The sequence below is a fragment of the Quercus lobata genome, chromosome 2, assembly GCF_001633185.2.
Source record: "Quercus lobata isolate SW786 chromosome 2, ValleyOak3.0 Primary Assembly, whole genome shotgun sequence".
Lineage (NCBI taxonomy): Eukaryota > Viridiplantae > Streptophyta > Magnoliopsida > Fagales > Fagaceae > Quercus > Quercus lobata.
In genome coordinates, this window is record NC_044905.1 from 67499330 (window position 1) to 67560277 (window position 60948).

At 35.8% G+C, this 60948-nt stretch overlaps 5 protein-coding genes across 11 annotated transcripts; 3 read left to right on the plus strand and 2 right to left on the minus strand.

The window, feature by feature from the left end:
* Positions 1-7462: 7462 nt before the first annotated feature.
* On the minus strand, positions 7463-8683 carry LOC115968903. The gene is made up of 3 exons (XM_031088445.1): positions 8599-8683; positions 7919-8076; positions 7463-7816 (listed from the first exon to the last, which is right to left on the minus strand). The coding sequence occupies exons 1-3, from the start codon at positions 8681-8683 to the stop codon at positions 7463-7465; spliced, it is 597 nt and encodes a 198-aa protein (XP_030944305.1).
* Positions 8684-19900: 11217 nt separating this feature from the next.
* LOC115976283 (nuclear transport factor 2-like) lies at positions 19901-34827 on the plus strand. Of its 3 annotated transcripts, none has more exons than XM_031097475.1 (9): positions 19901-20104; positions 23166-23351; positions 31804-32098; positions 32200-32432; positions 32511-32679; positions 32869-32990; positions 33100-33162; positions 33757-33820; positions 34152-34827. In XM_031097475.1, the coding sequence occupies exons 2-9, from the start codon at positions 23166-23168 to the stop codon at positions 34403-34405; spliced, it is 1386 nt and encodes a 461-aa protein (XP_030953335.1). In that variant the 5' UTR covers positions 19901-20104; the 3' UTR covers positions 34406-34827. The 3 variants fall into 3 exon arrangements, with proteins under 3 accessions (XP_030953335.1, XP_030953336.1, XP_030953334.1); XM_031097476.1 differs by having other exon boundaries at positions 19902-20104; positions 32227-32432; positions 33097-33162; XM_031097474.1 differs by having other exon boundaries at positions 19903-20104; positions 33097-33162.
* A 4279-nt stretch (positions 34828-39106) lies between these two features.
* On the plus strand, positions 39107-39625 carry LOC115968912. The gene has a single exon (XM_031088454.1). The coding sequence runs from the start codon at positions 39107-39109 to the stop codon at positions 39623-39625; it is 519 nt and encodes a 172-aa protein (XP_030944314.1).
* A 9653-nt stretch (positions 39626-49278) lies between these two features.
* On the plus strand, positions 49279-53133 carry LOC115976285 (ninja-family protein AFP3-like). Of its 5 annotated transcripts, none has more exons than XM_031097481.1 (3): positions 49279-49394; positions 49626-50288; positions 52532-53133. In XM_031097481.1, exons 2-3 carry the CDS (start codon positions 49664-49666, stop codon positions 52945-52947), a joined length of 1041 nt encoding a protein of 346 aa, XP_030953341.1. In that variant the 5' UTR covers positions 49279-49394; positions 49626-49663; the 3' UTR covers positions 52948-53133. The 5 variants fall into 5 exon arrangements, with proteins under 5 accessions (XP_030953341.1, XP_030953339.1, XP_030953340.1 ...); XM_031097479.1 differs by adding an exon at positions 51715-51957 and having other exon boundaries at positions 49281-50288; positions 52535-53133; XM_031097480.1 differs by adding an exon at positions 51715-51957 and having other exon boundaries at positions 49281-50288; positions 52532-52618.
* A 1566-nt stretch (positions 53134-54699) lies between these two features.
* LOC115976286 (LRR receptor-like serine/threonine-protein kinase RPK2) lies at positions 54700-58720 on the minus strand. Its single transcript, XM_031097482.1, has one exon. The coding sequence runs from the start codon at positions 58451-58453 to the stop codon at positions 55022-55024; it is 3432 nt and encodes a 1143-aa protein (XP_030953342.1). The 5' UTR covers positions 58454-58720; the 3' UTR covers positions 54700-55021.
* Between the last annotated feature and the right edge of the window lie 2228 nt (positions 58721-60948).

Below are 60948 nucleotides of genomic sequence, written 5' to 3' on the forward strand. Positions count from 1 at the left end.
TTGCATAGTCCTAGCCCAACTACTTAGATGAGGAACCAACTATTTAAAAAAAAAAAAACTATAGCACATAAACCTCAAAATCCATCCGAAGAGAACTCCGCGTTAACAGATGGGTTAGTACCTTGATTGTGCGGATTCCTCGGTCTGCCCTCGGATCCCCAATATCAAAGGGGTTGATGCGATACGGCGCAACATATTACCCAAAAGCACAACCAAAGTCCCTCGCTACTCGGCTACCCTCTCGGACGAATTATTTAGAGTCTATCGTTCTCGAACATCGCTCTAGCATGCATCGCGCAGCACTCAGCGGTTATCCCGGTTAGTTCCAAGAGTTTGATTTATTGAGGATTAACCTTGTTATGCTTGATAATATTTGTAAGTTTAAACTAGTAGGAATCTGTGTTAAGGCATTTTTCTGCCTGGAATATCATTAAGGGCAAGCTTATATTTAATATTCATGCATAAAGTAGTTGTTACGGAGAAGAAAGATATGTATAGAGAAATAGATACATATTTTATTAAGACAAAGGAACAATACAGTGTACAATGAAAAGCTGAAACAGAGCTTACATTGAAGCTAACTACGTAAGTAACGAAAGATACAAGAGGGTGAAGATAAAGCCGAGGAGGTAGCACAGAGGAGAAGTTGGCTACTGCCTCGAGACCTTATTCCTCTTCAATGCTTTTGCACGCCCATAACTCAGGCAGCAAAAGAACCCGACTTAAGCCTCACACCGCTGAGAGAAAGGTGCAGGGAGCCGGAAGCTGAGGAGCCTTCACCAAAAATTTGCCTGCAACAAGGCAGAAGCGCTGGGGGCGGAGAACCTTTCTTCTAACACACCAAAATTCTGGCATGAACAGAACCTGCTTCGGATTTTGACTAAAAGAGGGAGAAACACCCTTTCCCCCCTGTCAAACTGGAATATCCTCTTGAATTCATGCTTCCTTTGCCCGTACCTCACTATCTGGAGTCTCAGGAGGACACGGCGCCTTTGTGGCGGAGAGAGTTCCTTTACCCCAATTCTCGCCTCAAACATGATGTACTAGGAGAGGAGACTGAAGGGTTTGTGCGAAAGTAAAGCAACTTTCTCTCCTATTTATTTAAAAGATAAGGTGGTGGCATTTAATTCACGCAGCGTCCCAAGGAACGCTATAGACAAAACGTCTCTGGCTCGATTTCCAATGCCGTCTGCAAACCTGAGATTAAAGGAGTCTCGCGAAGGCACGCCTCGAACACTGGGACGCCAAAAGGTACCGCGTGACCAAAGACCACAGAAATGCCTCTTAATTGGTGGGCTTAGTAAAATCGCGGCCCAGGCCCGTTCTGCATGGGGGTCCTCGGACTACGGCCCACGCCGGGGAATAACCGTTGCCGAGGACAACCTCCTGCTCGGCAACTTGTGAGATACCTGAGGAAAGGGATAAACAGAACCAAGGCCTTGCATGGTCCATGGACTCAAGCCTATGGGAAAACCAAGTACAAAAAATTATAATTATTCCAAGTTTTGGACAGAACCAAGGTCTTGTATGGTCCTCGGACCCAAGCCAATGGGGAAACCAAATACTTGGATAAAAAAAGGGTTTGAATTTCGTAAGATGGGCTACTTGATAAAAATGTCAGGTCACTTCATCCACGGCTTAAACACCATAAAAGGTTAAGGCCAATAAAGGTGTAAGGAAGGTGGTGGAACGCCCCAGCATTCAGTCGTATAAGAAGGCTGTTCATTTGGTGGGTGATATATCTCCAAATGGTTATTCCTCACACGGCATCAAACCTTCGTTTTTCTCCTCGGCTAGCATGGGGTAAGTATTACTTTTCACTGGTCGGCCTTATCGTGCCAAGCACTTCTATTAAAGTTATGGCGACATCTTTTTATTATCAAGTATTTTAGTCTTAGTCGTCATTGATTTAGATGCTATATTATTGTGCCGAGCAGCGCTTGCAAATTTATAAAAACATAGAGACATAACATGCGAAATGAGATAAACAACAATTTTTATTAATATGAAAAATTATTACAACATACAAAAAGGGGCTCAAACGAGCCTATACAAAATGTGAACTGCCTAAGCAACAATTACATCCGTAGTACAGATAAGTAAACTGTCAGGTGTCTTTTAAACTCGTCTTCAAAGTCTCTCCAATCTCTGCCTCAATACTGCTCATATTACGATAAGAACCTTCTTTTGGAAAAAATGACGGAGAAGGAAATAGTAAGGAAGAAATCAATGAAGAAGATGGAGGAGATGAATGAAGAAGATGGAGGACATGAGTAAAGAAGGAGGAGAAGAAGAGAGAAGAGATGAAAAGAAAGAAAAAGGAGCAAAAGAGGGAGAAGTGAAAGCACCAGGATGGATCTGGTGCTGGGAAGACTAAGAAAAGGAGACGGAGGATAGCACCAGTGAAGGAAGAGAGGAAGAAGTAGAGATACTTAGTCCCTGCCTCGATCCTGACTCCCAACACACTGGAGCCATACTAGGTATGCTCATAGGAGAGCGGTTGGTACTGATGATGGATGTTCTCGACTCAGTCACACCGAAAGTTTGACGTGACAAGTCCCTGCTTCGGATTTTGACTGAAAGAAGGGAGAGGTTGATTTTGAGTCTTCGCCATCCCTGTCCCGATCGAGCCATAATGAGCTTTATCGGAACGTGGCATTTATGGGAGGGGTTTGGCTCCTGCATCACTCGTTGTTATGGTAACGTGTATCACGATTTAGTGTATAAACCAGTGGGTAAAATGAACCCTAGGGGAGGCCAAGTATTTCAAATCTCAGAAGGATGAAAATGAATTCTTTGCAAAAACAATAACCTCCTCCCTTCCTTCTTATACAGAGGGTGGAGCGGGAGACATTTAATAGGTTCAGATCTCCAAAGGAATCTGCCAACACAAACATGCCGGTTCCGTTTCTCCACTCCATCAAAACAAACCGCCGAATTAAAGTAGTCTCGTAAATAGCGGCCATTAAAAGCGCGTTTTGGATACCCAAACGGTAAGAACGCATCAAGCGTGAAATCAAAAAACTGTCTCGTAGACCGGTGCATTTCTTGGGCAGATGAAGAGCCGCCAGCATTATTAATAGGCCGAATTGATTGGGCCGTAGGAAGAGGTTCGGCATCACCAAAACCCCCCTTTCCAACCAAGAGGTTGGACAGCCGGGTTTTGAGGGGCTATTGTGGGGCCCAAATGATTTATGGGCTAGGCCCATCTACCCGGGGAAAACCCAAAGGCCCAAGCCGAGGAGGGCTATGACCCAAACTCGACAAGATATCCTTTAGATACCGCCGAGGGCAGTTCAGTCCTCGGCAGACCCAAGGTACCCCCAGAAAGAAGGGTAAAAACGGTATAGGACTGAAACTTGGAAGAAAGATCTAAAATATCAAGGGAAAGCTGCCCTTACTGCCATTCAATGCTCTGAACCTGACAAAGCCGCATTCTTTGGCTTTTACAACCACCCCCAACGACTTTGAATATAGGTTGATGGGACAAATATCATCCTTGGAAATGTTGACCCTATACGTGGACGAAGGACAGTGAACACAGGCGAGTATAAAAGGAAAAATCAGTAACCTAAAGGAGGGGCTGGGGAAAATGGCCAAAAACCAGAGCCTCCCAGCCCACCTCTAGGAGAAAGACTCCAGGGGTGAAGGAAAAATCAGCCTTGTATGAACACCACGAAAAACCCACCGCCTGTCGATCAAGGCCTAGCCTTCCAAACCCACGCTCTACAAATGATATTGTTAGGGCCTCTTCACGTGCGAACCCGACACTGTTACGGTCCGCCACGAATCGTGTCCTTACACAACCCATCTCGGACTTTGAATTGGGAGTCTATCCATAAATAAGCAACTCCTCTTTTCAAGATACGAGATCCACTGTGAGCAAGGAAGTTGTCTTTTAAATATTGGAAAGTGAGTCCGATGTAGACACCCTATTTTGTGTCAATAAACTTATGCCTTTAGTCTCGATGAGAAATAATCCCAACACATTGAGAAGGCTTAACCAAAAAATAATATTTATTTTACAAACATTAAAGCGATCTTGGTTGAAGCGTAACACCACTTCCTAGCAAAAACCCCTAATTTTTCAAATCCATTCTTTTATACTTATTGTGAGGATCCTAGTCATTTCCATTGTTTTTGGTCCTATATACAATTTAAGAATCAAAAAGTACATTACTTTGGTCCTAAATACAATCTAAAATTAAAAAAATACATTGCTTTGGATTCTAGTTACAATATGGAGAAAAATAAATATTACATTGATAAGGAATGGTCTACAAGCTCAAGGTCTAAATTCGGAGGTTACGTCACAAAAATGGGAAAAGTATTAGGCAACCATTTCACCCAATTCAAAGATTGATGCTTGAAATTAATAGCCATATTATGCTATGAACTTATCCAATCATATTATCATGCTATATGCATTGTGAGAAATTCAATGTCCTCAACATGTGAATTTAACCGAAAAAAAAAACATGTGAATTTAACATAAATTAAAATCTAGGCTTATATGCATGAACATGTTAATCAACCCATATTGTTAAAAACTATGATTTCATACAATCAATGATGATGAAAATTAAATTAATTTTGGATCCTTACTGACATGCACGGCCTCTTGCAAATGATATGATGGTGGATCATCTAGCAAATATAAAATAAGTTGGTTGATCAACGTCTCCGATTGCAAAATGGAAAGTCTATACGTATATAATCTCATCATATTGCATTTCATCGTGTTTGAGTTTTACTCTAAGAAGCATGTTAATTATTCAACCCATGTCATCAATGTGAAGCATGTTATGTGTAATTAATTTAAAAAAATAAAGAGTTTAGAGATATACATGCTTGCACTACCTCTTGCAAAAGACTTGGGGCAAGTTTGGTACACTGTAATGATTATTACATGGGAATAGAAATAAATATTACAAAGAATATATTAAGTTGGAATGTAATAAATATTACTATTCATTAGTTTGGTGACCATTTGGGAATAGAATCCTAAATATGCATCCACAATTTAGTAGAATATAAAAAGAATGTGTAATTAAATTATTTTTAAGTCAAATTTCCTAAAATACACTTATTTTGGGGTGTTTAAAATAGAGCTAATAATTAACAAGAAGGAAAATTTATTTTCTTTCCTTATGAAAATGTGGCAAATAATGGTTTTTTAGGAAAAAAATTTTAAAAGTTATTACATAAGGTGAAGGAATAGTTATTCCTCATTTTGAAGAATAGCTATTCATAAGAAATAATTATTTATTGTAATAAAAACATAACCAAACAACCGAATAGTTATGCTATAGGAATATCTATTACATTACAGTGTCTATTACAGTTTACCAAATGTGCCCTTGGTAACAGATTACCTTTGGTTTCTCTCGCTGCCTCTCTCCCTTGGTTAACTGTTCCCTTGCTTGGATGAAAGGGAGTTGCGCCTTGACTGTCTTTGATTGTTGGTTAGATGAATGTTACCGCATACTCTTTAGATTTAGATGATTGGAATTCTCTGAGAACTAAATTGTGTTTCTTAATTATTTGGTGGTTCATGATATGTGATTTTTATATGGTGGAAAAGAAAGAATTGTGTGAAGTGTGAAAATGCTCTCTCTCTCTCTCTCTCTCTCTCTCTCTCTCTCTCTCTCTCTCTCTCTCTCTCTCTCTCTCTCTCTCTCTCTCTCTCTCTCTCTCTCTCTCTCTCTCTCTCTCTCTCTCTCTCTCTCTCAATGTTTAACTTTCCATCCCCTTGAATCCCCCTTTCTCAGTTGATTAAAGTTAGGTCATTTAAATAAGTGTGCAAATAAAAAAAATAGGCCAAAAAACTTGAAGTTGTGCAACATTGGATTTAAATGTTGTTTGGGTTTTTAAAGTGGTGTTTGGCACTCTACCCTTTGGTGATCAAAGTGTTCAATCTTTATCTTGTTTTAAATTTATATTATTTTCTAATAAATTTTTGGGAAAAATACGAGTTTTGATATAATTTTTAGCTACTTTTTAGTCATATAATGCTAAGGATTATATAGGATTTTTAAAGTTTAGCTAACCAATTAGTTTTTAAAGATAATAATCAATTAATAATCCTAAAACCCCAGTTATCTGTTGGAATTATCTTGCAATTCTTATGTTAAAAGTTGAGTCAATGAGATTTTGACTTGTAATTAATTTTATTTTATAAGTAATAAAGATGTATATTCAAGAAAACTACCTTATGCAAAAAACCATAAGGCAGAGAAAAATTACAACAAAAAAAAAAAAAAAAAAAAAAAAAAAAAAAAAAAAAAAAAAAAAAAAAAAAAAAAAAAAAAGAAAAGAAAGAAAGACAAAAAGAAAGAAAAGATACTAATTACAAAGAAGAGAGCTAAGAAACATAGGAAGAGAATCACTAGTGGTAAGTCCCAAAGCCCTAGACCAGTCATAAAGGGAGCCACTGAAAGAAGCCAACAGCTGATCATCAAAACTTTCCATGTCCTCAAACGCCCTCCAATTAAGTTCCCTCCAAAGAAACCACATTAGGCACAACGAAATTAAATTCCAAATGCTAGATGAATGCTTTCCAGGCCAATTCCACCAACTAAAGAGAGTGTTTGCAACCAATCTTGGCAGAACCCATAAAATCCCAAACAATCTAAAAACCAAACTCCACAACCGGTAAGCCTTACCACAATGAAGTCACAAATGATCCACCGTCTCCTCATTACAATGACACGTAATGCACCAATCAACAAAATCCCTTCCTCTACCCCTCAAATTGTCACTTGTAAGGATCTTATCCCATACAGCAATCCATACAAGGAAAGAAACACGCCGAGGAGCCTTCACCTTCCAAACACCTTTCCAAGGAAAGATAATGGGCAAGGGACTTCTTAACTTATTATAAAACGATCGGATATCTAAATCCCCATTCCTCATTAACTTCCATCGCATACAATCTTCATTCTCAGTATGAGGTAAATTAGAACCCAAAGTATAGAAAAATTCATCAACACCACCCACCTCCTAGTCATTTGGTCTCCGAATGAAGCGAACATCCCAACTTCTCTGATCCTCTGTCCCCAACCGTTCAAGAAAGGAGGCCACTGATGCCTCTTTATTGGACGTAATCCTATACACACTCGGATAGGTCAATTGAAGTGGAGAATCCCTACACCATTGATTTGTCCAAAGCTTCACTCTATCCCCTGCCCCTCCTTTAAACCAAATATTTTTGCTAAAAGCCACCCAACCCATTCGAATACTTCTCCACAACCCACACCCATGTACCCCTCTATTTAGCTTGGAAGTCCATCCCCCCCACTCTTCCCTAAATTTTAGAGCTACAACCCTTCTCCAAAGCCTTGTCTCCTCAACCCCAAACTGCCATAACCATTTTCCTAGTAGGGCTTTATTAAAGTAGTTAATTTCCTTACTATGGTGCACACACCTTGTCCCATCCCACCAAATATGTCTTGGAATCCCCCTACAAGAAATCCCTTTGCAACCTCTCAATTTTATTAGCCACATGTGTAGGAATAGTAAAAAGGGATAAAAAGTAAGTAGGAAAATTAGATAATGTACTCTTAAGCAACGTCAATCTTCCACCTTTTGACAGGTACATCTTCTTCCACCCAGCCAACTTACGCTCAAGTTTCTCCAAAATAGAATTCCAAATAGTAGGTGACTTGTGGGACGCCCCCAATGCCATACCAAGATAAGTCATAGGCAAAGATCCAATCTGACAACCCAAAATCTCTACCAAGACATGGACATTAGGAACCTCCCATATGGAAACCATCTCATTCTTCAAAGCATTAACCCTTAAACCTGTCACGGCCTAGAAACAAAGAAGAAGCATTCGAACATGTAGAATTTGTTCCTCATCTACATCGCAAAACATAATCATATCATCTGCAAACAAAATATGTGAGACACATACCTCTCCACCCCGTCTACCATCAGCCCTAAAACCTCGAAGTAAACCAGCCCCTTCAACTCTTTTCATCATCCTACTAAAGACCTCCATCATAACCAGAAACAACATAGGCGAAAGCGGGTCCCCTTGTCTCAATCCCCTCAAACTTCCAAAAAGGTCAGCTGGGGACCCATTAAACAAGACAGAGAATTGGACTATAGATATACATGTACAAATCCACCGACACCACCTCACCCCAAATCCCATTCTCTTCAACAAATCTAGAACAGCCTCCCAATTCACATGATCATAAGCTTTCTCAATGTCCAGCTTTCAAATAACCCCTGAAATCTTACTCTTCACCCTACTATCAACACACTCATTAGCAATAAAAACTGAATCAAGTATATGTCTACCACCCACAAAACTGTTTTGAGACTCAGATATCAGTTAATCCAAAACCTCTTTCAGGTGGTTTGCCAAAACCTTAGCCAAGATCTTGTATACACTCCCCACTAAGCTAATAGGTTTGAAATCTCGAATATTGGAAGCACTGTTCTTCCTAGGGATTAAGGCTATGAAAGTTGCATTAAGATATTTTTCAAACTTACTGTATTGATAAAACTCTTCAAACATAGCTAAGACATCTCTTTCCATAACTCCCTAATAATGGTGATAGAAAGCCATAGTGAAACCATCAGGACCTGGAGCTTTATCTCCTTCCAACTCTTTGACAACTCGAAGAATCTCCTCCTTTTCAAACCTCCATTCAAGCCAGTTCCTCTCCATTTCCTCTATCTGATCAAACTCCAAATTCCACAAAAGGCCTTCATCCTCTGTCTTCTTGTATAAATTTTTATAAAACTATACAACTTCGTCTGTCATCTCTAATTCGTTCTCATAAGTAACTCCATCCACCTCCACCATACTAATATAATTATACCTTCTCCTAGAATTTGCCACCTTATGGAAGAATTTGATATTGTTGTCTCCTTCCTTAATGCATAGCATCCTTGATTTTTGTCTCCATAAGACTTCTTCCAAAGAGAGAAGGTTATGTATCTGAGATCTCACCACAGCCTTCTCACTTATCTCCACTTCAGAAAGGCCATACTCCTCTTCCTTAGCATCCAATAATTTCAAGGCCTCCAACAATTCTTTCCTCTGACGACCTACATTCCCAAACTCACTACGGTTCCACTGAATAATATCTTCTTTCAGAGCCTTCAGCTTCTTGGTAAGCACAAAACTAGGAGTACCTGAGAAAGAATATTGATTCCACCAAGAATGAACCCTATCTGTGAACCCATCCGTCTTCAACCACATGTTCTTAAACCTAAAGGGAATCTTTCCCCTCAATATCCCTCCTGCCTCCACTAATATGGGGAAGTGGTCTGAAACAGATCGAGGTAAAATCCGTTGGATCACATCTGGCTAATGATCCTCCCAATCATGAGAAACCAAAGCCCTATCTATCCTAGACATCGAATGCTGATCCAAACCACTAGACCAAGTATAACTCCCTCCTTCCAACGTCAAATCTATCAAATTAAGCTTCTCAATGAACTCAAAATAATTCTCCATAGCCGTAATAAGGCACGAGCCCCCCAATTGTTCACTTGGGAAGTGAACAATATTGAAGTCTCCTATGTAACACCATGGAACTTCCCAAAGTTGCTAGATTCCAGTCAGCTCATCCCACATCTGCCCCCTCAAGTTATTATCATTTGGACCATAAATCCCAAAGCATGCCTAAATAAAACCATCTCCCACACCCTGCCACCAAACTGATACGGAAAAGTGACCCACCATTACTTCCAACTTTTCTAAAGCCCTTCTATCCCATATCATCAAAACCCTACCAGCTGTCTGATCTGCATCCAAAGTCACCCAATCTACATAAGGACAACTCCCCAAGCTGCAAACCAACTGTCTATTCATACTAGCGAGCTTAGTTTCTTGTAGGCAAACTACATCACAATTCCACTCACGTAGTAAATTTCTAACTACAAAACATTTCCACAAATCATTCAGTCCTCAAACATTCCAAGACACCATTTTCAACTTCATTAAAACTATAAACTCCCTACTACAATCTCAGTAATGCAGTCAAGAACACTATCTACCATCATAATTAACCAAAGAAATCAAATTCCTCAAATCCCTATTCCCTTTATCCTTGGAAACAACTTTTCGATGGGCTACATCTTTCCTGTGCATCAGATTGGCAGCTCCAATCTCCCTCTTAAGCCTTTATAAGAGCATAATACACATCTCCTCATGTCGACCCAAAGAAAGCCCCATCAGCTTACTGAAACCAGGGATTCTATATTCACCCAATTTGAAATATTCAGTGTATTATCAAACCCCATCACCTCAGATTTACTATTCAACTCAGCCGACACAACCAATCCCAGAGGATTAATAGTCATCAAGGGAGATAAACTATCTCCATTACCCAAGCCTATATCTGCACTAACTACATCTACCTCAGTCAATGCCAGCACCAATAACTGATTAGCTTGATGGGATGTGTCTATCCCTTGAATATCACTTGCACAATCAACTTGACCACCTTCATCTCCATCCTGAATACCCAAATCCTTAGTCCTAGTTCTCGATATACTCAGAACATAATTAGATAACACAAGACCAATTGATGCCTTGTCGTCCTTTGTTTCTGCCTTTCCCAGTGTGATCGAAGGCTCATCGGCACGAGACCCATCGAAAACAAGGCACTCAGCCTCCCCCAATGGCTTCGCAAGGTAACCCAAGTTCGAGGTTCGAGGATTAGACATCGTTTCCATCCTCGTGGAGTGGATTGGTGCTGTATAGGCCCTATCTAGTGTCATCAGTGTATCCTCGATGTGGGACCCATCAGAAACAGGACACTGGGTCACCACCGATGACTTCAAGGGGCGACCCATCTTCTTGGTTTGACCAATCGAGGTCTCACAGCCATTTGAGCTCTTTGCCATCATCGATGAGTGATTTTGCACTATATCGGACTTAACCATTGGCGTTAGTGACTCCTCGGCATGAAGTCCACTAGCAACTGTGGTGTCAACCATCCTCTTAGACTCATCATGTCGACTCATCACCTCATTTTAAGCAACAGAATCTTCGTTAGCTGCATTGGCGTTGATGGTCTCTAGTCAAACAAGGATGAGCTCTCGCACATTTCCATCCTGATTGGGCTGGTGGACTATAGGTTAGAGGTAAGGCCCACTTGGTTGTTACAAACTTGGTCTGAGCCCACCGCAGTTTGGTTTTGAATCAGGGCTACCAACTTGTTAGAGATCAAACCCAACTTGCCCTTTCCAAGTTCCTTAGAAGCTCGTGTTACCCATTTGAAATTTTTACTCCCCCTTTATTGCTATCCCAGGAAACCCGTCTCCTTCCTTTCACATCAACTTCCACAATTAAACCACTCCATATCCAGCATGATCTCCTTATATCACTCATCTTCCCATTTTAATTTGATTTTGAATTCAAATTGAATCTTATTGGGATACGTTTCCTGTTTTCTGCCGGAATTCGCTCACCTAATTTTGTATCCACATTGATGCACTGCTCCCTCCTATCCCTTCCTCCCACCACCATTGTATCAGGCTTACCCACTGGAAAATCCCCCACCTTAGTACCTGTAAGCTCAGATTCATCGCCAACAACCCCCTTGACTGATTCTGCCTCTCCACAAACTCCCCCTTAATCATATTTTTATCCTTATCCTTGGTTGTAATATGTTGTGACTGAGTCACATCCCTTGTCTACACCTAACCCTTTAGTGTCTCAACAAAAGACCAGGAGGGATGAAACCCCGACATTCTCCTCTATGGCTGAGACACAAATTTGGCCTGGCCTGAACCACCTAAAGCATATTGGTCAGATTCCAACATCTTCCTCAGTTCAAGCCCAAAGACCTTCCAACCATTTTGTGCTTTGCCTCCAGGAATTATGACAGTTCTTCTATGTCTGCAACTTTGAGTTCAAACACTAAAAGGAACTAACCAAAGGAGTTTGATCCCCGCTACAAAGTGTATGCGGTATCTCCTTCCCTAAGTGTAAAAAACTGTTTGGGATCGATTCTGACCACCGTGTGTTCTATATTCTTCATCAACCATAACGCTACATTCTTGCCCATGAATATTGACTTCATGAAGTGTTTACCTCGTTCAAAAATACGTGAGAAAAAATTTCCTCCTTCCTTAACCACCAGTTGGAAAAGCTTAAATTCAATGAAAAAACTACAAATTCCACCCATATTGATCAAAATGATCAAAGCGAGAAAAAAATGTAAGAGAAATTATATGACTAATGCAAGGAATTCAAATCAGAAGAATGTATTGCATTTTGAGGCAATTTCCAACAATATCCACACTACAAAAAAGATTGCTATTTGCAACGAAACTTTTTCGATGACTACAAAAATCCATCGGAAAAAATAGCTTTTTTGACGGCAAGTCTCTTTCGTCGACAATTACTTGTCAAATATTAAAACATTTGTGATAGCAAAATAAGTCTATCGAAAATGCTTATGATTTTGGTCGAAAATATGATTTTTTTTGAAGGGAAGTGTTCTCGCCTTACTTTTTGCGATGGAATAAAAATATTCATCGCTAATAAAGTATTATTTACGATGACTGAAGAAAACCGTCAAAACTATTAACACTTGTGACGGCTTTCATGTGTCCAAAATACCAAAAATATTTTTATGGTGTTAGTATTTGTGACAAACATTCTTCCATCGTAAATATAAAAAGAGAATATTAGCGATAGACATAAAGCTATTGAAAATGGTAAAATATTTTGGAGGGAAAATTCCCCCCTTAGTTTTCATATTTGTGATGACATTTATCCATCACAATTATTGTTTTTTATTTTTCTAATTGAGTTTGTATTTGCGACGAACATGTTGACCATGGTAAATAGTTAATTTGTTTTAAAAGAAAAAATGTATTAGTGATGGACTTGGATCCCTCACAATAAATAAGATTTGTGATGGACCTAAGCCATCGACAATGGTACTTTTTTTCAAATGGGGAATTCATGCCCTTATTTTTCATGTGTTTAACTCTTTTTTTCCCATCACTATATATTGCATTTGTTATTTGCGACGGACATGTTGGTTGTCGTTCGTAGTTAAATTTTTCTTAAGAAAAGAAAGTATTAGTGACGGTAAGGTAAATTCGTCACAATAAAGGTGATTTCCAACATACATATGGCCATAAAAAATGGTTATTTTCTTTTAATGGTGAATTTTCCTCAATCTTAATTTTAAAAGCTGCACAAAAACATCTTTCAAGACCCTCCAAGTATTTAAGGGCTATTTTGGTCATTTTAGAGGTAAAAGGTATATTGATCATCTTAAACCTTTGTGGGACACTTTGGTCATTTTGTAGGTTTTGGGTTGTGTTTTGGTTATTTTAGAAGTTTATGGGTATTTCGGTCATCTCCTAGCTTTGATGGCATATTTCAGCTATTTTGGATGGTCGGATTGTGTCAATAGGGTTAATCAAAGTTTCCCATTAGGTGGGTACAACAATATGTGTCCATCATGCAACTAGATAGAGATCCAAAATCTGACCGTTGGATTGGAAGAATGTGGTGAAATATTTGTGTTTGTAAATTATAGTGACAATCAAATAGTCAGATTGTGAGAACAGAGTAGTCAAATCTTGCAAAAATTCGTCAAAGTCTATTAAACTTGTTCAATCTTTGGTCCAACTTCAAAGTTGGTTCCAAGACCACTAGATTTGATCAAATTAGGTTGATCAGGGAGGTTTTAAATGGGTTTTGGGTTTTAGTCAATGTTTTAAGGTTTTATTGATTTTCATGTTTTTATCAGTTTCAAGTTTTAAAATAGCAAAACAAGGTAGTCGAAAGTCACATACAAATCCATTATGGTCATTGTAAGGACTGAAGTTGGATTGGATCCAGTATAGGAGTGGGTTTTAGCCCAACAAGCCCAAACAATGAATTTGTAGAGCATGGATGAAAAAACTAGATCTATTCCAGAAGAAAGACAATAAAAGTTGCTGATTCAAGATCATTAAATACAAATAAGATAAGAAAATCTATTCTCGGCCTAGCCTAGGGAGATTATATTATGATGTCCTGTTGATGAACAAAGTTACAAGAGTTTACAGTATTATTACAAAGACTTCTTGATTTTTTCCGATCCCCTTTCTTAGACCATCTTCCTATGTTATATACTACAATCTTGGTATCATCCCTACCATACACGTATAGGTTAGATTCTAGGAACTCCTTCTTGTCCCATCTAACACCTCCCAGAACCATCAACTAGTGGCTGTAAGGCTGCTTGACCACTGTTTAGGTATCACCTACACATTAATACGACCAGAGAGTTAGTTGGGAGGCATTTAATGTGGAGGCAGTAGTTTTTGAAGATATTTGTTGCCTCCCTTTACTCATCCCTTATCCAATGTCCGACTCTTAGTTGTGATGCAACTTTGAAGGATGTCTGGGATGATAAGACATTCTTACTAACCTCGGATCTCCATTTTCGAGATAACTTTTTTCCTCGGACATATTTTGGACTATCACGTACAATCTTTATTTCTTCTTCTTATACCATTCTCATTATAACCTTGCTTGATCATCCTCGGATTGATTGATATCCTCAGATTGAGCCATAGACCCAATTCATACAGTTTTAATATTACCTTCATGATAGTTGGCCCCCACAGTCATTTTGTAGATTTTGAGTTGTGTTTTTTAGATCATTTTCTCAATTCTTAGTAATGTTTATATAGTATATAACTCTCTTGAAAGAAAATTGAATATTTTTAGTGATTGAAGTTTCATGATAGGTGGATGCAACAACACTCTTCCATCTTATGCCATAATCTGATTTAAAATTTGACCATTGGATTGAAAGAGTGTGATAAAATATTTGTTTTGATGAACTTTGAGCTTAATCAAACGGTTGGATTTTGAGAACATGACCAATCAAAATTTCTTGATGTGTTGGTACAATGACACATGTCTATAATGTTCTAGACTTAAATCCAAAATCTAACCGTTAGATTAGAAGAATGTGATTATATATTGGTATTTGTAAAGTATGACAAAAATCAAACGGTCAGATTGTGAAAAATGAGTAGTCAAAGTTTGCAAAATTTGGTCAAAATTGATCAATATTTGGTCAAACATGGTCAACATTGAAGTTGGGTCTATGACCTATTGGAAAACTGAAAAATTGTTGGTACATAGTAAGTAATCTCTTCACTACATCCACATCTCCATTTCTTAAATCATCCACAAGTCACATTCACATTCAAGCTTTGGCTGATGTGAAGAATGTCTCTCATCTCTCTTTCCTATTTTAAATTGAGATGTTAAATAAATAAATAAACAATCTATCTTCTTTTATCAAAAAAGAAAACTTGATGTAAAAAAAAAAAAAATTGCAAGAAGTGAGATTTCATAGTGTTTCTATCTTTTATTAATAATAATAATTAATAAAAAGTGATATTTCAAAGTGATAACAAAAAAAAAAAAAAAAAGTGGCATGGTTGTCATAAATGAAATACATAGTTTTGTTATAAAAAAATAAATAAATAAGTTACATTGATTTAAAACAAGCCCAGCCATGCCTTATTATTATTACTTATATATATATATATATATATATATATATAAAGAAGACCCCACAATATCATTTTATCTTTTAGTAAAAAAAAAAAAAAAAAGAAGAAGAAAAAAAAAAAGAAGAAGGAAAAGACAAAACCCTAGCACCCTAGCACTCTCCCTCTCCCTTTCACTAAAAAACAAGCGCCCCCACCTTTTTTTTTTTCAATCCATCGCCCTCCCTTGCCCCCCCCCCCCCCCCCCTTATCTCCATATATTGTTCATTCTCTCTCTTTCTCCCAATCATAATCAAACCCAAAAGGTTGGTCTTCTTAGATCCTTATCTTTTGATTTTTTTTTTTTTTTGTTAATGTATTGTGGTTTAGTAAATGTATTTGCTTGTTTATTTCATTTATCTAAATTTTGGGTTTGGTTTAGATATACCTCTTTCATAATATATCATCTAGTATTGTAGGCAAAGTTCTTGATAGTTTGGTACTAGCCCATAGTGTAATGTTTGTGTGTATTGGTGGCCTTAACCAATCTGTTGATTCATGGGGAGCGTTTTTAACTTGATAATAGTGCTTTGTTCAATTTGTGTTTTAGCCTTTTAGAGTTTGCCCTGTTTGAGTTTGCCTCTTCTTCGTTAGTAAAGTTCCAAGTAAAGACAAAAGCAGCTTATAGTTATATAATAGGATTGATGATTATATTATTCTTTTAATATTATTTATATGCAATATATATTGATAGATCATATTAGACTAACGAATACATGTAGTTTAGACATATATATATATATATATATATATAAAAGGCTTATTAACTTTAACAATCTCTAAAGTTATATTATTTTATTTATATTTATATTAAAAATGAAAAATACTAAAGTTCTAAACTTTTTTTTTCCAGTATTTTCTATAAACTTATGATATGATAAGTGGGGTTATTGGAGGGAACAATCAGTCAATTGAAAGAGGTGATAGCTTTTATTATAAAAAATGTTTTGAAATCGATGGGCTTTAATTATATGCAAGCAACTACTACACACACATATTTTCTCAGTATAATCAACATTAAAATTTTTGTTTTTGCTATTTTATTTAGGTTGTTGAAATAAGTGATAAATTTGCTCATTATAATTTTCAATTAATTGCTATTGTTGGTACATATGTGATTTCATGTGACTTGTTGTGGTGATGGATATATTGTTAAGGGTGATGGAGATGTACTATTAATATGGTTATTGGTGGCAGATGTATTCTTTAAGTTCTTATCAACTGGAGCACTACAATGTTCTTATATATTTATTCAATTTAATTTAAAATATTGCAAACTAATGCTAGAGGAGGAGATCACAATGTAAATAATGACACAAGAGGAAGATGACTCTTAGATGGAGGACGACATTGACTCAGATGATAATTGATCTTCCAATATTTATGCTTTCAAGTTTAGTAAAGGATATAATATAGCCTTCATGTATTATTGAACAAACATGCTATTTTGTAGACCTTTTAGTATTTTCATTTTTAATGCACTTATTAGTTTTGAACAATTATGGATTTGTGTTTGTTATTTGAATGAAGAAACTTTTATGAACAATTATAGATTTGTGTTTATAATTTATATATTAATTATTCCATATACAGAAATATTTGATATTATCAAATAAAATAAAAATATCATAAATTTTTTTTCGACGGAGCTATTTTTTTGCAAATAATGTATGAGTGACGAGATAAATGGTTTTTAATAATGGCTAAAGTTCGTCAAAAAAAAGTAATTGGTTGCATTGATGCTATATTTTCGATGAAAAACTAGGTATTTACTATGGCTTTTAGTTATCGAAAAAATACATTAACGATGTTCATTGTTCATCGCAAAAGGTATTTGGTCGACCAACTTCCTCATTTGAAGTTCTATTTTTGACGACAAGGCAAGTATTTATGATGACTTTTAGTTGTCGAAAAAAAAAAAAAAAAACATTAACGACAGCCTTAGTTCGTCGCAAACTCTATTTGGTCGTTTAACTTCCTCGTATGAAGCTAAATTTGCGATGGCAATTATTAAGTACTTACGACAGAGTTTTGCTGTTGAAAATAAGTGTTAGCGACGACCTTGTCGGCAATATAGTATTACCCATGAGGCTTTTGCTGACGGACGTCGACGGCTTTTTGTCGTTGGTAATACGAATTTACGACGGCTTTTTGTGCTTTTGCGATGAACTTTGACCATTGCAAATAAGCTTATTTTTTGTAGTGCTCATACTTCACCAACTCATCCATGATAATTATTTATTGAGACCATAGCTTAAATACGACCAAAACAAAGTTGAGATAAGAACAAGGCTAGGAAATCAGGGGGAAGAAAGAAAGATAAAACAATCATAGGAAATAAAGCTGGATTGTTTATTCTCTTGGAAGGCTAGTGAAATTCTTTTCGCTAAAAGTTCTTATCACTTGTAATTAATTAAAGTTATTTAGTTTAAGAATCAATTATAATTAAATAGTCATAATCCCATGCATTTACCCTAAATTCCAAGAATTCATGTGGATTGATCTTTCAATCCAGGAATCTGATTTTAGCATTAAAGATGTCATTTTGAACTCTAATGTGATTTAAAATTAAGTGCTTGCTCATCTAATGAATTAAACGACATTTTTATTCTTTCCTTGTTGGAACTACATACCATTTTACCATTAGTTAGTGAATTGACTCGCAACTATAAAATGGGGTGTCTACAGTTCGACATAATGGTGGCACTTCCAATTGGTGGTTGGTGGTTGAAATGGAGATAGTGGGAGACAAATTTTGGCAAAGTAGATTGAAAGGGAAAAAGGGAGGGGAGAAAAATGTACTTACATGAATCTCATCTCTTAAAGATATCAGATTGATGTGGACCAAAATTTTTTTAATTAGCCACATCATTTGACCTAGATTAGCATGATGCGTTGATATCTTGTCTCTTTAAGATATGAGTTTCATCATGCTTGCTTGCTGGGATGAGTCTCTTGAAAAGGCGAGGTACAAAAAATGCTACTTCTCCAAATAACTTTCAAATGGTGCTATTTCACCAAATTATTTTAAAACATGTATTTATAAGCCCAAAAAAAAAAAAAAAAAAAAGTCTTACATCCAAATCATACAACATTCTCTTTTTTAAGACATTATATCCTACAAACTTTAAACCACCCCTTTAGGCTTCGTTTGAGAGTTCATAAGGGAATGAAATAAAATGATCATAAAAGAGTGGAAATGAATTGAATGGAATAGAATGTATTTAAGTAAGGGAAATGAATGAAAAATAATGAAATTAAGTAAGTTTGATTGAATGTTTTAAAATAAAGGAATAAAAATGAATGGAATGTAAGTAATTTTGTTTGGGAGTAATATGGAGAGAATAGAATAAAATTATTTTATGACAATATTAGACCCTTATTTTAAAATAAATTGTTAAATATATAGGTTATTTTGGGAGTTTTAGTAAAAAATTTATTAAATCTAATTTCATTCTTTCCTATTTTTCTCAATTTCAGAAGGAATGAAAATTTGAGATTTTAAGGAAATAGAGAGGAATGAGTATTCCCTCTTACCAATTTTATTCCTTTCCACTTAAACTCCTAAATAAGAGAATGAACTTTTCATTCCCTCTATTAAAACTTTCAAATAAGGGAAGGGAATAGAAGAATACTCTAAAATTATTATTTTCATTCTTTTCCATTCCATTGCATCCTCTCCTCCCAAACGAGACCTTATTTAAGAGCAAAAATAAATAAATAAATAAATAAATAAATAACAAGTTCACTTTTTTTTTTTTGGTCCATTTTTTTATTATAAAAAATATCCACTTTTTACCATAAGCACAAGCATCACTTAACATCGTTTAATATATTCATCTACTCTTTTACAACCAAGACGGGGCATTGGAAGGAAGTAAAAAACTTAAAAAAGTAGGGAGCTTTCAAACTGTGCTTAGTGCTTTTATTTATGTTCGGGATTCGGGACCTCACAAGTAGTTTTTGTATTTATTATGAGAAATTCTTATTTTACATTATATGGTACAATATAATTTATGTGATAGACGTTCAAAAAGTGATAAATGTCATACACATTTGCAAATGAATATAAATATTGTACAATTTTTTGTAAATATATACAATATTTGTCCCTTTTTGTATGTTTTACATTGCAAATATAATGGAAGCATACAGAGGACATTTAGGTTTTTTTTTTTTTTTTTTTGAGGAAAGATGAACTAATTAGTACAATCTAAACATACAAAAAGACCTTTAATTATTTCATTTCTTTGATTCTAAAATAAACAAAAAAAAAAAAAAAAAAAGCCTCTTTCATCTCTTCTTTTTTCATAACTGGAAAAACTGCATGGAAAGAAACCTGACATATGCTGATTACATTTACACCCCAAGAGGGAAAAAAAATACATCACAGTTCATAAGTAGCTTTCAGGATCTCTCCTATTTTGCCCTTTTCGTGCGCCAACTGTTTCTCTCTCTATCTCTCTGTCTCTCTGAAGTCCGGTGGTGAAGATACTGTACCATCTCATCGTAGCCAATCTGTGTCCATTGCAACAAAGCTAAGCATTTCCACAAAGAGGTACTCTCACTCTTACTCTCACACTCACAAGCATTCAATTTTTCACATAATCCCATAAAACATTTCTTCGGTTTTCTTAAAATTTTTTATAGCCTTTATTTTGCTCAATCTTTTTCATAAATGAATACCCTTTTGTTCATAGAGAAATAAATTACCTTTCTTTTTACAATCAGGCATTATTATGTGTAATGAGGCAGCTCAATCTCTATTTTTTTTTTTTTTAAGTATTGATTTTTTTTTGTTTAATTTTAATTACCTTTTGTTTAATTATGTGAATGTTCAAAGATGGGTTGTCGATTTTAGCAAATATACCTTGTTCCCTCAAATGGGTTTCCTTGATTTTTTTGTGTTCTGAGTTTGGTTTAGGGTTTTAGATTTTTTGGGTATTGCTTTGTTTGGATCCAAGGAAATTGCTGATGTTGCTTTGAGGATCTAAATCTTTTCCAAAATTTTGGTGTTTTGTGATTTTCTTTGAGTTGATCTTTTTCCTTGGGGTTTATGTGAGAATGTGGAGATTCATGTATTAAAGCCTGGTTCTCTGTCCTTTATAAAGAATGTGTTTTGTGTTTGTAGCACTTGCTTGCTGTGATGTTACTATCTATAGCCTTTTGTTTCTAGCTTTGTGAATGTGAATTTTTTCCTGACTGTTATTTTAGTTTAGTCACTCCCCTGATGCCAGTTCCTATAGTAGGGGTGCAAGTGCTTGTAATCTTTTTAAAATCCTATTTCGTTCACCCTTAACCCACCCATCAACACTCTGTGGCAAAGAGAATAAATGCTAGAAGCCATCCTATTTATGACTCCGGTTTTTATCTTTGTTGGATCACATTGTGGAGCTTCTTTTAATGAATAACAGAAATTTTGTTCAGGGTAAATTACATTGACATCTCTGAGGAATGGTGAAATTAGACTTGTTAAAACCATTTTTCAAGATATGACGCTCCTCAAATGGTCAAAGTAATTGACACTCTACCCTCATTTTTGAATTATTTTGGGTTGGAGTATCATTTCTTAAGATTTGGGTATAGCGGTCTAATTTAGTTATACCTCGGGTTGCTCATTGTAATTTACCCTTCTATTAAAGACAAAGCTTAGTACATGTGAAGTGTACAAGAGCAATGCAAGAAAAAACTAAGACCTAAAATTATGATGATTTAAAAATTTTCGGCAAAGAGGAAGAAGCAAAACCCCCAATTTCCCCCAACCAATCAGACAAAGATCTGAGAAATAAGAGTTTCAATTGAAGCAAGGAGATCTCCATTCTGAAAAACATCTAGAAAGGAATCACATGCCACACATTTAAACTTTGAAGTCTCTCAAAACTGTCTCTCCAACAAAAAGCTCATTAATCAATTTATCATTACCTAATAAATTCCCAATAGCGTAAAGCTCCCAAGCTATATCACAGTGTAGAAAAAGTTCTACTAATCAACTCTTTAGCACCAATCAACAATGATTATATTACACTTCCTTAGATTGTCCATTATTAGGATTTTACCATGAGCAACCTTTATCAAAACTTTTGCCTTCCATATTGCTTGTCATGGGAAGTCCACAACACATCCCCTTGTAAAGTCTGATTGCCAGACCTCACATCAAACCTTTTATTCTTAGATATTACCCACCCAACCCATCCTATTCATTCCATTCCCATTCTATGATCCACAAAAAGTGAAAAGAATTCTCAACAGATTCAAGCTCCTAATCATGCAATTCCTGAGAGAAAGTGGGACACACTCTGTCCATGTAATTTGCTATAGCAATGTCTTTATTCACTGCAATTGCAAACAAAGTAGGTAAAAGAACTCTTAAGAGGCAAATCACTACACCATAAAATCATGCCAAAAACGAATGCAACTACCATCCCCCACTAAATATCTAATCTACTTCAAGAACCTCTCCCAACCATGCCTAATATTCTTCCATAAACTCACATCATGAGCACCACTAACCTCCGCAAAACACCTATGACCTCCACATCTCTTTGTACTCAGCCCCTATGACCCTCCTCCATAGACATAGCTTAGTATATCTCCTCTATTTTTCTGGCTACCTCATTTTTTTTTTCCATGGAGTAGTCTTTTTTATTGATATCCTATTTTACCTATCAAAAAATAATAATAATTTGGGTAAAAGTACCAAGCTTTCCTCTTCTTTACTCACCATTCTCTTATCCCATGTCAAGAACATTCTCTTATCCCATGTCAAGAACACACCCCTTGCCTGACCCAAAGAAACCCAATCAATCTTCCTTTTTATCAACTCAACGGGTCTCCATTGCTGCAGCCTCCATCATATTCTTAACCACTGCTCTTTTCCTAGTATCATTAGTCTCCCTAACATTGGATAATATTCAAAGTTTCATTTTGTAACCAATCGATACCCTGTGACTTTTGCCTCCTCCCTACCATCATAATTGGTAGAAAAAGATAATCTCCAATTCTCAATTACTCTTTACTGTGTTTTTGTCCCTTTCTTCCTATTACTAGAGGAGCCATCATTCTCTTGCCATCCTTTTTTCAATAGCAGCTAATCCCTCATAGGAGATGCCTAAAAACTCACTCAATCCCTTGATACTCTTCATGACTCGCTTTGAAACATCATCATTAACCATTTTCTCCTTTGAAATAACAACTGCATGGGGATCAATAAACTGCCACTGGAGTACAGGTGATCGGGCTCAGTCAATTATCATCACCTTTCATGGAAGGAAGCAATTTCACCTCCAAATCTGTTCTCGAGAATATCTGTAATGGTGACCACAAAATCTTTCTGTTAATGTCAATTTTTTTAAAAGAAAATCTTGAAGGTGTAAAGACATCTTGTTGGTTCTTGCAAGTCTATTGATTTGTTTAGGTGCTAACAGAACATTGGTGATTATGTCATTAATATCATTTAATCGTATCACAGCAATAATGTGATTAAAAGTAAGGCCTGTTTGTCTCACTCATCTGTTGGGACTTAGATATTCCATGGTTTGTTGTTTTTCAATTTTTAGCGGTTTTACTTTTAAGAGATGTGGGAGATAATTTTGAGTATTCTTGTGCTGGCATTTCAACAGATGGCCTTGCAAACTGCAAATCCTCCTACTACCCCCAGTGCCCAAGTGGTTGGAAATGCTTTTGTTGAGCAGTACTACCATATTCTTCACCACTCACCAGAATTGGTCTATAGATTCTATCAAGATTCAAGTGTGCTAAGCCGGCCTGATTCTAATGGTGTGATGAACTCAGTGACAACCATGCAAGTACGTTTCTTGATTCACTACTAATTGGGTTTATATAACTTTTTCAGTGAATTATCCTAAAGATAAATATTGGAATCAGTTATTGTCTATTGAATAGAAGAGCCGTTGTTCATAGTTCTTTATGTTGTTATCACTGTTTAGGTTAGATGACAAGGTCATTCTATGGCATAGAAAACTGATCAAGTATTCAGAAGTTATCATCATTTGCACAATATGATGCACCAGGACTAGTTTTCACATTTAAATGTGACCTTTTGTTGGCTTAAAAAAAAAATACTTGATGTATGCTGCTTTAAAATGCTCATACCTGCATGATTCTGCCCATCAACAAAAGGCTAACTGCTCTGTTTATTATAGCATCTAGGCAACTAGCTTACATCAGATTCTAACTAATGCCTTTGGTTAGAATAACTTGTTGCAAGTTAAACAAATCCATCATAAGGATAATTTGAAGTTAGAGAAAAGAAAATTTTAATATTTGAATATAACTATTAAATTACCGATTCTCCCAAAAGTTTAAGCTGTTAGGAAATGGTGAATTTGTAATTTAACATGATATCAGAGTAGGAGATATTGAGTTTGATTCCTATATCTACTTTACCTCTCATTTAAAATGTTAAAAACCCCACATGTTGGGCCCCACTTATTAAGAGGGAGTTTAAGCAACACAGGAAGGGGAGTGTTAAAATTGTGATTAGATGATTAAATTTATTTCCTAATAGTTTAAGCTTTTCGGAGAATCAATAATTTAACAATAACATTTGACATTCTATTTGTGAAACCAAAGTTGACAATATTGTACCAGAGATTGTTTAAGTGGACTAGCGTACCATTTCGGGATTGTCTCTGTGTGTTTGTGTGTGTGTGTGTATATAAAGGCTAAAGTCCACATATTTTATAAGTCCAATCTATTAGCTCAATTACATTATCCCAATATATCAGCCCAAATAGCATTTTTCATAACCTCTTTATTTTTTTTATATATATTTTTTAAATTTCAACTCTCCAGCCAAAATGGAAATATCGGCTGAAACATTCGAAAACCCCAATAGAAGCTGCTATTTTATCCTGTTCATTTCAGGGTGGTATTTATACTGTTTTAGTGGTCAGTACAGTAAATATTGATTGGTACGGTATGGTGTTGACAATTTTATGTGGAACTTATATATATGCAGATATAAAATGGACTATTAAAGTAATTTACTAATATTCCAATCTTGAAATAAAATTTCACTAGTAAATAGAGGGTAACAATTTACTAGTTTCATTTTTAACCATTCAATGACAAAAACACACATTCAATGTGCTGGTAAATTTTGACTTGGTTGCACCTTGTATTTTAGCAACTCTCTCTAGTAATAAATTTAAAAACCCTAGTCTTAAAGAGATATTTTATTAACTTGATTGGTAGTAAACCATTTCTGAGGTGTTTTGAACAACTCAATCAAATATCAAATTGTAAGGGCATCACCTGGTGTTAACCTGTAAAGGTGCAAGGTGCAGCCTGGTGGTTGGAGGCTTGGGATGAGATTTAGACCCAAATATCCTGGGTTCAATCCCCACTAGGAGTTCTCCTAGATTACCTAATACACGGTTTTGGCGGTTGTGGTCATGTATCCCTACCTTTGTGAGCCATGTCATAATAAAAAAGGGCATCACCTGGTGTAAAGGCAATAACAAATACATAACAGGTTATTATTTTCTTTAGATGCTTACCCCCCCCCCCCAAAGCAGGAAAAAAAGAAAAAGAAAAAGTAAGGGCGATAATTGGGCAAAAGACATAGCAGGTTATTATTTTCTTTAGAGCCTGCAATTTTGCTGCACTTTGTATCATAGCTACTCTCCCTGGTGCAATCACCAGATACTAACTGGGCCCAGTTGATATTTATTATACATTATTAAAATTTATAGGATTTAATTTTTATTTCCACTTATGTAATTGGTCAAGAATTATTTATACCTATTAGGTTTAGGACTTTATATCCTTTACTTGCTTGGTTAGAAATGTAGTTTGGGACTTCTATTGACAGCCCCAAGTTTCAGTATTGTTATGCTTGATTTGGTTATAAGATTTCTTTGGGATTTTCTAATTGCTTGGTGTTGACTCTAAGAATCCTGCGTGCTGACTCATCAGTTTTCAATCCCACTTGGTGCTGACTTCAGGCCACCCACACTAGGCGTCGACTCTTAAGTTTTATTCTTTTGTTTTTTGTTTTTTTTTTTTTTGGTTTCTTTCCCTTAAATTTCTTTTTGAGTTTTACTTATTAAAAAAAAAAAAAAATCTTTTTGAGTTGCATCAAATTTGGTAAAAGAGCAATCCTCGATCCACCACAGTCACCACCCTCAGACACCAACATTGAAACACCATACCACCTTTGATCAAGAATTCCACCAGCTACTCCCACGCCCAGATGATAAGCCACCCACAATCTAATGAGTCACCATCACCCACTCAAGTACCCAAGGAAAATCACCCATACTGTTATCCAACAAAATACACAAACAAAAAAAATGTACCATCCTTCCATTATAAAAAGTCGAAAAATAGCTAAAGTCGGCTTCAATCACAAGACTGACACTGATAGTGTAAGATGAGTTGAGAAAAGCGTCGTGGTCTTCAAGTATCGTCATTTCACTCATAGTCTTTGTGCATCACTGCCAAAACCAAGGTTTGCACCCTGAGTGCCTCCTAAACTGAGCCATTCAATTGTCACTTAAGTTGAGGCTTGCCACAAGGACATCTGTAATCATCACCGGACTGCACCTGATCATTGCCTTGAGCATCTCTTCAAATTGATTTGCATTCGTAAGCAATTTTATTGTCATATTTGGGAAACTTTCCCACTGGTTCTTTAATTTCAAGGTTTTGTTTGTAAATGTTGATTTGGAATTGATTTGAAAGGGAGGAAATCTTTGTTAAGTGATGGACAAGAGGTCATTGGGTATGAAAGCCCATACATCTAGGTCCACGTATCCTAATGTTGGGCCCTTTTGGTATTCAAAAAGTAAATAGCTCTTGTAGTAACCAACAGGGACGGAGACACGGACGGACCCAGGTTGGGGCCCGTGCCCCCCGGGTCCATAATTTTTTTTTATTTTTTATTGTTATTATATATTTCATTTTTATAGTTGAACCCCCTTCCAAAACCTTATGCCTCCCTTCTCCTCAATAAGCCTAGTTAACCTCACCCAAATAACAACTATCCAAACCCAAAAACTTAACAAAAACAATAAAAACATTCACAATGGTGATTATATTTTAGAAAAAAAAAATTATCACCAAAGAACCAAAAAATCATGTGTTATTGGAGAAGATAAAGCTAAATTTTTTGCAATTACGGTAAATTGATATAAATACTTGTTAAAAATAAAATACAATATTTTATTAAAATTATCTCTTCCTTCAATTAAAAAACTCAGATTCTCTCCCTTCCTTTATTATTTTAATGAATTGTTTATATTATTTTAAATGAAGTAACAAAAAAATTGAACATTTGATATTGGGTGTATTGTAAAATGGGGTGGTAAAATAGATAAAGTAGTTTTTTAAGATGCTAAAAGCTAAAATTTTTAGTACCACCACTGTGAATGCTCTAACTTAAACAACAACAACAACAAAAAATCATAGCCTGCCTAGTATTAAAAAAAAAAAAAACATTATTTTCTTTTTGTTTTTGTCTTTGTTGGTAAATCTTTGCATCTTAATGTATTTAGAAACAACAATTTTGTGTATTTATAATTTTTTAATACTATATGATGCCTATTTGGAGTTTTTTTTTTTTCCCCCGGCCCCTACTAGCTTAAAATCCTGGGCCCGTCCCTGGTAACCGATCAAGTCCAGGTTAGCAATATCCTCTAACCTAGGTCTGAACTTCCTCTTTCTATAGCGGATTCAATTTACCATTTAAATCTCATCATTATTTTCTTTATGTAGGCACTTAATCCTCATTATTAACCATTGAGCTAGCTTAGAAAGTTGACTTTTATTTGGACACCTTCTGTACTGTGAACTCTATCACTACCTGATCGCAATTTATTAGTTTGAAGTATGGACCAAGTTTCCTGGAAAAAATTGCAAAACTATATTATTTAATAACAATTATTATATTGGTGCTGTTTTGAAGTTATTGGGGGATGTAGCCTTTTTTTTTTTTTTTTTTTTTAAATAGTGTTTTGAAAACACAACTTCACTTAAAATTCTACTGAATTGGATGAGCTAATGTGAAATCATGTTTTGAAAAAACTTGATTTTAACACTTAAAATCATGTTTCCAAAACATGATTTTAGAAATAAGGCTAGATTCCCAAATGATTTCAAAACAGTGGAAATTTAAATAATTAATATTAAAAAGGTATTAGTTTTCAAATTTTGCAACTTGTATTTGTTAGGCTTTATTTTATATTGAAAACTAAACTATGAAGGGTTTTGTTTATTAATCTCAATCGCAGCTATATTGAGCATGCCCCATGAATGCATTTGCATAGTGGTCTTATATTTTCTTGTTACGAGTCTTAGTTTACCATTGAACAAACTCTAAATATTTTGAAAGTTATCCAAGATTTGTTTGCAAAGTCCAAGAAGTTGGACACTAGGTTTGATTCCCTTGATGCCCGTTTGATTCATCAAAGACGTCCTTCCAAAGAAAGACCTATAGCAATGAAGGCACATTCCACGCAGGAGGCAATAACATACCACCCCTCTGGGCAAAATCGTGAAGATAATTTTAATAGGGATCAAGGCATAGGTCAGGGATAATATAATCATGATGATCCCAGGGAACCTAGAAATTCTAATGGAAGGATAAGAGGGAACATAAGAGTTGAAGTGCCTACATTTGGCAGTCATCTTGATCCACTAGTGTTGACTAACTGGTTACATGAGATGGATACTTTGGCCGATGAATCATAGCTGAATTGTCAATTTGTTTTCCCATAATAATGGAATGAAGGGTGAGGTCATGGATTCAAGACCCACTAGGTGTATGTGTAGCTTACCAATAAAAAAAAAATGAATTGCTTCATTGAGTGTTATAAGTTGCTTTAGGAATTAGGACTAAAGAGTCAAATTTTCCAAAATGAAACTCATAAGTAGAACAAAACTTCTATGGAAAAGTATTGAACAACTATTTGCTTGGATATATGAACCCCTTATACTTTATTGGGAAGAAATGAAGGCAAAGCTCTATGAGAAATACCTACCCCAATTCTACCAAGTTAAGCTTCCTAATCAGTGGAACAGCCTGAGACAAAGAAATAGGCCTGTCTCTGACTACATGGCACAATTTGATGAGTACATGATGAAATGCTGTATACTTAATGATGAGACAATTACCTTGAGGATGCAGTAGGTTTAGGAAAGGTCTGAATAAAGACCTCAAGAAGGAACTTGTTCTACAGGAGGTCAAACACCTTAGCCCAAGCATATACCGTGTTCAAAACTATGAATTGGTAACCAGACCCCAGTTTGTGAGGCGACTTGAAACCCAACCCACATCTAGTAACCCTCAGCGTCTGGTAGTAAGTCTTTGGTAGGTCCACATCAGCTCCGGCCCAAACCCAACAACACACCTTTAAGCAAAGATTACTAAAGAAAAGAAGTGGCTAATGAACCTCCTAAACAAAACTCCCAAGCTTGATGCTTTAGATGCCTAGTCTTTGGTCATGTACTAGCCTGTCCCAATAAAACTCTCCTGATTAAGGGATAAGAAAAAGAGGATGCAAGGAAAATCTTGAAGAAACTAGTTAATAAGTCTAACATTGATGAAATCCAAGACATAGATGAAGAGTAAGAGGGCAACCCTAACTACCCAGGTAGCATTTAAGCTATAGCACCTCAATTAGAGCCCTTAGAAAGTAGTCTTGGTGCACCTAAGATGAGTGAAGTTGACTGTACATTAGCACTGCCTAAAAATGCAAACTAAGAAAAATGGCTTAAGCATTATAAAACTAAAAGAGCTTGAGAGGGAAAAGAATGATGATTTTATTTCCCCCTCCACCCAATTTGCATATGATAGTCATATCACTATGTCTATATGAATGACTTTGTTTGAAGGCATACATGGTCAAAACCATAGGAAGCCTTTAGATCCCCTCTTGATCACCATCTGTTAAAGGCATATGAGTCAGTAGGGACATTGACACTTCATATCCAAAAATTACAACATGAGATCAGTAAGCAATCTCCAAGTGTACATAAAATCCAGGTTGATTAATTATATGTTATTTCCAGTGGGGGATTATTTCATGGTTCCAATTAAGCCTAAACAGTTTCCCTCCAAAACAGTTACGCAACTTCAAGCCTATAGTGCCAATTTTTTTTTTTTTTTTTTTTGATAAGTAACGAAAATTTTATTAAAATAAGAAAACAGCCAACCCAAGTACATTGGGCATGTACTATGGGGGCACAAATCAAGAACCAAAATTACAACAATCAAGTAAAACAGTAAGGGAAGAACAAGAAAGATGACAAAAGACAACACTCCAATCAAGGAGAGTGTGTAAAAACAAAGACTTAATCTCTAGCATAGAGCATTCACATCCCTCAAAGCTTTTAGCATTTCTTTCACGCCAAATACACCATATCAAGCAATGAGGCACAAGCCTCCACAAATATATGTTTCGATGTTGTCCAAACATACCCTACCAAGACTCAAACAACTCAATAACCTTGTGAGGCATAACCTAGTGGATTCTAAACAAACAAAACACCAACGACCACAACTCACAAGCTATGGGGCAGTGAAGAAGAAGATGATCCACTGACTCCCCACAACTCTTACACATATAGCACCAATCAAGAACTAGCACACGTCTTTTGCGAAGGTTATTTGTTGTTAAAATCTTTCCTAAGGAAGCAGACCATGAAAAGAAAGCTACTCTTGGAGGAACCTTCGATTGCCATATCATTCTCCAAGGGAAGGATAAGAGAGTAGGAGGGTAGAAAGAAAGATAGAATCCTTTAACCTCAAAACCTCTTCTCCTTGCTAGCTTCCTACAAACCCTATCAGGACCCAACCCTCGTACAGTTGAAGTGTAGACCATATCCATAAACAGATCAAAGGATTCTTGTTCCCAATCTTGTGGTGGACGACGAAATTTAGCATCCCAATGAATCCTCCCACTAGACCAACACATAACCACCGCTACTGAAGAATCCTTTGTCCTATTAATACAATAAAGTTCCGGAAAAGCCTCTTGGAGAGTACGATCTCCACACCACACATGCTTCCAAAACTTCACTCTAGTACCATTCCCCACATCATACAGAATGAGTTTAGAAAAATTCAGCCAACCACTTCTAATAAATCTCCACAAGCTAACACCATAAGCACTGGTCACCTTTTTCGTGCACCAACCACCCCAAGCATTCCCATATTTCACCTCAATAACCCTCCTCCATAGAGCATCGGTCTCCATGCCTATAGTGCCAACCTGTTCAAAGTATTGAAATGGTTGGCTTCACATTGACTTTTTATCTGGTTAATGACATTAGCTCTACTTTTAATATAAAGGATTTAGCAATTATTCTAGATATCCCTTTTGATGAGTCTTCTCATGATCCCGGCGACATATCTATACTTGATCCTGCACCTATAAATCTTTCACCCACAAGTTAAAAAAACATATTGATTCTATTTTGGATGAGTAGATTATTTTCAACAGGGATGGAGAAGTGTAGTGCTACCTAATTCATTGGAAAGGATGACCATTAGATCCAGACTTCGTTTGGATCATCAGAGAGGAGCTGCAACAATTAGATCCTGATTTGCTAGACTACTATTACTGCTGGCAGAAGCCAAACTAGATGGTGTTGAATTTGTCCCACCCCAAGAGAGTTGGAGCGAACACCAGATGCATGCCCCTGATCACATGCCTAGACAATGGATGCCCGTTACGAATTGGGCCCAATTGATATTTATTAGAAAATACTATGATTTATAGGATTTAAGTTGTATTTGCATTTATGTAACTGTTCAAGAATTATTTTTTCCTGTTAGGTTTAGGGCTTTATTTCATATCTTGCTTGGTTAGAAAATTAGTCTTGTAGCTTGGGAATTCTATTTAAAGGTCCCAAGGTTTAGTTTGTTATGCTTGATTTAATATTAAATTTTTTTGCAATCGTATGGTGTTGACTCCAGGAAACTCTAGGTGTTGACTCCTTGGTTTTCTATCCTGCTTTGTGCTGACTCCAAGCAACCTTAGGTGCTAACTCTTAGGATTTATCCTTTTTTTTTCTTTTGTTTCTTTCTGCAAATTTCATTTTGATTTCTGTCTTGCATAACTCCCCCCGGGCCCCCCAAAAAAAAAAAAATTCTAGTTTTAAAGAAATATTTGTTAACTTGATTGGTCGTAAACCATTCTGTGGGATCTTTAACAACTATCAACCAATCGAAACTGGGAAAGGGCACTACTTTGTGCAAAGAAAATAAAGTGTTTTTTTTTTTTGGTTAAGGGTATCAATGAGAAGATTCTATCCTTGGAGTACAAAGACTTTAAGGCTGAGATAAAGACTGCAGATGCTCAGAAATCTTATAAGGATGGAGTAACTGTGTTAGTAACTGGATGTCTAACGGGCAAGGATAACTTGAGAAGGAAATTTGCGCAATCGTTTTTTCTTGCTCCACAAGACAATGGATACTTTGTCCTTAATGATGTTTTTAGGTATGTAGAAGATGGTGAGCCATTGGACAACCATGCAGTTAATGGAGTTAATGATGTGACAACAGTCCCCAAAATTTCTGAACGAGGTAAGGTTATACTACTGTTATTATTGCTTTTGTTATTCCATTCTGACATTGCATCAGGAATACCTTTAATATATATATATATATTTTTTTTTTTTTGCCAGAGCCCACTCATGTTTCTGATCCTCCAGCAACAGATCCTGAAACTTCTCCTGTGGAAGAGGATGGAAATGTTGTTGAGAAATCTTATGACCCATCCGAGCATGAGATACAATTGGCTATTGAAAAGGAGGCTGTGCAGCCTCCATCTCATTCAAATGGTGATGATGTTTCCATAGCTGTAGAATCGTCTTCTTCAGTGCAGGATGATACTCCAAAGCAGTCTTATGCATCAATTGTGAGTTCATATAAAGACTTCTCTCCAGCAAGCATTGCCATAGAATTATTTCTTAAAATTTCTTATTTATTCATGTAGGTCAGAGTAATAAAAGGGAGTCCAGGGCCAACTAATACTAATACAATGAAGGTGGTTCCTAAGAAAAGTGAGAATCAGTCACTTGGATCTGTGCCACCTACTTCTATTCCAGAAGCATCAGCCCCAAGTAGTGTTGGTACTCCCGAAAGTAGCAATACTCAAGAGGATGGTATATTATATCTTTGTGGTTTTCTTTTCCTTTGCATGTGTTGTACAATACATTGTGGTCTTCCCCATGATTGCACTTGTATTTAAATTTTGAAAATACCTCCATGGTTTGGCGTCTTAGTGTCCTGCTTCTCATTAACACTTCGCCAAAATCTGTGTGATTTTAATATCTACATTTTAATTCTCACAGTTGAGGGCCACTCTATCTACATTCGTAATCTGCCCTTCAGCATGACAGCTGAGCAGCTTGAGGTGGAATTCAAGAAATTTGGGCCAATCAAGCCAGGAGGCATCCAAGTCAGAAATAATAAGGTTGGTATCGGATGCATAAAATGCATAGAATATATTCTCAGTTCAGCATTTCCTGACATGGTTTTATCTCCCCACTGCCTCTCTTGGGGGCTTTGGGTCTGTGCAGCAGCAGGGATACTGTTTTGGCTTTGTTGAATTTCAGTCATTTAGCTCCATGAATAGAGCAATTGAGGTATTGTCCTTGTTATACTCAATTTTCATTGAAATTTTTTTTGTTGTTTTTGGAATTTGGATGTTGAAAGTGATTAGTTTCCATCTGTCATCCCAGCTGCCATCAGGATCAAACATGTTTTCTCTTTTTCCCTTTTTTGGCTATTCTAATCCAATTGAGGACTATAATCAACTTATAGGCCATCACGCCGTTTATCAAGCTTTAGATCATTCTCTTTTGAGCTGCTGATTGACATTGGTTTGACGTAAATCTTCTTTTTGCATGGAATGTGAGTAGAATACTGTTAAAAGGATTCTTTATAGTTCTTGCCATGTATTCTTAGCTCAAATGGTGCTTCCTTCCCTTGTAGAACAAGGTGAGGATGAGGTTGTGGGTTCAAAAATTGGGTGCATGTGTAATTTAACAATCCAAAATAATTCTCTCTTGCCTTTATAGTCACAGTTCGACCAAGCTGCTATCTCAATTATTTTTATTTATGACATAGGAGAACTTCACTAAGATTAGTCGCATGTTGCAGAGCATATTGTACAACAATCATTGGGGTTTTATGCCTCTGATTTTATGCCTATTAAAAAATGTTGTGTGATATTTCAGGGTTCACCTATCATTATTGGCGGGCGTAAGGCTGTTGTTGAAATAAAGAGAACTACTACACGAGGTAATTGGGAATGAATTATCATATGGATTCTCACCCAAATATAACGAAAATTTTGATACAGTTAATTCAAAGTTTATTATACTTGGAGAAGGAAAATGTCAAGAGCCCTGTAGCTTAATTGATTGGCATCTCCTGGTGTGTTTATGACATCTAGGGCTTGAATTCCCCCTCCCTTGTTGTAATTATTGAATTATAAAAATAAAATAATGAAAAAAACTCAGAGAAGGGAAATGATATTAACTAATATTTGGCTGTTAAAGAGGCTGCATATCATTGTGGATGATCAAACTCTATGCTGGGTTGACATAGTTCATGTTCTTGTTTCTTGCAGTTGGTAGTAGTGGAAGAGGTAGGTTCTCTTCTGGAAGGGTATTGTATCGTAATGAGAGCTTCAAGAGCCGTGGAAGTTATGGCGGTGGCCGGGGATATGGTAGAAGTGATTATGGAAACAGGGGTGACTTCCCTGGTCGAGGTAGTGACTTCCCTGGTCGAGGTAGGGGTCCTGCTGGGCGTGGCGAAGGTTATCAGCAAGGCAGAGGGAGAGGAGGCCGTTCCAGTGGACCAAAGCAAAATGTTTCCTCATGAAACTCTAGTGGTGAATTTTGGAAGCCAGTTTTGACAAAATTGTTTCTATGGTCAGTGCTAGCATCAAAGAACTGAAAGTGATTTAATCAGATAGTTTAACCTTTGGACTCTGAAGTTGGAGTGACATTGAGATGGAAAGGCATTTTCAGTAGTGTAGGTTTTTTTTTTTTTTTTTTTTTTTTTTTTTTTTTTGCCCTAGGTAAAAATGTTTAGAGCTCTTTTTCCCTGTTGGGTTCAAAGGTAGCTTTGCTGCATCTTCTGGTCATCCTCCAGCTCCACCAAGAAACTTTTGATGATAGCTCTCAATGGAAGTTGCATAGTTGTAGTTTTTCTAATGGGATGATCTTAACCATTGAGTAGATGTGATGTTTTTCTGATTCTTTATTTTTATTTTTATTTTTTTTGGGAATGCATTCCGTTAATGATTGGCTAGAATATACTTTGGGGTTACTCAGTCTTCGTCTAAAATAATCTTGGATTGATGAATTTAGACATTCAACCTTGATGAAATCTTAACGTGATGTAAAAACCTCTGGAGAGTGTTCTAAGTGTGTTGGTTGGAAGTTGGAACTACTAGATAATATACATGTTCTTCCTATATTCTCAAAGTAATCTGGGATTAACCTATAGCTCAAAGAACTTTTTCTTTTTTTTTTCTTTTTTTTAAATGTAATAACCTGGATGTGTGACTTTCTGTGATTCACATTTATTTACTTGTCTGTTTATCTCTTTATAAACGTCATTTTTGTTTGTTCCTGCCTTTCATATGCGTGTTCTCCATTTGCATTATTTTATGTGTTATTAGCCCGAAGCCCCCGTAGTAGCAGCAACCTTGTCTCCCTCAGACACATGAAACCATCAGTGAACCTATTAATCCCATGAATACCTACCTACCCTCTGCTTTCCCGAGTCTGTATATGAATTATGAAGGGACTATCAGTACCATTTGACCGACAAGCGCCTTTCATGATTGGTTGCGAGTTATATAATATTGTTAGGAGTGAGGAACCTTTAGCCAATGTTTTCAGCGTCCTACTACAGCCCATTTTGGTTTAATTAGGTCAATGAAACATTTTAGTACTAGTAAATACTGGCTGATATATGTTTTGAGATTATCGATGTAATATATGATAATATGTATATATACTCAATAAATTAATATAAGTGTTGTTATTAAAACCCAAAAAAATTTCTAAGAATGTTTAAAATTGTAAGTCATATCCCAATAAATGGCAAACTCTAGCTTAACATGCTAGACTAATAAAATAAATACTTATTACTTCAATAAAGAAAAATCTAATTAAAATTTAAATCGAGAGGGCGTCCAGTTAATACAACCGGTGTGCAAGACATAAATATTATTATATAATATAAGATATAATATGATTTGGACATGAGCTTTTATAGTCAGTAATATTAATTTGTGAATGTTTGGTGAATAATTAAATGACTTTACTATTTTCATATTGTAAACAAGAGGTATTATACTTTCACATGAAATGATTTTTTTTGTGTGTGTGTGTGTGTGTGTGTGTTTAGATAGGTTTTAATCACAGCCTATGTGATTTTATTTTAATTTTGTTCAATTGTGAGGGCATATACTAAAATGATTAAAAAGTTCATACTTTTAATCAAAAACTTTTTTAAAATGTAAGTTTTACTTTGAATATCATCCCAAACTATAGGGGACTTTTGTAATTTACCAAAGTCTTAACTAAAAGGTAGCCACTTGATGCAAGGAGAGTGCAACCATGACTTTAAGGATCCAATTGTTATTATATAATATAAATATATGTTATGACATAACTAGAACATGAATTTATATAATATTAATATTATTTTGAACATTTTGATAACATTAATTAAATGACTAATTATTATAGAATCTCAAAATTCTTATATAATGTGTCAAAGGTTCTTATAATTCATAAGCTTAAGCACTAGTTGGTCGGGTTTAGGTTACCTATAAACCTATCATCCACCTTGAAGATGTCAGTTGAGATATTTTAGAACTTGTTTCCAATTGATGCGTTGGTCGAAAACAACTGCATTCTAGTTTTGGGTGAGAGTGTGGGTGTGGGTTTAATTGCCCTGTAACTTGACTAATTATTATGTGATTTCAAAATTCTTATATAATGTGTGCCAAAGGTCCAATAATTCATAATATTGGGGTGAGCACAAGTTGGACTGGTTTAGACTACTCATAAACTTGTCACCCAACTCAAAGATGTTCGGTGAGAGATTCTCAAACTACTTGCCAATCAATGCAACAGTCAAAAATATCCACACCATAGTTTTGAGGGAAGGTGAGTTGAATTTTGTATAACCTCCCAAAATAGAATACATAAATTAACTTAAATAACACACACTATCCATTGTAAATTTTATTTATGATTAGCCTTAATTCACATGGAATGATTTTTTGTATTTAAATAGGTTTTAGTTACAACTTATTTTGATTCAATTGTGATTCATTAAGGGTGTGAATTGAAACAATTTAATTTTAATTAAAATTTACTAAAGTTTAGGGTTTAACTTGAAACACCCTAGGCCCAAACTATGAGGGAATTATATAATAAGAAAATCTTGAATGAAGAGTAGTCCTTTGGAACAAGAAGAGAAAAAAGGAAAAAAGAAGAGTGCAACCATTATTCATAGCGTGAAAATGGTTATGTGGCACAGCATCACGACGATGATTCCTAAAACTCTACTTTTATTACTCCTATTACTATATAGTACTTCCTCCATCCCATTTTGTTTGATCTATTTAGAGAATCTAATTTTTTAAGGGAACATCATTTAATACATTGTCTTTTACATTAAATGGTACAAGTTTCCAAAACTACCCTCCTTAATTTAAATTTTAGTGAAAGAAGAGACTTTTTAAATAAGGCTAAAATGCAAATTGCACTTTCTAAATTTGACTAAAATTCTTAGTCCTCTACTTCACTTTCATTTAATTAAATCTTTTAAATTTCAAATTTATTCAATTCAAGTTTTTTATCCAATTTCGTTTAAAAATTGTCATTAAAGTAATGTTTTTCTCACATAAAAAAATCTATAAATTAATAAAAATATTTTATAAATTTTTTATGTGAGATTTTTTTTTCATTAGTTGATTGCATACTTAATGACAATTTTATAATGGAAATGGACGAAATGCTTGAATTGAATAAATTTGAAACTTAGAAGACTCAATTGAACAAAAATAAAATTAGAAAATTGAAATGAATTTCAACCAAAGTTAGAGAGTGCAATTTGCATGTTAGCATTTAAATAAAGAGGAGGACATGTTAAAAAATTTATTTATTGACTTTTTAAAGAGGACTTTATTTTGGGACGGAGGGAATATATAATAGTGATACAGATATTTAACTTTTCCCTCCCATTGTTGTAACCACTAAAAAAAAGTATCTAAAATGATAGATCTAAAGCACAAAATATGCATGAAAAAAACCTCACACAATAGCCATGTGAGGAGGGTACAAAAGACGGGTTTTTTTATTTTTTTTTTTTATAGAGTAAAATACAAGGCAAGTTGACAATAGAAAATCATCAAAGTGTAAATAACCCTTTTAGTTGGATTCCATTACTGTTTTTTCTTTTGCCAAGTTGATTTCAATAAATTCGTTTTATTCTTCTTCCTCTCTCTCTTTCCCATTGTCTTCTTCCTCTTTTTAAAATACTGGTTTTTTTTTTTTTTTTCTCCACTGCTTTGTGAAAGGGGGGTTGGAGAGTTTCAATTTAAAAAGGAATTATTGTGACTTGTGAGGAGAGCTTTTGCGTGGGACGAAGGAAACATAGTTTAGCACACTAGTACTATGGAATTTTTTGTTGAATTGTTAGGCAGTGATGACGATCTTTTATACCATCAAACTATATATGAAATTGTTTAATTGTGTTTAAACACGCTTTTGTTTAACTCTGAACCTTTTTTGGGCCTTGACACTTTTCTCTTCTTTAAAAATTCTTCTTTTTGACTCCATTCAACAAACTCAAAAGGTTTATTTAGGAACAGTAACTCCATTATATGAATTTTGAATACATACTATTTAGAAAATACTTGTATTGCAGTTACAGCGCAAACAAACAGTGCAAAAACACATTATTTCTTCACTTTTCAATCATTTTATTTACGAATTAAATTAATGGCTTTTAGGTCAATTGACGCCTTTTAAAGTTTCAAACGAAATAGTTCAAGTACTTGACAATATTTAAAAATAAATATTTTACCAAGGATTTGGATAAAATCAAATTTGGCGCTTGATGGATGATAAATCAAAGCTTGAAATCCGTTTATATATGACTAAGCCAAATAAAAAAAATTATACATAAGTAGGTAATTCTCGCAATTATTGGTGTAGAGATATTATTTAAGGTGTGGTGTATTGATTATAATTATAATCAAATATCTGAAAGATTTCAGGCTGATTTAGCCACCGTTTTAGAATAAAATAACTCAGTGTCTTCCTTCTCAAAAAAAAAAAAAAAAAAAAAAAAAAAAAAAACTGACAGACTAAAAAACCCAATATATGAGACATTCACAAAATATTTCTATCATGCAATAAAATTGATATTAAAAAAAAAAAAAAATTCTCAACTAAGATAGCCATCCAAGCTTGCTATAAAAGATTCTCAAAGATAAAGTAAGTTAGGACATGCACATTGTTGGTACAATCAAAATGATCTGTGCATGTTCCCATGCGCACTCAACCAACGAGATGTAAGTGGCAGCCTCCACCATCAGGTACGTTCAAGATTAATTTTGATGGAGCGAACTTCCCAACGGAAAAGAAATCTGGTATAGGAGTGGTTATTAGAGATAGCAGAGGTCTTGTTATTGCCTCATGTTCGAAGGTGGTGCACCAGATGTTAGGCGCTTCTGAGGTAGAAGCTTTGGCTGCGACATGGGCTCTTTCCTTTGCAACCGATGTAGGGGTGAACCGGGCTGTGTTAGAGGGAGATTCTTTGGATGTTATTGCGGGTTTAAGGGAGGATAGGCGGGTTTTGGTGCCATGCGGATTACTGTTGGAGGAAGCAAGGTTTTTGTCCCAACAATTTGATGAGTTGCGTTACTCTCATACAAAGAGGGAAGGCAACAGGTTAGCACATAGTCTGGCTAGATATGCAGTTGGCATACCAGATTTTCTAGTTTTGATGGAGGATGTTCCACCTCAATTTTATTCTGTATTCCAAACCGATTTATCGGGTTTTTCTTAATAGAATTACATTGACTTCTTCCTCAAAAAAAAAAAATGATCTGTGCATATTCTCATCCGTTTTGATTTTACACATTAACTTCTCACCATACAATCCGTACTCATAAATGCCATTAATCTTATTGTACCAAAAATTATATATCATTAATCTTATATGATTTTTAAACAAAGTGAATACTAGTATTTTTATTTCCCCTTGATTGGATGTGAATCATGTGATATTTTGCATCAAGGGAATATTTAACACCCCACCCACCCCACCAGGAAAAAAAACCCCTCTATTCAATGACCCATTAATTCTCTATTGAATGCCATGGACAATACACATGTTTAAAATTTGAAAGAAATTATAACTCAAATTATATTTTACACCTAAATTTTCAAAATTCATGATTAGCACCTTAAATTATAGCACATGATACACTTTGCACTATGCCATCAATTCTTATGTCATCTTGGATGACATCTTTTTTCTCAATTCTATCGTTATTTTAGATGAAAAATCAAAGTTTATAATACAAAGTATACCTTAAGGTTTAATCTAAATTGGCAGAGTATAATTACCCCTACAATTTTTTTTTTTTTTTTTTGATAAATACCCCTACAATTCCTGATAAACAAGAGAAGCACTCGTTTGTGCGTGTAAAAAAATACATACATGCATGCATACATATATATATATATATATATATAACACATTAAAAAATGAAAAAGAAGAAAAGAATGCATAAATTTTCTTGGTTTGATGATTTGATTCTCACTCTAGTTCTAGTAGGAATCATTGAAAGTTGAAACACATATAATAGCATAGCATATTTAACCAAAAAAGAAGAAGCCTAGCATAGCATAGCATAGGCAAGTTGTGGTTAGCCAAGTCCAACGTTAGACAGATGTCACCCAAAACACAAACCAACCCGTTACATCCTCTCTCTCTTTCTTCTCACTCACTCTCACTCACCCAACCGTCTTTATCAAACGTGAATCAAAACAAACCGGCTTTCCGACACAACGCGTGCGTACGACACGACACGCCACGTCATTTCTTACCTTTTTCTTTTCTCTTTTTTCGAAACCAAAAAAAAAAAAAAAATTTAATTCAGGACATGTCGCTCTCGAACAACTTGAACTTTTTTTTTTCTTTTTTGATTGCTCTGCTTAGCTGTGCATGTGCAACTATATCCTGACACGTGCCCAATAATGCATCAACGACACGTGGCGATGACCCAGATAGATTACGCTGACGCCAAAATCTAAGATAATAATCCTAAAAAGTAAAAATCATTAATAAATAGTGTGCAACTTGTTCCTCTTGGGCCCCGCGCTTGATCTTCATCTTTGATTTTCTTGCCTTTTTGCCGTGTCCCCCGGAGATTCTTTTGGGCTTCTCTAATCTACACACACACCACTTATTTTAGAGTTTTTGATTTCACTGGTTGTGGGGACATTCATTCCTGGCCGTCGATGTAACTAAAAAGTTTGGTCATTACGTGGACCATTTTGCTCTTGGGCTTATCTGATGGCTTACATTTATTAAAAGCCAACGATATATTCTCTATTGGATTTGTTTAATACGTTCAACACGCTGTGCAGAAATGCAAGAATTTAGAACCCCACAATTTGAGATTTGAGATTTGAGGTTAGTTTCTTAATCTGTGATTTCTTTTTCTTTTTTTTTCTTTTTTATTAAGATAGTGAATAACAGTTTATTTTTTTAGTGTCTTCTAGGATCTTAACTTGGGATGTATCCAATAACATTTCCTAGGTGTTATTCAGTTCTTCTTTTCAATATAAAATTATGACTTTATGAGGTTTTAGCAGCATTTTCTTATTCCCCTTGTCTGAACTGAGAGTAACTTTCTTCTTGGGGGCGTTTGGTTCGGCCTTACACCGTAATATTATATTATCGTAATCTTATATTAATATAATTTCAGTACAAGAATACAACATTACATTGTTTAGAAAGGTGATGAGATTAAGATGATATGATATATTTGTAATTTTAAATTATGATAATGTTAGAAAAATAAAATAAATCAAAAACTTTAGTGTCATATCATCATAATATGCATCACATTAAGAGTACATCACAACGAACCAAACATCCATTTGATGTAATGTGACAAAACTGATTTGTATAAATTTTGAATAGAGATATATGAGAAGAATTTATACAATTATGAGATTATTGATGGTTTTCTCTTAATGTGGCTATCATATAACATTTAATTAATGATTATTGTGTATAACCTGTCTTTTGAATTTTAAATAGTAAATGTTCAAAAAAAAAAATTTAATAGTAAGAAGCTACTTAATCAATTTCTTCTTTCAAGATAATTGTTTATAAATCCCATCAAAACCAATTATACAAAGACGAAACAAATCCTATAAGATGAATTCAAATTATGTTTTATATATATATATAGAATGAAAGACATGAACTTTATTAACTAAAGCAAGCCAAATCAGCTTGTACAAGATGCTGAATGTGTGGTGGAACATCCTCCATCTACACTAAAAAATCTGGTATGCTAATAGCATATCTAGCTAGACTATGTGCTACAAAATTGCCCTCTCTTTTTGTATGAGAGTAAAGCATTGTGTCAAATCTTTTGGAAAACATTCTGACATCCTCCAGTAAAAAACCTGAAGGAGATAAAGGATACTCGAACTCTTTCAATGCTCTAATGACAGCCATAGAGTCCCCTTCAAGGATAGCTCGTATTATGCCTAACTTGCTTGCGAAAACTAAGGTTGTTGCTGCTGCCATTGCTTCGATCTCTGTTGCATTGTAAGCTTGGGACAAACGCTTAGTACAAGAGCCTAACACCACCCATTTTCATTCTTGACCACCACCCCTATCCCTAATTTATTTTCCTTTGAGAACACCATGCCGTCAAAATTTATTTTAACCAAGTTCATTGGAGGAGGCAGCCATTTTGTTTGTAAACGATGATTGCGAGGCTCAACTTGTGATTCAGTGTCTGATAACCTAGAGTGGTATTCAGTCAAAGAAATTTGTGATACCTCAGCAACTTGGTGAAGCACTGTTGCAGGTGCTCGAACCCGGACCTGATTGCACTAATGCCAAATTGACCAAACCGTAAATGCGAAGAGCTCAAATTGTTTTCCTTCTTCAACTATCCATGACACCAACTGCTTAAAATTGACGAAACCAACATGACTTCTAAAATCCCACAAGGTCTAATCAACCCACACAATATCAATCTCTGAGCAAGACCACAATGCGTGCAATGGACTTTCAGTAGCAATTTTGCATCTGTCACATGTTAGGTCGGTGATGATAGTTCTTTTCACCAAAGCTTGCTTCATTGGCATGGCATTATGTTACAACTGAAAATATTATTTCAACCATGAGGGGGGAATCCATCTCTATAGGCCCATAACAATAGTAGGATCGACCATTCACCTATAAGCCTAGTTTTGGTATTGGTTAAAAGCTGACCTACAATCATTGCAATAGGCCTATAAAGAAATTCTCATAAATCATGAGAGCCCCGGTTGACTTGGCAAGTGTCGCCGATTAGAAGGATTGTCCAGCATTGACCTATTGGAACGAGAGCAGTTTAGGTCTAGTGTTCAGTGGCACTGGACCCGTTGAGATGGTGAAACGTGTCCATTTTTGGACACATGTCATAATCTGACTGGGTCAAGTGCACTGGAAGCACTGGATCTAATCCAGACCCTATTGGAGTTTACCTTTAAATTGCGAAATACGAAATAATATGACATGAACATCACAAGATTGGGGTTGTGGAGAGTCATACTGCTACTTCAACCATTCCCCTAAAATTTTCATTTAATATCTTCCAATTACCATCAAGTTGCATCAAATGCTAATTGACTATCATCTTAACCTAGTTCCCATGTGATTTTGGTGGATGGGAGATCATCCCACATTCTCACTTTCTCCAATAGATTAGCTAAATCTATTTTTTGGAGAACAAACCCCAAAAATCAGCTCCAACAGATTATCCAAATGCAATACTTTTCCAAAAAAAATTTGAAGTTGCTACAGTGCTTCTCTAAATATAGAAAACACTGTAGCAACTCCAAATGAATTTTTCTACTTAAAAAAATCATACAACTCAATAAAAAACAATTCTTTCTCTCTCCTCTCACAACAGCTACAAACATTCACAACGGCTACAAACGCAATAATCATCTCTTAAACATCTCTAAACTCAAGCATAATCAAAATACAAACTCAAAAACACAATCTTAAAATTAATCAAATCATAACAATAAAAGCCAAAAAAAGAAAAGAAAAGAAAAGAAAAAGACAGAGAACTAGCAACGATGGAGCAAGCAAGATTCTACACCTGCCTATGTCCTTCAATCAATAGTGGAGCAAGCAAGATATCTCTCGCTTGTTCTTTCTCTGTTTCTTATCATGTAGAGAGCTAGAGAATGTTCTAGAATCAAGTAGAGAGAGAGAGAGAGAGAGGGGGTGGGTATACGTGTGTGGTGGAGAAAAAACAAGAGAGAAAAAAAAAACGTATGGATGAAATTGAAAGGAAAAATAATATAAAGAATAAGAAATCACAATTAAGAAATGCTACCACAATATTTTCACAATAAATTTTAAGAAACAAATTGTTATTAGCTAATATTGGTGAGAAAAAAAATAATTTCAGTGATGGGTTCATGTTAAAACTAGTAACAATTTTTCATATAAGATTTTGTTGTGATTCTTGTGAAAGTATTGTGAAAAATGTTGTGGATATAACACTTCTCATTGAAAAATATAGTTGTTGGGAATGAACATAGGAAGAATAAATGATGATTAAAAAAAGAATAAAGAATGAGCAAAGAAATAATATTTAAATAAGATGGAGAAAATGATAGAGAATTTGTTAGAAAGTGTATTTGAAAAAGTAGGTAAGTAAAAGATAAGGCCCCGTTTGGTTTAGAGCTAACTCAAACTCAGTTCTCAGTTTTCAGTTCTCATAACTTAAACTCAAAACTCATAACTCAATTCTCAAACTCAGTTTCACTCAAAAATTGCAAATCACATGTTTGGGTTAAGTTATCAGTTACATATCTCTACCACTTTTCCCCAAACCTGTGGACCCCACCACTGACACTACCCACTATTGCGTCTATTGCTACCCGCGTCTCTCCGTCTCTATCTCTCTATCTTCTCCCTCCCTTCAACCCACAGCCATTCACCGGTGCCATCAACCACTACCAATCCACCACCATTAACCCAACCACTAGCCACCATCAACCACTACAAACCGATCCACCACCACAAACCCAGCAACCATCAATAAAACCCATTCATTAACAAAACCCAGCAACCATCAACAAAACCCATTTATCAACCATTGACAAAATTAAAACTCATTCATCAAAATCAAAATAAAACCCATCAACCATCAACGAAACCCATTCATCAATCATCGACAAAATCAAAACCCATTCATCAAAATAAAAATAAAACCCAGCATCGGCGACAAAATCAAAACCCAGCTCCGGCGATCATGGTCTTGGTGTTTTGAGGCTCTCGCTTTGATGGTGGCGGTGGAAATGGGCTGAACCAGCACCGACGATCATAGTCTTGTGGTTTTCCTTTTCTGGTTCATTGGCTGGTGGCGGCGGAATTAGGTTGAACCGATCTCTGGTCTCTGGTTTTGGCTCAGTCCGATTCGCCGGCGTCCCTTTTCTTTTCTAGTCTTGCTCTTTCTCTGGGTCAATAAGAAGAGAGAGTTCTGGGTAAAAGAAAAAAAAATGAAGAAGGAGAAGTGATAGAGAACGGGTTGGAGAGGGAGACTTTACTTGATAGGAAAAGTCATAGGGGTGGGCTCCATGAGGTCAAAAGATTTACAGAAATGCCACTGAACTCAAACTCAGTTTGAGGGGTGAAAACAGAAAACAACATTTTGCTGTTTTCGGTTTTCATGTTTTTTTTTTTTTTTTTGGGTAAACCATGCAAGTAATATACAACTAAGGCACCACAAGTCTATTACAAAAATGGCCAGCTTTATCACTAGCCAGGAGGTCTTCCACCACAAGCGGTGGATTATACAAAATAAGGTGGTCTGAATGCAGATCAGCCCCCAACCTAGCTAATCTATCAGCACACCTATTTGCCTCCCTAAATACATGCGCCACAGTATAGTTAAGGAACATCTTCATTAGGTTCATGCAATCGGATAATAAAGGTTCAAGACTAAGGTTAACCACAGAAGTATTAGAAAGCAAATAAACAAGATATTCAGCATCCATATCCACACAAATATTATCTAAACTAAGCTGTTTTGCCAAAAGAAGCCCATCTCTAAGCGCCCACAACTCAGCCAGTATACAAGACGTGTTCCCAAGTTTCCTTAAGCAACCCGCAATCCAGTCCCCATTACTACACCTGATCACAGCTCCTTCACTAGCCTTCTTCGAGTTCCCTAACACCGATCCATCCGAGTTCAACTTCCCCCATCCCTTTTAGGGTTTAGTCCAGGACACCCGAGTCAACACTCTACTCGGTTTAATGGGGTTTTTAGGCACAATAGCGAAAAACTCAACTCCTTTTTTAATGCAATGACCAGCTAAATTCACATCAAGATTTCCATTACGAAAAATTACCTTATTCCGTTGGAGCCATATAAGGCAAAGAGCCTAAGGGAATAGCATTTTCCAAGGAATACAAGGCCAAGAAAAAATCTGGACTGAGCAGCAGTTGCTCTTCAGCCATTTCGATAAGGGGAAATCATAGAACTCTTGATTTGTACACTAGATGCCCAACTCAGCCCAAGCATATTAGCCTCAGGATAGTCACACAATGCATGGATAATAGATTCATCTGAGAGTCCACACACTTCACAAGTTAAACACAGGTTGAAACCCCTTGAACCAAGCACTACACGAGTAGGAATACTATTCCAAGAAACAAGCCACAAAAAGAATTTGATCCTTGGAGTAGTGTAAGCATCCCAGACCCACCTACAAGAATAAGAAGCAAGGTTCAAAGGATTTAAACCTCTGGCAAGGAGATAAACAGACTTTAAGAAGAAAGAACCATCCTTGGAATATGCCCAGATAAGCCTATCCTTCAATTCAGGACACGAAGCTAACGGGATACCTTGAATGTCCTTCAAAATAGTTTCAGGAAAATTGAAGGAAAGCACATTGGGGTTAGATAAGAATATCTTAACCGACAAATTATTTTCCCCCACAGCAAGGGGACCCTCAATTTGCTTCCTTAAGGGACCTAAAGGGAGCCAAAAATCATCCCAAAATCCCACCTCTTCTCCATTTGCAACTGCCCACCTCTTCTCCATTTGCTTCCTTCATGTTTTTCACTCAACCCAAACTGAGTTTGAGTGATGAAAACTAGGAAAGGAAATCAAGCCAAACACTCCAGTATTCAGTGGGTCCCACACAATTCTTAGTTTGAGTGATGAAAACAGGCTAATCCAAACGGGCCCTAAATATCACTGTTCACTGTCCAAATAGTACAAAAATTTAGATAAGCTGCTGAAGATGCTCTAAGCGAACTCATACATTCAACTCATCCAAATCCTCTTATGTACAAGCCAAGAGAGAGGAAAAATGAGAGCTGGCTTTGGTAAGAAAGAAAAAAGAAAGAAGATTTTTTATTTTTTTAGCATAGACTTTATATATACAAATTAACAAGTATTTTCAGTATTAAAAGACTACAAGTTGAAAATAGAGTAAAACTATGTTGTTAGGAAGTCAAGGGTGATCCAATTAAGCACGGAATGACTACAATGTTTACAAATACGAGAACGAAATGATAAAAATTAAAACTCTAGAATTAAAATAAGGACATTTTTTTCTCAAAAACAAAAAATGAGGACCTTTTTATTGAATAATTTTTTAATTTATAAAAATGATGTTGTAAAATATGATTGTTCTAAAACATTTCAAGAAACAACCTTTCCATCTTGGAACTCATCTCTTAAGAGAAATTTCTATTGAAAACACAAAACTAGTATTTTCAAAAAAGCATTGGCAAACATATATATTTTTAAAAATATAATAGATATATTTTTTATATTTATACCATAATAAAAATCTGCTATAATAAATGAATTCTAAAAGTGGGGAAGAAAAAAACGCTTACGTTACGTTCCTTATTAATTATCCTGTCTACCAAACGGTTGGTAACAATTTGGCAAATTAAAAAAAAATAATAATAATCAAAAAAAAAATTGATCCACTAGGGCAGCTTCCACAACTCCCACTAGATTTGTCTTGAATTACGGAAATGCCATTATTGAAACGTGTCCTATCTCTGGCAGCGAGTACTCATCGAATTCGGACGTCGCGACAGCCTTCCTTCTTTGGGACAGCGAGACTCGTGGAGCTAAACCTAAAGATACGGCTACGAAAACCCTCTGACCCAAATCCCGAGCATTTCTGCTTACGTGTCACCTTCTTATTCAACCCCATCTAGTACTTGCAGCTGTTTCAAGAATTTGATTAATGTTTGTTTTTCATTTATATCCTTTCTATTTTAAACTTTTTTAATTTGATCTTTTATGTTTGATTTATTTTTGTATTGGCTATATTATCAAATTTTTTATTTATAGTAATTTGACTGTTTTTATTTATTTATGTACAAATTAATAATTTGATTACTCTATTTTATTTGTAATTGCAGTGAAGAATTTGAATTTGAAAGCACAAAGACTCTTGATAATATTTTGATTGTAGAGTAATAATAGTAATAAAAAAAGATAAAAGGTGTACTGTTCGTTAAGTCACATGTTTAGCTTTTAAAATGATTTTAAGCTATCTTACTTTAATCTATGATGTGACAGTTAGAAAGATTATTCATATATAATTTTAGACACAATTTATTAAAGAAATCACGCGTTTTCATTCTTATAAAAAATGATTTATTTTCAAATAATACGCTTGAATATCTTATAAATTAAGATATAAAAGGTTGAAAAAGATAACCCAAACCAATATAAAGTCATAGATCTCACAAATAAATATCATGTTTATCTGGTTATTAAAAGCATGGTTAAACTTGTGTGTAGTGCATTAAGATACAAATATTTGTTCAATTTTAAATATATATCTGCATTTTAATATGTTAAGTGCACTAATACACTACCACAAGTAATGCCTTTAAAAGAAATGGATAATAAGATATAAATAGGAAAACAAAATCAAATATGTAAAGAGGGTGGTAAAAATAAAAATTAACGAAAACAACCCTAAAACCAAAAGTAAACTTTAGTCATCAAATTTCAGAGAGAGAGAGAGAGAGAGTAGCGTTACCATTGCGATTTACGAGGTGAGGTATAAATAATATATCTAGGACACGTGGTAGTTAGAAGGAGTTCCTGATTCATAGGACGACACGTGGGATCTATATAATGAGAAAAAACCCAATCCATCAGTGTCTTCTTGTGTTTCAGGCTTTTCGAAGAATAACCAAACAGGTGTCGATGTTTGTTTTGTTTTTTGTTTTGATAAAGTTCTTTGTCCTTCCACCTCGAGATCCGTTTCTCTTACACACGTGGCTCTCTCTTCCTCTTCATGACCTCCACGTGTCACCTACTCACCCACTTCCAACATTCTCAAACCCCCCAGGGGTCTTTTCGTCATTTCACTCCTGCTCTTTGATTATTATTATTATTATAGCTGAGAAAAATATAATTGGATTTCCATTTTATCAAAAGTAATATATTTTCTCTCTGATTGTTTTGCTTTGCCTCTGTCTCTGTCTCTGTCTCTGTCTGTTTGCCGGGAAAGTTGCAGAGGAAAAAAATGTGGTATTTCTCTTTCTGGGTCTTAAAGAAACAATGTTGGAATTGATTTTTCAAAAGAAAAAAAAAAATGGAGCTTATGAGCTATACTCTCAACGAAGTCCAGATAAAATTCTGCTTTGTTATCAAGTTTTCTCATTTGGGTGTTTCTAAAAATTGATCAAAGTTTGCTTCTTGTAGTGTTTTGTTTGTGTATTTTTTTTTTTTTTTGTTTCTCATTTTGAATGGCGCAAGCAGAGAATATTGGAAGCAGAGAAATAAGCCGACGAATTCCCATGCAAATGAGGAATTTCCCGAGAGATCTGTTGCCGAGAATTATGGCTGGGAATCATTTTCATGAGAAAATGGAAGTGGAAGAGGGAAGCGAAGAAGATAGGGAGGAGATAGAGCTAAGTCTTGGGCTTTCACTGAATGGTCGGTTTGGGGTGGACCCTGAAAGAGCAAAGAAGCTTATGAGGTCGTCTTCGATACCAGACTTTGTGAAGGAAGAAAAAGAGACAACGTGTGTGGTACCTATGGCTTGTGCACCAACACCTTTGATAAGGACTTGTTCTTTGCCTACGGAGACAGAGGAGCAGTGGAGGAAGAGGAAGGAGTTGCAGAGTCTGAGAAGATTGGAAGCGAAGAGGAAAAGGTCGGAGAAGCAAAGGAATTGGAAGGATAAGAGGGTGGACAATACTAATAATAATAACAATAATAGTAGTAATAATAGTAATGATCAGAAAGAGAAAGAGCAGTGTGTGAAGGTTTTGAATGAGTTTTCTTGGGGTTGTGAAAAAGGAAATGGCTTGGAGGGGTTTTCACAACAACCAATACCCTTATCACAAGGCTCAATTGGTTCCCAAGGGAGTGCCTCTTCTGGGATTTCTGAATCCGAAAGCCAACCATCTCAGCCTCAAGGTAATTCCATGCAATATCATGAATTTTATTTTTCAATATAACTGTTTTTGCTTATGTTATTGAACATCTTATGCTTATTGCGTAATCGTATGTTTGGCAAACAAGAAAATTTTGATACTGGTGGCATATTTGGTGGTTGCATCTGTTTATTCTATTGACTTTCTGTCCTCAATTAAAAAAGAATAAAAAAAAAGAAAAAAAAAAAGAAAAGAAAGTGGAATGATCAAGATTGATACAATGGATGTGTTTTATTTGGTTTAGTTGGCTTGCATTATACAGTTTGTGAATGACTGACTGGCTGGCTGGCTGGCTGTTGACCCGTATTAATATGAAGGTAGCTGAGATCCAAAAAGACTGATTGTAATTTTAGAAGGATTTTTCTATGCAATGGAGACCTTTTATTTGCCTTTACCTTTTGAAAAGAATGAGAATTTTGATGCTTTTTGAGTTGAGTAGGATTGGAATTCTATATTGTTTTAATAATTTCATTTGGGGATCTTTTGGTTTGGTTTGGTTTGGTTTTTTTTTTTTTTTTTTTTTTTTTTTGCCTTGTTAAATAAGCAAATGTATTGATGTGTTTAGTTAAAATGTTTGCTCTTCTTGACTATGTTATCACGAAATTGATTTTAATTGCAAATGAATTATTATTCACACACTAAACTGTCTAGCCAAACCTGCATTAAGTAACATCTGGGTATTAATTATATATTTAATAGCTTAAATGTCCAGTTGCTACTGCCTAATTTGCATCTGTTGAAGAACAAGAACGGAAGATAAATCATAAAAAGCTAAATTACGGGATAGTAATAATTGATTCTACATACTTTGGGTTTTACTCTTGAAGGGAATCAATGTTCAGAATCCCAGTGCATACCCCTCTCTCACAGGGCACCCCTAGTCATTCCACCATAGGAAAAAGAAAAAAAGAGAAGAAAAGAATTATAAGGAGAAAGAAAAGTTCTGATGCACAGAACTAGATTTACATTAAGCATCATCCTGTAAGTGACTTGGAACTAGGAAATTATATGATGATATTTATGCCCCTGGGTGACGAATTAAGTGGCTACTGAATCTAGAAAGATGAGATGTGCTTGGACCATGTATATTAAATTATCAATTGTTTATATAGAAACATTAGACCTGAGGAAAGAGGACACAATCAAATTTTTTCTGCTATTTGAGTAGTAAAACAAGCGATTATTGATGTTCTATTACGAATGGTTCACTGTTACTAATGTGCATTTCTAGGTCAAAGCCATGCTAAATATTGTCTAAAAGTCTCTTTGGAACTGTAGAACATGAACACTCACCACTTCAAGATGGAGAGAATCCATTTCTAAAAGAGATACGGAGAAAAATTTGCTTGTTCTGGATTTGATTATTAAAATGATCACAATTGCATCAGCTTATGAGATTTCTAGCACAGGCAACCAGTTATGTGGCACATTTTTTCCTGTGTCAGTGTGTCTTGTACTGCTCCAATTGAGTTACACATCAACTGTAACTAATAGGGAAATTCAACTGAAGCTGGGATTGAAGTCAACCCTTGCTTATGGGGGAGAAGATTCCATTTGGTCCAAAGCAATTGGCGAGTTCACACAGTTTCCCAGCCAAATGGACTTGAGTTTCTTATGAAAATTTGATTTTCAGTGCAACAGATGATGCCCAAGTGAGAAACGATTGTTTGAATAGATTGCTCACTTATATTTATTTGTTAATTGCATCTTTTTAATTGTGTTACTTAGGAAGCCACAGAAAACCTGGTTAACTCACTCGCTTCATTACTCTTGAAAACCTGATAGAGCAATTTCTTTTTTAATTAAAAAAAAAAAAGGAAATGTATTATTTCTGTACTAATTCTATGTCATAACTTTCTACTGCTCCGCATGCAAGCAGATATTATCTGACCACCCTAATGACATCCCAAGCTAAACCAGAAATTTCTCCCTAAAGCTAAAATTGAGGGCTGCATCAGATGCGGCTTTTGGTTTTGAATGGTCAATATTTTGATTTTTCACATTGGATGCACTGTTAATGACTGTGTCCAACTATCAGGCATTTCATCCTTCCAATCAGTATTGTATATAGGCTTATCTGAAAGTTTCTTGTCAGTAATCTTATGAAATGTTGGTAGAACAATTGTAATCATATTCTGCAGATGTTCACTACGGTTTCCCGCAGTCTGCATTCATGAGCTATTATTGGATTCTTTGATCAATCCACTCATGTTTTGGGTTATGCAGCAGGAATGAACAAGTGCATAGAAGTGAGAAGTCCCACCAGTGCTCACTCAACAGAAAGTGACCAGAAACCACCACTCTACAATGGAATGACAATCACCGAAAAATCAAGCAGGTGTGCTGCAGCTCTGATGGAAAATCAATCTGAAAAACCTACGGATGCTGACAAGGGAGTAGCTAAGGAGATTGTGAGAAATGTGTTGGAAGATATGCCTTGTGTGTCTACCAAAGGTGATGGCCCCAATGGAAAAAGGATAGAAGGTTTTCTTTACAGATATAGGAAAGGTGAGGAAGTGAGGATAGTGTGCGTTTGTCATGGCAGCTTTCTAACTCCCGCAGAGTTTGTCAAGCATGCTGGTGGTGGTGATGTGGCACACCCTCTAAAACATATAGTTGTTAACCCCACTCCCTTTTTGTAATGTTTATCCTGTATCCATGTGAGGAAGACTACCAAAACGGTGGATTCATTTTCTCTTTCGTGTTTTTTAGTTTTCAATTTTCTTGTCTTTCAATGGAGTGGCACTCGTATTGTATTCAGTCAGTACATGAAGCCTCTCGTTCAAAAGGTTAAAGTGGATATAGAGCATTTCAAGTCCTTTCTTTTAGTTTGTTTCATTGCATGTCTATCCTATGCACAGACTAGAGGATGGCCTGTAATGTATTTGAATTCTCAAACGAACAGAGTCTGGTCTTGCAACGGTATATTAGCAGATTAAAAAGACTGGAAGTATTGTTGCTAATGAATCACCCGAAGTGAATTTGACATATATAGGAAAATTTATAAAAAACTAATGGTATCCATTTTTTCTTCTTATATTGAAGTTGGAAAAACAAATTCTGTTTCTTTGCTCTCCTATATATTACAAAGAATCAAATTATCATTATATTCGTTCATTTCTCTACTTCCCAACTACAAGATAATTCCAAGGGGTTTTGAGGATATTTTTTCCCCCCTAATCAATTGAGGCCTCCACCACATTCATGGGAAGGGTTTATAACTTCTGAACCCTTAACTGTTTTCGAAAAATAGGATTTAGTTCATGATTGTTCACTTTTAATTAAAAAAAAATTCTCTGAATTTGAAAGTGATAACTTGGTAAGTTTCTTTACTGCTCAACCATTTCAAGAATGTACGGGAAAATCCTCCTAGCAAAGCCAGGGAAAATAGTTGTTAAGTGCGGGTGCAAGGGCATATGGGTCCCTGAATCAGATTAGGAGATACCCTTATTTGTTGCTTTATAATAGATACCCTTATTTGTTGCTTTATAATTAATTAATTATAATTAAAAACATTAATGCAAAGAGTTTAGGCATCTTTTTTCCCCCTTCATAGCTCGAATCCCTTCACAGTTTCATTTTATATTATCCACCATCAAAACTCGGGCGTTGCCAGCTGCCTACGAATTTGGACCTCATTTTCTTTCGATTTCCAGGGAAAACTAAAAGGGGAGCTAAAAGTATTCTTCCAAGATCATTCAGTCCTATCCCATTGTCTCCACTCTCCATATGATTCCCAGGCTATAGCCCAAGGCTGGTTCTGTGTCTGACAATGCCGATTAGAAGAAAGAGGAGGTATACCAGGAATCCTGAAACATATATTTTGAAAGATCAGGATTAGAAGAAAGAGGAGGTATACCTGGAATCCTGAAACATATATTTTTGAAAGATAGGAAACTCGTTATCGACACACCCTATCTAGATTTAATGATGAATATGGAGGATCAACGAATTTTTATCACAAAGATCTAAGATCATTTCATATATTCAGCGCTTTCTTGACAATCTTGATTTCTTGGAGGTCAGTTGCTTGTCTGGATCTTTGATTACTCAATTCATCCAGGTGGTATCTACATGTGGCACTAAGACTTTTTTCTTTATCTTCAATGTTCTTTTCACTGTCAGGTTGAAACTCCAATGATGAACATGATTGCTGGTGGAGCAGCTGCTCATCCATTTGTGATCCATCCCAATGACCTAAACATGAAGCTGTTCATGCGCATTGCGCTGGAGCTCTATCTCAAGGAGCTTGTTGTTGGACTTGACTGTTTATTAGATTGGAAAACAATTCAGAAATGGGTATACGTTTCTGATTTGGAAGCAAAAACGCCACGAATCATTTGAGGATATACCAGTATGGATCAATTGTTGCATTAGCCGAAGATAGGAAAGAATTGAATTAAGTAATTAGCTAAGTTTCCCAGCAATATTTCTTCTATTCTATGGTTTTATTAAACAACAAATAAACCTGAAGTACAAGTATATAACGTGGAAAACAATATCTGCATTCTTCTGCAGATTCATCAGGAAGCCCCCCAATCAGGGAAGTAACTTGAAAAAATGGGGGCAAAACTATATTACAATTTACAAGTGGATTAACTACAATTTAGAACTCAAGCTAAGGGCACGAAGACCACCACGTGCACAAGCACAAATTACAATGGGGCTTACCTTCTACAAATTGCTATGTTAATAATTGAAAGTCTCACCAGGCACCTAACATGATGGGGGTTGAAGTTGCTTAAGCCGTCGTACAACTTGCTTCATTGTCGGCCTTGTAGAGAGAGAATCGACCGTACACACAACTGCCAAGTGTAAAACTTCTACTAAATCATCATGGGGACCTGCATCCCATAACCCAGCAGTAAAGAACTCCTTTGCACGGCCCTGACGCAGGAGCATACATGCCCAAGCAACAATATTGAAGCCATTCCCATATGAAGAGAATGAAGGATCTAGAGCTTTCTTGTCAGAGAGTAACTCAAGAAGCACCACACCATAACTGTACACATCGGCCTTATCGGAAACACGGCAAGTCATTGCATATTCTGGAGCAACATAACCAAAAGTTCCAGCCACACCAGTGGTAGCATGGGTTTCTGAAGTTCCCAATAGCCTGGCCAATCCAAAGTCAGAGAGATAAGCATTGAAATCATCATCCAACAGAATATTGCTGGGCTTGACATCACGGTGGAGCACCCGTGGTACACACTGATCATGTAAGTAGGCAAGTGCACGGGCTATATCCAGTGCAATCTTGTGAAGTATCCTCCAATCCACTGCCCTTGTGGACCTTTCCTGGATAAACTTTTCCAAATTACCACCTGGCAAATAATTATAGATAAGGAACATCTCTGTTTCACTGGCATGGTAACCTATCAAAGTGACAAGATTTGGATGGCGGAGCCTTCCAAGAGTTTTAATTTCTGCACGGAACTGTTCAATGCCTTGGAACCTTCCAACTGCAAGCCGTTTTATAGCCACTAGGACTCCAGGGGAGATCTCTGCCTTGTAGGTTGCCCCAAAACCTCCATTCCCAATGCAGTTGCTTGCATTGAAATTTGCTGTAGCCCGTACAACACCTTCAAAGGTCAATGGAACCCCAATGTCTGTAAAAGGAATTACTTCCTTTCTAACAGACCCAGTAACTTTGGACTTTGGGTTCCACTTTCGGGTATAGAAGAACAGGATGATCAGAGCAATAAGAACTGAAACAATGGCTGAGGCAGATGTTATGGATGCTATCTCAATTGAATTGAAACCAGAACTCCCACTTCCTTGGTTTGTATCTCCTGATGGTGGACTAGCAATAACAGATTGTGGATTGCCATCACTTCCTTGCAGATCTGAAGATGGCACAGCCAAATTATACATACGGCAAGGCCGCAGATATGGATTACCGAGAGCACTACTGCATTTCATTGAGTTATTATTTGATGGCAATGAACCAGACAAATTATTGAAGGAAACATTGAATGCTGAGAGCATGGTTACTTTGGCCAAATCAGCGGGGATCTGCCCAGAGAGATTATTGTTGTTAAGCAGCAGAACAGTCAGCCGTTTCAAGTTTACAAGATCCTTCGGAATTTCCCCAGTGAGTGAGTTTGAAGAAAGGTCCAGCTCTTCCAAAGACTGCAACTGCCCCAAGCTGGAAGGAACGGAGCCAGTGAGGTTATTACCAGCCAAAGAGAGATACTTCTGGTCCCTCATCAGACCAAGACTGGTTGGAATTTGACCTTGCAACAGGTTCCGACTGAAATTAAGTGCAACAAGTGACACCATCTCTCCGAAACTCTGGGGAATGGGTCCAGTAATCTGATTTACAGATGCATCCAAAACTTTAAGAGATTTGCACGCAGTACTAATTTGAGCTGGAATTGAACCAGATATATTGTTGTTGCTAACATTGACAATCAGTGCATCCAATCCTTCACACTTCTCAAACAAGTTGGTAGGAAATGGTCCAGCAAGCTTGTTTCCTCCAGCAAGAAATGAGTAAACAGTCTGCTTTCCTAGTCTTTCAGGTGCAATTGGCATATACTGGATAGTGCCAGTAAAGTTATTGTGTCCAAAATTGTGATATATTGCAAGACCACTTTCTTCTCCAAGTGACTGAGAAGGAGTTCCAACTAGGGCTTTAGAATTAAAAAATGATAGATACAGAGTGGATAGGTCACTGCCAGGTTTGGAAGGACTTCCATTTGAGGAAGGAACGGGAGGACAAGTGCTGTTATAAAATTTGGGGATCATACCTGACAAGGCATTCCCACTGACATCAAATACAGTCATACAAGGAACTGGAAGTCCCTCCAAAAGCTCCCCAGAAAGCCTGTTTGAGCTTATGTCAAGAAATTGCAGCTTCTTGCAGCGGCTGAGCCCATCGGAAACTTCCCCAGTGAAATAGTTCTGAGCCAGATTGATCATCTCTAAGTTCTCACAAGCACCCCAACTGATTGGGAACCTGCCCTCAAGAGTTGCCCTAGGTGCCCATAATACTCTCAGCTTAGGAAGCATTATAATTTCCACAGGAATTGTACCTTGGAAATAATTAAAATCATCATTTGATGAACCCAGTTGGTCCATCAAAGAGTCCTCTTTTGTGTTATTAACTTGCGGAAGTGGATCAAACAGATTTGATAGTACAAGGGCAGACAATTGAGAACAATTGCCAAGCTCAGAAGGTATCGAACCACTCAAACTATTCCTCGAAACATCCAATACTTGAAGCTTCTGAAGCCGGCCCAGTTCAGCCGGAAGAACCTCTTCCAACATATTCGAATACAACAAAAGCGATTGCAACTGACCACAACTCCCCAAACTCCTTGGAATCCCACCAACCAAGAAATTACCCGAAAAGTCCAAATGCTCAAGCTTCCCACAATTCTCCCCAATCTTACTAGGAATGTCCCCGCTAAGCCGATTAAACGACAGATACACCCCTCTCAACCCGCCAACAAACCCCGGAATGGTCCCGTTCACATGATTTCCCGCTAAATTCAAGATCTCTAACCTGACACAACTCGAAAGCGAGCTGGGTATCTCCCCAACAATCCTATTAAACCCGAGATTCAAAACCCGCAAATTCCTCAACCCGTAGAACTGACCCGGAATCGACCCATTTACTGAATTTCCCTCTAGATCAATAACCTCAAGCTTTTCCATACCCCAAATATCAGCAGGAATTTCACCATGAAAACCATTAAAGGGCAGTGACAAAATCCTAAGCTCAGTAAGCTGAGCAATCACAGGCAACAGTTTCCCAACCAATTTTCCACTACTAGTCCAACAGTCCCTCCTAGTCCCAAACCCATAAAGCGGAAATTGAGCAAAGTTTGAACAAGAATTACCTTGGTGCTCATTCCCAGTAATATTCAGTGAAACTACACGGGAATTATAGTCGCAGGAGACACCGAACCACGAGCAGTGATCATCAGAGTCCCAAGTAGAGAGCAAAGCTGATGGGTCAGAGACCGAGTTCTTCAACTGGAGGAGCACCGATTTGTCTGAATCGGCAAAGACGAAACCTTTTTGAGAAAGAGAGAAAGCCCATAGGAGAAACATAAACTTCAGTAGAACAAGTATTGGAGACATGGGGTTGTGAAAAAAGTGCCATTTGATCACTGAAGAGGAAAACGAAGAGGAACCCATTTCAGAACACCCAAAAGGGTATCCAAAAACACTCTCAGTTGAACCCACCCTATACCTTCACTTGCACAGCAAAGATTAGGGTTTTCTTCTTTTTCTTCTGTGAAAACCCTAACCCTAATTTTTGGTTCTTTAGAGAGAAAAAGTGAGAGACAGAGACAGAGAGAGAGAGAGACGAAGACGGTGAAGAGAGAGATGATTCAACTCTGTTCTTTTGAGAAAACGCGTTTTTCTTCCTTTCCTTTTTTTTTTTTGGCTTAGTTCTTGTTCTTCGTCTTCTTTGGCTTTTTTATTTTTGGGTTTTGGATTATTTTTTTAAAATAAAAAATTAGGGTTTTTGTCGGTTTTGGGTGGGTGATGTGGGACCAGTGGACATACCCGGGGACCGGGGTAGAAATGGGGTCCACTGCCGGTCAATAAATGCATCAGCCACGTCAACTTTGGGGTTCTGCTTAGCCTTGTTGGTGCCTATTGGCTAGGCTTTTCTAATTTTCTTTTGAACGGTGCTACATGGGGAATGGGAAGAGATGGTTTTTTAGCCTAAAATTTTTAATGGTTAAATAAGCAGTTTGAAATTTAATTTTTATTTATACTAAAATTGATTAGTGTCTTGATTTAATAATATAAAATTATCATCAAAAGTGGATATTATAAGTTGAAATTTAAAAAAAAAAAATCTCCAAAAAAAATTTTGTCAATGAATTTCACACATGGTTAATATGGCAGATTATTAATAGTAAGTAATAAAAAATTATGTCAAAGATGGGTTTAAATAAAAATTTGTTAATTCAATTGTTGTGAAATTTTTAGTATCTATAACATTACTTATACAGGAATACACCACAATTTCCATAGCATGCAGTAGAAATTGAGATAATATACTTTTATTGATTTTCATTTTAAGTCATTATTGATGTTATTTTATCATCTATTAACATTATTTTATTATTTATCATTTCTATATAATAATGAAAACTTATCTATCAATAATAACTTGCCAAGTATCTCTATAAATATAATCATTTTTATAATATAATAACTTGCCAAGTAATTCTATAAACATAATGATTTTTATAATATTTTTTTTTTTTTAATAATTGAGTTGATAAGTTTTATATGAGTCCACCACTGCATATATTTTAACATATGAATAATGCTACGGACACAATAATTTCACAATAAAACTTAAGTCATAAATTTTTATTAGTTCTTATCTAAACTTACTAATAATGATATCATTGTATTTATTTATAATTAATAACTTGTCATCTAAACCTTATTGTAAAGTTATTGTGAAAATATTTTGGTCATAATTTTATTCTTTTATCTACTAAGCAATATAGCAATTATGAAATTTTTTGTGCCAACTTGCATCTCCACTCTTATGAAATATTTTGTGAAAGCTGTTGCTTTTTATTTTATATTAAATATTCCTTTCCATAAAATAAAAAATAAAATAAATAAAAAAGAAAAGAGAAGAGAAGAAAATTTTGGGGGGTATGGTCGTTAGGCTTTTAATGAGGTTAAAAAGATTCCTTAAAGTAGCAACACGTGGATACAGATAAAGGAGCCCACGTGGGATGTTATTCCAGAAGGTGAGAGAGGGCCCACTGACCTTTTGGTAGCGTAGGTCCAGGATTCATGAGGTCCAGATAGGCTAAAGGGCCCTATAGTAAGCCCAGTGGAATTTTTAGCTGCCCTTTTAGATTAGAGTGTGATTGATGGGAGCGTTTGCATTATTAAACTAAATGTTCAAAAATAGAAAAAGAATAAATAAAATTTTCATTTATTTATATACATATAGTAGATAGCAAGAAAGAGCGAGGCACTATAAAAAATTGTGATTATAATTGAGCTATCACTTAACACGCAAAAGAAAATATAACTAAAAATGCATAAAAAAAATAAACATAATGATTAATTATGAAGTAAAACAGTTTCCATAAATTGTTAATAGTTTTGTAATTGAATTGACACATCCTTAAATACAAAGTGTTATTGCGGAGTCAGCACAACATATTGTAAACTAAAAAAACAAAAAAAAAGAGTTTAAATTCAACTTACATAAAAAATCAATTGATATTTTAATATAATGATAAGAATAATTATTATTTTAATAGAAAATGATAATCATTATAGAACAAACACCATAAATACAAATCCTATCATATCTTTAATTAAAAAAAAAAAAAAAAAACCTCATATTTTGGTCCGACCCAAATCCATTCCTTTGAATAAAACGAAATATGGACGAACGAACTAGGACTAGTTCTTTCTTTAATCATACAAAAATGATCATAATTCATAGTGGCATATTACTATATATATATAATAGTTGCTTTTTCCTTTTTGGATTACTATAATAGTTACAAGCAAAATAAACATGCCCCTTTTCATTGGCTAACATAAAACACACTTTATTGTAAAGTAGATTGTCATATATTACAAGCATCTACATAGGGTGCTTTGTTCCAATTGTCATGTATTAAGTTCAACAT

What these genes read in the sequence shown, in the direction of transcription:
- LOC115968903 (XM_031088445.1), bottom strand. Translation starts at nt 8,683, where the DNA reads ATGGAGAGGAACTGGCTTGAATGGAGGTTTGAAAAGGAGGAGATTCTT. An exon ending in GGAAGGAGATAAAGCTCCAG is followed by an intron (nt 8,077 to 8,598) that starts GTCCTGATGGTT and finishes ATGGGTCCCCAG; the next exon opens with CTGACCTTTTTGGAAGTTTG. An exon ending in ATGGTAGACGGGGTGGAGAG is followed by an intron (nt 7,817 to 7,918) that starts GTATGTGTCTCA and finishes CTTTGTTTCTAG; the next exon opens with GCCGTGACAGGTTTAAGGGT.
- LOC115976283 (XM_031097474.1), top strand. Translation starts at nt 23,166, where the DNA reads ATGGCCTTGCAAACTGCAAATCCTCCTACTACCCCCAGTGCCCAAGTG. An exon ending in CCCCAAAATTTCTGAACGAG is followed by an intron (nt 32,099 to 32,199) that starts GTAAGGTTATAC and finishes TTTTTTTGCCAG; the next exon opens with AGCCCACTCATGTTTCTGAT. An exon ending in TCCAAGTCAGAAATAATAAG is followed by an intron (nt 32,991 to 33,096) that starts GTTGGTATCGGA and finishes GGGTCTGTGCAG; the next exon opens with CAGCAGGGATACTGTTTTGG.
- LOC115968912 (XM_031088454.1), top strand. Translation starts at nt 39,107, where the DNA reads ATGCGCACTCAACCAACGAGATGTAAGTGGCAGCCTCCACCATCAGGT.
- LOC115976285 (XM_031097477.1), top strand. Translation starts at nt 49,613, where the DNA reads ATGGCGCAAGCAGAGAATATTGGAAGCAGAGAAATAAGCCGACGAATT. An exon ending in CCAACCATCTCAGCCTCAAG is followed by an intron (nt 50,289 to 52,531) that starts GTAATTCCATGC and finishes TGGGTTATGCAG; the next exon opens with CAGGAATGAACAAGTGCATA.
- LOC115976286 (XM_031097482.1), bottom strand. Translation starts at nt 58,453, where the DNA reads ATGGGTTCCTCTTCGTTTTCCTCTTCAGTGATCAAATGGCACTTTTTT.